We start from the raw sequence: 72,089 nt of genomic DNA, 5'->3' as shown, positions 1-72,089 counted from the left end.
CACCTATTACTAGTATGTTGGGTATGTTATTTTGCCTTAAGGGTTGTGATTGCATGGCACACTGGTTTTGTGAAGTATGTGTTTCATGATTTGTGTTGTGTGGTGGAGGTTTCTTGGATGTCTGCTGTGGAGGTCTCTGTTGTTTTTGTAGATTTTTATTTAGAGCCTCCGGGTATGTTTTCATGTATTTATGTATGTTTTTGCCGGTGCTGGTTTAATGAGTCTATGTGAGACTCGTGGTGTGATCCAATTGTTTCCCTTCTCCTCTTGACTGTCTGATCCAGCCTTGGGTTGAGACAGCTTAGCCTCCAGTTTGGCTGTATAATTGCATCTCTCACATGTATTAGTGTTTGGTGGTAGGAGGAAAGGGTTGTCTGTGTACATGAGGCAGTTGTAACATTGTGTCAAAATGCCTAGATTCACCAGTTGGACTAGAGAGTATGCCCTTTGGACATGCCTGGATAGGTACAGTGAACTGTTTTACTGGGTAGCTGGTAAGGTCGAATAGAGAGCCATGTCCTTCTGTACAGTATAGGAGGGTCTAGTTCTAGGGTTTATAAGTGCTTGCTATGAGTTTTGAGCAAGTGCCGGGCTGAGAAATGAATGGCTTGAGTGCTTAAGTTGAAAGTTTGTCTAGTTCCAAGGCAAAAATTGAAGAGGATACTTTGTGGAGCTGGGAATAGTTATACCCTAGCTAACTGGTGCTGCCCGGTGCACAAAACCAGACAAATGCTGTATTTATAGCAGGGAAATGAAAGAGATAGAAATTAGCCCAAAATGGCCAATAAACTACTAATTTCTGGGCTGAAACCACTCCTACAGGGACAGATAGGCTGCTCAAAGCTCCCCTCTCTCACAGGTGAACAGAGAAACTTCCTTCTATCTGAGTAAGGTTTAAACTGAAAACTGGACTATACTAGCTTTGAAAGGTTTGAGACAAGTATATATATATATATATATATATATATATATATATATATATATATATATATTTTTCAGAAAATAAAGCAGATACAATCAAAAAAACACTTTAAATGCACAGAAAAAGATACTTATTGTTATATATCTCATATCAGAGTTGTAGTCAATGCCCCTAGTAATAAAGTAGGAAGAAACACAAATACAGTAAAAGCAGAGGAATAAAGTGCAATTTTTTTGGTCTTTTGGAGTTTCCAATAACGTGTATATCCTCCTATGTGGTGGCTGCACTATTTTTTTTGGATTTATAGTTTGTTTTTCATGGTGTTGGACTTTAGTGGCTGTTGGTGTATTCATTTGTTAGAGAATATACTGAAAAGGGATTTGTCAAGGGGTGTGTTTTTCTTGGGAGAGAAGATCATGAGTTTGGTTTTATTGGGGTTTAAGGAAGGGTGATTATTGTGAAGCCAGATTTCTACTGTGGAAAATGCAGTTTGGGTGATCTGCTGTAGCAGTGTTGAGTTGTCAGCAGTGCAGACTAATGTGGAGCCATCTGCATACTGAAATAGGGTCCCCTGATGGATAGGTTGATGGAGGTTATTGATAAAAATGTTAAACAGGAGGGATCCTAATATCGAGCCTTGGGGAGCACTGGTGGTATTGTGAATGAAGGGTGAAATGGAGTTTTGGCATTTGACAGCATGTTCCCTGTTGGAAAGGTAGATTTTAAACAAATTAAGAGAGGAGGTTGAAAGTCCTATGATGGTGAGTTGAGAGAGGAGGATAGCATGAGAGATGGTATCAAAAGCTTTAGAAAAGTCCAAAAATAACATGACGACAATGTTTTCTGAGTCACAAGCTTTGTTAACTTTATCTAGGAAAGATATTAGGGCAGTAGATGTGCTGTTTACTGGTCTGAAGCCATGCTGTGTATGGGAGAGGATCTGATTTTTAGGAGAAAATGTAAGAGTTGCTTCTGAATGCATTTCTCTAGAAGTTTGGAGATGGGGGAAAGAATGGCATTGGGACAGAAGTTGGAAATTTTGGTTGAAGAGCCCCCTTTGTGGAGAGGTAGGAAGATTGCGTTTTCCAGAGGCTATGGACATAGGATTCCTGGATAGATATATTTATGAGAATGCTTACAGGATAGGCCACATTGTCAGTGGTGAGTTTGAGGTATTTTTTGGATATTCTGTCAACAGTGTTAGACCAAGGCTTTATATTCATGAGGAGATTTTTGATGGTTATAGTAGGGACAGAACAAAGTTTGAATTCTGCCTGGGAAGTGGGTTTTTCAGGGGTACTGTGGTTGGATGGGCAGATTGGGTGTTTGGGGAGGGGTGGCTTAAAGTATTTGTGGTAAAGGGAGGGGGATTAGGCTGAGAATGCTGAAGAAGGTAAGTGTTGGGAGCTTATTTTAGGGAGAGGTAGAGAAAAAGTGGCAGTAAGTATGGCAATAGTATCTATAACATTAGAGTTAAAGTTGTTAGGAATTTGGTCAGGAGTTTTGTCAGGATGTGGGCATGGATTAGATTTTGTTCCAGGGTTTAGGAGATTATTGATGGAGGACCAGAATAATTTAGGATTGTTTTTGTGATCATTTTGCAGGTTCCAGTAATATTATTTTTGTCTTTTAATATGAGTTTTTTTGTTTGATTGCAAAGCTGTTTGTACTTTAGTAAATCTGAGTTATTCTTATATTTAAACCATGACTTCAATGCTTTGTCCCTGTTCATCATATTTTCTTTAGTGGATTTCATTAGCCAGGTTACATGATTAGTCCTTGCTCTTTTAATTCTAGTTGAGGCAAGGCTATCTAATATTTTCAAGAATGTGCTGTTAGAGTAGAGCAGAGCGTCGTCTATGGAAAGAATTTTGAGGATGTTCCAGGTGATACTTTTTAGGATACTGTTGAGTGCATGGGGGTTGAATTTAGATGACTGTCTGACGAGTTTGATATTGTGTTTTTTTTTTAGGATGGGTGGACAGGAGTGGAAAATGAATGCTGGAAGGTGATCGCTAATAGTTAGGAAGAGTACCAGCTGATAAGATCTTAGAAGGGTCTGACACTAGGATCCAGTCTTGGATGAATGCTTTATTAGTTCTGCTGTTATATCTAGTAGTAGAGGTTATCAGTTGGGTATACTGAAACAGGTTTATGTGGGAGGATGTTGTTTTAGGGGAGATATTAGACCAATTGATGGTCACATCACCTAGGAGAATTGTTTTGTTTTTTTATAGAACAGGAGGTCCAGGATAAACATTCTTCTAGGACTGATATACTGTTACCTGGAGGTATATAAAGGACTATGATACAAAGTTTCTTGGAATGACTGATTTCTAGAAAGGAGATCAAGATTTCAGTGTTTTGGATTTGAGGGATCTGGTCAGTGAATGGGATAATGTTAAGTGTATTAGGGAATATGATAGCCACACCACCACCTTTCTTGTTTTGTCTATCAGCCCTTAAAATGCTATAGTTAGGAGGGAGAAATTCAAAGTCCTTAATGCTGAGTTTTAACCAGGTCCCTGTAGTGAGTAGAATGTCTGTTTTGTTTAGAGCTAGTCAGGCATGTAGTTCGGAGGCCTTATTGCAGATGCTTTGTAGGTTTAGTGTGATTATGTGTAATGCTTTAGGGCTTTTTGGGTGGATTATTTTGGTAGAAGAGTGTATGGTGGATGTGCTTGGGATGGGATGAATGTCGTTGGAATGTACTGGGGTTGAGATAGTGTGAGAAACTTGGCATAAAAGATGAGACAGTTTAGAGATAATATAAAGAAGTATATGGTGATAGGAAATGTTTGTAGCACATAAATTAAAGTTAGTGGGGAGGATAATTTTTAAGGTAGTAGAGAGGGTTTATATTAAACAGGCTTTTGCTGATTTATGAGTAGGGATTATTTGAGGTAGTTATAGATGTGGTTATTGGGTCAGGTTTTGAGGGTAAAGATCCAGGGTTAATTGAGGATTCTTGTATAAGAATTAGAAGCAGCATTGCAGATTGGGCTAACAATACAGTGTGTGGAATGGAGGGGGCCATGATGGATGACTTAGACTACTTGTGAGGAAGAAAGCACAGAACAAGAAGTTAAGGTGTAGGACTGGATAGGGAAGAAGGGGAGTGGCTAAGAGAGTATAAAGCTAATGAAATAGGGGGTAGGTGAGAATGGGGATAGGGTAGGGGAGCAAAGAGAGCCCGAGTGGAGTGATGGCAAACAGAACAGGTTGAATGTGGTCACCAATGGAACAACACAGTCAATAAAAACAATCAGAAAATGCTGGAGACCTTCAGGTCAGGATTACAGCTGGTACAGAAAGAGCAGTCCATAATGAACTAGAACTATCTAAAGGACAGTTTCTTTCTGGTGGGAAAAGGATAGACTAAGTAGACTTTTAAAGTGATAGAAAGGGGGAGGTAATGCGTTATTGCACTAGGTAGAGAAACTAAGCTTCCATGAGATAGAAACCGTACTTTAGATGCTGAGGTGCCAAAGTGGGGGGTGTCTTAAGCATCTGGCTCGTGTGGACGCCACCTATTAATTGCACTGTTATAAACTATATGCCTACACACTATATGCTTACACAATTCCTTATATTTTAATACATCATTGAACCATTCATTAAATACACATATTAAATATTTTTTCTGACATCTTTCTAGATTTTTATGCACTCATACCCACTACCATCTGGGCCTGATACTGATTCTACATTTAGCTGTTTAAATACTTTTTCTGATTCATGTAACATAATCTCTTATCCACATTCTCTATTATTTTGTTTAGAGAATTGTTTAACTTCCCATTCCTTTATACCATGTCTCTCTTTTTTTAATAAACATTGTTTCTACATAACTTTAAACAATTTCCAGAATTTGCTGCTTTTTCTTTTTATTATCTTTTTGTCTTTCATTTCTCTCATTATACTACTATCATCTTTTACTGTTTCTTTATCATAATAATCTCTATTATTATTTTCTAAAATTTGTATTGCTTCAATATATATTTTAATATATTCGTGCTTTTCTTTTTTCTTTTTCTAAAATAGATAACTATTTTTATATATTCTTTTGAAAGCAATCTACCATTTTGACCAATTGAAATAACATGGTCTCATATTAATATGATCCTTCCATAATTGCTTAATATCTTTTTTCCTTTTTCATTCCATTCCTTCTCATTTATCAGTTTTATACCTTTTCCTATCTTTATATAGTCTTCATTATAATATATTTCTACCCATATTGCCAAATGACCCAAAAAAACTGTCATACTAGCCACTTCTTCCACTATACATATTCCCTCTTATCTAATTCAGTTTTTAAATTTCTTCTCTTATAAGTCTATATTTTTTGTTCCATATAACTATTTCTCTGCATTTTATTTCCATCATCTTTTTTACATATTTTCCTCTTTTCTTCTTATTACCCCTTAAGTCGCACTTGAAATCCCCTGTAACTATTATATCCATGTTAACAAAAACATAATCCAATATTTTCTGAAATAAATTCTCCTTTTCTTTAGTAGTTACATGTGCACATATAGCAACAATTCTATATACTTTTTCTTGCTATCTTAAATCTATACTAGCTGTTTTTCCCATTTTTACTAATGTAGAATCCAAAGTTTTTATTATTCTTTTACATAGAATTGTTCTTCCTGAACACTATTCATTCCCTGTGTTCCATATTATTTCCTCATCCCATATTTTTTTGATTCTGTAGTCTTTCTTCCTGTGTCAAAATCCTTGTGACTTCCACAATAATTATATTAACATCACATTTATTGAACAATTCTAAAATTGCTAGTCTTCTAATATTATTTCTCATACTACTATCATTCACAGAAATAATTCTTAAGTTATTCCTTTCTCTATTTCTTAGTTTAAGTGATATTATACTGTACTAATACCTTATAAGAAATGTGTCATCCATTCCATTTCTTTTATTCCTTTATGTTAATAACTTTAAATTCTCTTTTTCTTTTTTTAACTCTGCTACCAATAGAAGCATTTCTTCCTTTTACTATTCACACCTCTCAGCTGTACAGATTTTCACAGAATGTCCAGATTTTTGCCTCATATGTTTGGTCCATTGTTCATAAAATTGTTTTTTTTTTTGGCAGATTAGTGGCAGATCATTAAAGACTGAAGTTATAAAATAATGGGAGACATTTGAGTTTCAGATTTTACACCCTTCAGAAAATTCATAGTAATGCAAAATGTGTTATTCTATCAACTTTCTATGTTTGTAAAAGCAATATTTAAAATTTCTTCCTATTTTTGGGCCTTTGTCACACTTTTATTTATGGCTTTGTCCAGATTTCTTGCTCTCAGACGTTGAGAGGTATGTTACCATTTTCCAACCTATATCTTCGTTATCACTAACTTCTGATTCTATTTCTAAATCAGCTACTTTACTATCTTTTTTCAATTTCTCCCTTTTTTCTAAGGTTTCATTTGTTTCTATCTCCTCTTCAATCTTTTCTTTATCTTTCTCTTTACCTTGATTTGAGACACTTAGCTCATCTTGTTTTTCTTTACAATCCATCCATAAATGCCCCCCTTTTTTAAATTTATAACATTCAAGGTCACATTTTTTTTGCTTCATGCCCTGTTTTACTGTATATATAACATTTCTTCTTGTTACAACCATTAATTAAAAGCCCTTCTTTAACATAAAAATAATAAGTCTTTGGAATATGTACCATTTTATCCACGGTCTGCACAGTCTCAAAAAAAAGTCTCAAAATGTCTCTTTGTTAACTATAATACATGCTCTTACCTCTTGTACTTTTGTTCCAGTGGTAGAATTACATTGTTCCAGAGCTCATATCTGTTCAGTTCCTTTTCCTTTTTATTCTGTATTCTTACTACAAACTTTCTTTTTTTGCTATCTCCCTTCTTCCCGTGTAGCTGCTACTGTCTTTGCATATGTTCTTTTTCCACTGTTTCCCTCTAACATCTCCTTTCCATCTCCTTTGTTTATTTTCTCCATTATATCACCCCAGGAAACCTAATTCTCTGGCTCATTCTAATTTATTAAATTGTGCAATATATTATCCTGTAACCCCCCCTCTGACTGGAGGGTTGTAACCATACATTCCTCTATGGTTGTCTCCTAGGCCTGCTCAAGCAAGCTCTTCTGGGATACCTCCTCCAAGTCTTCCACCACAATGCCACATGTTGCTTCTGACTTGGCATTTGCCTTCATTCTCTGCTTCTGTTCTGTCTTGCATGCCATCCTCTCAGCCACCTCTATACCAGGAGCAAGACATGAGCACATATCTGTGTTCCAACAACAATGTGATTACAGATTGCAAGTAGGGGAAATTCCCTGATGCCTTGGCCATATTTTCCCTGTAGTAGATATGCCACCTTGGGTCTCTCCTAAAAAGGGACCACTAGCTTAGTGGGACTAACCTAATCAACAAAAGATACATAAATATATTAATTAATAAATAAATTAATTAATAGCTAAGTCAAAATATTAACAATAGCTTTGTCATTCCTCTGTAAACAGTCACCATGTTGCAGTGCCATGAGGACAGTATAAAGGTATGCAATGGGACTAACCAATGCATAGAAGCCTTTTGCCTTTAATATTAACCACCAATGTCAAGAGACAGCAGTGAATGGTTATGAGATTAAAATTGTCTAGGATATGTGACTATTAATTATCAATGTAATTGGCCGGGGTTGATTTATAAGATAACCAGTCTGGCTTGGAAGAGGTAGCAGGAGGTGGATGGGAAGACTGAACCTTCACAATGCATAATGGTAAAATTTTACACTTGTAGCCCAGTGCCAATATGAACAGACAAAAGTGAGGCAGCATGTGGATCTATGCACTTATCAAATGTCCTAGGGAGATGATAATTATGCCAACCAAATGCTCAAGGACCAGCTGATCACGTTCTAACTTTTTTGAGCAGAACTGGTTGAAATCACATGGTAGCACAGATTGAAGAATATTTTTTTCTTAGGCACAATGCGATCATTGTTTGTGCATGACTGTTATACACATTAATAGAGAAAGTCTCCTTTCTCCACTGTTGTGTGACTATGGAGCTAGTCTACACAAGTTTGGCAGGACGACAGGAATTTTTCCCCTGTTAAAACATATATCTCAATGTTTGTGGATGAGTTATACATTTTTTGGCATTTAGATTTAGTCTATTATTTTGAAACTAGTTATTTGCTTGAGAAGGGCCCTCTTGGTGGATCTTGGCATCCTCTGGAGGGTTTATGGTGGCACCTAATTAACAGCTATCTGCAACCTTGGTCAACAATAACCTCTTAGTATAAGCTTTAACCTCTAAGAAATAAATGCCAAAACAGGAGGGGTCCAAGGACTGAACCCCAGGATAAACCCTAGTGAAAGATCCTTTCAAGATGGTAAAGCTGACTCCCCTAATTTCCTGGGTTCTATTTGTGAGCCAATTTGCTATCCAATGAGTTACATAGTGGTTAACATTTAGCTGGGAGAGTTTATCAATGATACCAGAATGTGGGATGGTGTCATATACCTTTGTGAATTATAGACATGTGGTGTGTACTTATTTTCCCTCATCCAGTGCTTTAGTAACCTTCTCAAATATCCCAATCAGGTTAAGAAGGTAGGATCTGAAGGAAAAAAGAAAAGCTAAGATCTGCCCATGACAAAGCCAAAATGACTTGGATCAAGAGTTGGTAGATGGTGAGTTGGACATGGAGGAGTTCCAGGTTATTATTCTGTCTAATTAGTCTGTAGGGGAAATTTTCTTTTACCAATATAGAGACACTCCCACCTTTAGTGTCTTCATCTGGTGTGGTGGGCCTGCTTGTGGTAGGCATTGAAACCCTGCATTGAGGAGGTGCTCTGAATGATCATGAACCAGGTTTCAATGACAATGCATATATCAATATATTTTCAGAATAAGGAGTGCCTGTGGAGCATGGAGTTTTTGGTTAGGTCTCCTAGCACTGAACAGCAATACCTTTATATTATCTGGATTCTGTTTCGATATATTGGAAGTTTTTGAAGACTGACATTTCCTAAAAAAGGCAGAATGGGGTGGATAAGGTTTTAGCCAATATACAAAAGCCTTGGGAAGATAGGTGCGAGACATCCTTAGCAAAGCAGATAAGAATATCTATCATCTTCTCCCAGACTGATATATATAAATTGGACCCCATTTGAATAACACCAGAAGCTACACCAATTGCTGAAGTCAATAATCTTTTGTTTGCATTGTGGCATCATTCTTGGTGATATTTAGACAAGGTTTACACCTGACTCGGACACATAATCTGAGAGTTCCTTCATGGCTCTCTTCATATAATCCAGGCAGGTATGCCTCACGTCATTTACTCACACGTGCACTATGACTGCGTCATAGCTGTACTTGCAGTGCAATGACTTGCATGCATGTGTGATCTGGTGAATCCTGGCACACTATAGGCAACTTACCAGGACCCTCTGCTGTTCAACCTGATGAGTGGTGCATCGGTTGGTCTCATTATGGAATTGCATATGAGTAGGCTGTTGGACTGAGTGGAGGTTTCCTTTATGGGCTTTCAAGTTGCAATACTGTGAGTCTTACACTCATGTCAGAGTTTTGCCTCCTATGACATTGTACAAGTATTTCTCTCACACACACTGTGTCGGTTTAAGTATTAGGTGGTTGTCAGAAAACATGAGACAATTGTTAAATTGTTTCAGGATGCCTATTTCAACCACGTTAGCCACAGAGACAATTGAGAAGTTCAAATCCATATACTTACTAATGTGGGCTGTAGGGGTAATGGCACCAATGGGGTTTACAGTTGAACTATTGGAGTGCTAACTGTCTAAAAGCAGCAGTCTCAGTCTATTTAACACCATTATCAGAGTCAGAGCTGGCTAGTACATAACTGCACATTATCAACATCAGTTAGCTGGTAAGTAATTATGTATTACCAGAGCTAAGAAATTGTGTATTAACAGCATAATTATTAGAATTAGAGCTAGCTAGTAAGTAATTACAGATTATCAACATCAGAGTTAGTTGGTAAGTAATTATGTATTATCAGGGCTAAGTAATCACGTATTATCAATATCATTATTAGAATAGGAGCTAGCTAGTAATTACAGATTATCAACTTCATTATCAGAATTAGAGCTGAGAAACAAGCAAAAATGCAAGTAGTAATGAATTATGTATGTCAACATGATCAGGGAAAACTGGCAAATGTAGTGTTTGCAGCATGTCTATTTGTGCTGACATTCCAGCAGGCAATGAGAACTGGGCTCTGCTAGTGAGAACATTATCTCTGGTCAGCGGTAGTAAGGCATTTCAAGGATTTCTAGGTTCTAGCATGGAAAAGAATTGTCCAAAGGTAAAACAGTATCAGAAACACTTACCGAGGCAGGGATATGGTAGTTCTGAAGTACAATATCTTTGCTGGTGAAGCGCTGTTGTACTATGCCAATGGGGTACAGCCTGCAGGAAAAGCAAATAATAAAGAAGGGAAATTGAAGGATTAATAAGGTTAATTGAAAAACATGAGACAAAAATTACAAACTCCTAAAGAGAAATAGAGCCCGTGATATGATAAGGTCCCCCTCTAACCACCACTCCTACTGCCTTCTCTCTTCCCCCACCGCCATTTTTCCTAAAAAAGGTTAAACTGCTACAACTTAGTACAGGCATCATTTTCAAATCTAGGTGCTAAGGATTTCCCTTTCTCTTCCCCCCTTGGCTGACCTGATGTGACTCACAGTGTAAGTATCTTCATCATATGGATTCTTTACTGTTTTTGTGTGTAACTGAATGACCTGATGCTAAATTCTGATACTGCACAGCCTGCTCAATTTTTGCTGCCGAAGCTCTATAAGTAGCAAGTGACTTAAGTGGATTTCTGTGGTAATATTTGTGTTTAAACTGAACCTGTACCTAGAGAAAATTATAATCAGAGCTACTACTTGCTGAATATGTTTTTAATGTTTAAATTAATCACACACATTGAATAAGTGCTTTTATGACCTGAATAACTTGCGCTAGCTATACCTGAATTGCTTGTACTGACAACTTTCCAGTTGTACAATTGTGAATGATTAATTTAGTTTTTCTAGTATATCTGTAAAATCTGGCAAGTGTTTATTTACAGCATTGCTCTCTTGCTAAGGTTTCTTAGCTATACACCCTAGTCTACGCTGAAGTGTGCTACTTTACCCCCCAAACCTTTCTCAATGCACTATTTTAAAATAACTGCATGTTGCTGCCTTAATGCTTACCCTAGAATCTCTGCTTCTCTCTTTTCCTAGTTACCTCCACTAGCATACTGAAGCTGCTGCATAACAGTGTCTACAGGATTGCAATTTGGCTACCACTCTCTCAACAAAAACTGTTTTTCTTCCAGCAATTAAACAGAGTAGGTTACACATATAAAAACATTTGTTAAGCTTACTCTTACAGTGCTTGTGTAACTAAGTGAGTCACTATTTTGGTCAGCCATAGGTCTCTTTTCTCCTTGAGTGTTTACCTCCTTCCCCTGTAAGTAAAGTACACTGACTCTTACATTAGTGTCTCTGACCCTAAGTTTTACAGGTATACCTTGTACCTTTTTGGTTTTCTACACAAACATAGATTTTCTGTATCAAAGTTTTACTTGTCTGACATTGAACAAGTAACCCTTGTAAAAATCCTCAAAAGTGTGTACTGTTGATCTGTCTTTCCTGCTAAACATAAATAATATTAAGTGCTGAGTGCAGGTTTTAGGCCCTTACATTACACTTACCTCTGCTGTGGTGTCTTGAGTCAATCAAGGTCCCCCTCTAACCACTCCTACTGCCTTCTCTCTTCCCCACCCCCATTTTTCCTGAAACAGGTTAAACTGCTGCAACAGTAATTTCACCCTGCACTCCCTCACATAGCCCAGAAAATTATACCCTGCAGCTATTAATTTATCCTCCAAGTGTATAACCTATAGATTAAAAATAGCCGAAAAATGTGGTGTAAAAAGAAACAAATCTAAATACAGCCAAAACGTTACCTTAACATACCATAAGCCCAGGGAAATACTTGGAGTCAGTGTTAGCCCCGCTTCGCTCACCCTCTCTGCACTTGGGCTCACTCTGCTCCCCTCCCTTCCCCCAATTCCCACCCACTCCCACTACTCCTACATTTAAACTACACTCAGCCACTCCCCTCATACTAAGCTCCAGTCATTGAACAGCCCTCCCCCCACACCCATTCCAATCATTGAACAGCCCTCCCCACACCCATTTTTCTTCTCTTCCATTCTTCCACACCCTGTTAGCACAATCAACCATCAAATTTAGCCCACCCCCTAACAAAATGCAAACAAGTAAAAAAATACTAATTAGCCTAATGCCTATACTGTTTCTATTTTACCATCTTACTGCCTACGAACAAATACTTGACCATGGTATTCACTCCCCACAAGGTCAAACAGACACCCACATACACATAGACTACACACATAACACCAAACACTGTGCCATCCCCAGCAAACCGAATATACGACCCTCAATAATATATCACCCCTGTAAAACCACAAAACACAATCCTAAAGACAAAGACTATATAAAACTAATAAACAAACTCCTAAAGCTTAGAATATCCTGTCACTATAACCTTATAACACACAGGGATATTCATCCCAACCCTGGCCTACCCACACCCAATAACTTCCACTCCCCTACCACAACCCCCACAGTCAAGCTACCCCTTTTTACTCCCACTAGTTCCCTCCTAGCATTTCACCTAAATATTAGAAGTATTAACAATAAGATTCCCAACCTACACTCCCTCCTAGCAACTCACTCCCCAGACATTATGTGTCTTACAGAAACCTGGCTAAAACCTAGTACTACCGACAATGAGATACTACCCCCAGGATATAATATACACCAGTTAGACCGTGCTACTAGGAAAGAAGGTGGGATAGCAGTCCTTTACAAAAACACTCCAACTGTTAATAGAGACACCATTCAACCACCCCAATTCAACAATGCTGAACTCCTCATAACCAAATTACAGATTAACCAGTACAAATGTTTAAACATCGTCTGTGGCTACATTCCACCAGGCAACAACTTAAATACCCTAGAGGATATCCTGTACTGGTTATCCACTACTTATCCCCAAGAAACCATAGCTCTTGGTGACTTTAACACCGACTGGCACCCCTGCTCCTCTGAACCCTCCTCTCACTCATATAAACTTATCTGGGTTTAAACATACCATAACCTCTCTCACTAGGATAAACAAACCGACCAACAGGGAAAGTATCCTGGACTGGATCCTAGTTAACAACCAACCCCGACTGTATACTGCTAGCACTCTCCCTGAGAACGTTAGCGACCATTTTTTAACCTATATCATAAAACATAAGGTAGGAAACCCTCACCAGACCAAATATAAAACAGTGAGAAACAGAAAAAACCTTGACACTGCAATATTCCTAAATGAACTACAAACAGTTGACTGGTTAAAACTAAAAAATCTACCATTAGAAGAGGCTGTAGCTCACTTTAACACTAAATTCCTAAGTATCCTTGATTCCCATGCTCCAGCCTGTACAATAAAATCTAGATCAAACACAGCACTATGGCTCACAAAAGAGACCAAATCTAAAATCAAAGTTAGAGACAGAGCCTGGGCCAGCTGGAGAACAACCAAAGCCCCACTTGACCATCTAAAATATTGTCAACTCAGGAATGACACAAAAAAAATCTATTTTACTGGATAAAAAAGCTTCTACCATAATCTCCTACAAAAACACCAAAACAACCCCCAAAAGTTCTGGGCAGGCTTAAGTCAACTACTTCATCCAGGACATTCTACCACCCCAACCCTGGCTAACAATACCCATAGTTCCCCAGAGACCATAGCTAGTGCTTATAATAACTTTTTCAGCGAAACAATCCAATCCCTAGCAAATCACCTAACCTCCACAAACTTAAACCACACGCCTAATTTTTCCACAAATCACCTTGAATTTAGCCTCCAATCAATATCCACTAGTTTTATCAAAATTCTCCTAAAAAAACAAAACCTACCACCCTCATTGCTGACCTCCTCCCTGCAGAGTACCTACAAATAGCTGCAGATGCCATTGCATATCCCATATCTATCCTTATCAACAGAATCTTATCCGAAAATGTTATCTGCTCCCTCTGGAAAATATTCCATGTCATCCCACTCCATAAAGGTGGTAGCTCAATAGACATGTCCAACTATAGACCCATTGCCATTCTTTCCCCACTAGCCAAAATAATGGAGAAATGTGTACACAAGCAACTAATGCAATACCTTACACAGAATAACTTATTATCCAACTCCCAGCATGGCTTCAGGCCATACCACAGCACCACCTCAGCCCTCCTTTCCTTTACTAATGCCATAAACAATAACAGAAATGACAATAGGCTAACCTCCACCCTCTTCCTTGACCTATCAAAAGTCTTTGACATGGTCAACCATGAACTTCTCATTCTTTCTCTAAAATCCATTTCCTGCAACATGCACACTATCCAGTGGTTCCAGTCCTACCTAACTAGTAGACAACAGGCGTTACTATGGCAGGGCAAACTCTCCAGTCAGCTACCTCTCACACTTGGTGTCCCTCAGGGCTCCATACTAGGTCCACTACTCTTCTCTATTTTTATCAATAATCTTCACACTGCTATCCCTAAAGCTACCTGTATTCAATATGCAGATGATTCCACTCTCATCTGTTCAGCCACCTCCCCATCCGAACTACAAATCTTAACCCAAAATACATTTAACACTATTGAGAACTGGCTCACCAACCAATGCATACTACTGAACCCCAATAAAACTAAACTTCTACTCTTCATCCCCACTAGTAGATCTGCCACACTTTCATTCTCTGTCACGTCTAACAATGGCACCACTATCTCCCCAGATCAACACACTAAACTTCTAGGGGTTATTATAGACAATAATTTCAAATTTGACCTACAGGTCAACCAAACCATACAGACCATCAATAAGAAGCTTGGATCACTGTATAGAAACAAGACACTCTTAACCCCATTGGCTAGGACTGAAATTGCCCAATCACACCTACTCTCTACTCTTTTATATACCTCACCTGTACTCTCAAACCTCAATAAAACCGAATTAAGTAAGCTGTCTCATAGCTACAACCATATTGCCAGATTTGCCACTGGCTCCACCTATAGAACCCATCACTGCCAGAACCTGAAACATCTAGAATGTCTAGAACTGCCCAGCTTAATTCAATTCAATCAACTCTTAATAGTGCACAAAGTTCTGTACCACCCTAAAGATACCCCCTCTCTTATAAATATTATTAAGCCATATAGCAACCTGAGATCCCTACGGTCAGCCGACAAATTACTGGTCCAAACCCACAAAGCTAATAACTCAGCTGGTGAATCCCTGTTCACCAACTTTGTTGGCAAAACCTGGAATGCCTTGCCAAACTATATTACCCTACAATCCTCCAAAAGTCTCTTCAAAAAAAAAAAAACCTCAAACAGTATCTCAAATTGAACTGGCTATGCCCATGTACCAACCCGGATTAAGTTATAAAACAATAGCATAATCAGTAATTATCATAGTATAATCAGTAATTATCATAACATCTAACTACATCACCATGCTATGTATTCAATCTTACTTGTAATTGTGTCTGTCCATAAGAACTGTGAGTCCCTACTGGGGACTAACTGTGAGTTACAATCTTACTTGTAATTGTCTCTGTCCATGAGAACTGTGAGTCCCTACTAGGGAACATTACTAAACCAATGTACATAAGATATATTACCACTCTGTTTTTATATATTCTAATTGTTTTCTAACTTCTTGTGTAACCTTTGTATGCCTGTCCATGAGAACTGTGAGTCCCTACTAGGGAACACTTCTAAACCAATGTACATAAGGTATATTACCACTTTTTTATATATTCTAATTGTTTTCTTACTTCTTGTGTAACCTTTTGTATACTTGACTATGTGGAGCTTTTCTCCCCGGGCCTTTGCTGAAAATGGACATGTATCCAGTTGGACTATCCCGGTAAATAAATGTAAAATAAATAAATAAAATAAATAAATAAATATTCTGCCAAGCCTCTGTCAACAAGACACATTAGTTAAGCCAATGGACTATACCCACAACATAGGATCTAATTTTATTTATGTTACTTCTAACCAAATAAGACTCAATAAGAAGTATATGCTTCTTTACAGGGGTGACTCAGGAGTAATGGCCTGTTTACCTTACTTGGACAGAGTTACACAGCATGCAAATGCAGAATGAGAGAATCAAATCTCTGTCATCTGGAGAAAGATCATTAGCAGCAGCACAATATTCTTGACTCTGTGCTGTACTTCCAGGCAGGAAATAATGATTACTTGTCCCATTTAGTCTTCTCAGTTATTGTAACCACTGTTAAGCTGCCACTATAAGTTCATCCATGTAACTTACATCCTTAACCACCAAGGCATTTTATAAGTATTGCACTGCTTTAGAAATTTCATAAGTTTCCTTCCCTTGGAGTCATTGTCTGTGTCCCTCACCCTCAACTTAAACACTTCCTCACATTTCCCAGACAATGCAGCCTCACTTAAAATTATTCCCTTTTTATGGCCACTTTTGTCTCTTGGGTGCTCCAGTTTCCTCCCGCATTCCAAAGACATGCAGTAGGTGGATTGGGTACTCTAAACTGGCCATAAGTGTAAGTGTGCATGTGAGAGTGTGGTGTGGACAAACTACTATGGCAGGGCTAGCCATCCAGTGGTGTAAACCTTGGTTCTAGGTGATTGTCACTGAAGAAGTGACACCCTGACACCACATACAAAAAATGGGAAAAAGGGGTTGTGAGTGGATGGGTGGATGGATGGATTTTGTCTCTGAAACATGCTTATTAATTTTATTGTTGCTTATGCTCATGAGACATCTGAACAGTTCTGTCATTTTCCCTTGGGTTTTTATAGTCTAAGCAGTTCACATTGAGGCTTTTCAGCATTTCCTTCTATGGCATGCAGTACAGTCCCTGCACAATTTCAGTTGTCCCTTGGCTGATGGCTCGGTTTACCTTTAAAAATGTGACTTTCTGTACACAAGGTTAGAATGGTATCATTTTTTCTTATTTCGATAATCCTAGTAGGAGACTTGAATTCAGTGATGCATTCAGGGTCATGCAACATGCAAGTAAGAGTTGGTGGGATTCATACCCACATCTATAGTTTATCAGCACAATACTTACTTTCTTTGATGAACAGCTACTTTACAGTCTTCAATATTGTTGATCACAGATTTACATACTAGATCACTGCCTACTTGTGTCTTTAAGTGATGCATGCCATTATTCCAGTGATTCCTACAGCTACTTTACAGTTGCTGGTTAACTTTTGTTGGTTCATAGGTAGTTACTAGGTATGCACTCTAGGACACCATTGGAAAGCATTGCCCAATTACCAGTCAGGTTAAGTGACTTGCTTAGAGTCACACAGAGGCAAATGGATGCTGAGGGAATCAAACCCTGCACTTTAGGAAGCAACTTGTTAACAGATTATAGCCTCAATCCTCTATACTAATAGCCAGGTTTACATCATAGGTTCATAGGTTCATAGGTTGGTACTAGGCTATCGGCCCTAGAGCCTCTACAAGCCTAGCCATAACAATTCCCGGGATATTTCTTCCCACAATATTTACTTCCCTGGACCCCTGTCTAGCAGGGTGACTGACGGGATCCCCAGGGTGAATTTCCTATCTCCCATCCAATCGTCAAGGTTCCTTTTGAAGAGGGCCAAGGAGGCACTCTGCTTGACATGTATGGGCAGTCTATTCCAGAGTATGGGGAGTCTCTAGGTCAGGAACCTATCCCTCCAGCATGTTTTGTTCATTGTGATGACAAGGTTTAGATCCCTGGAGTATGTGGCTCTGAGGGATTGGGATTTCTTTATGTAGAGCATTATATATAATTACCTCTAGATCCTTTCCCTTTTGAGTTGCCAGCTAGTATTCCATACTACACTGCATTCTAGTATGGGCTCTAATTAAAAAAAGACAGCAGTCATACTCATTATTATTTGTTGCATTTTGATCCTCTGTGATGCAGCATGGATGTAAGAGCACTTTTCCATTTTCAGGGCATTTTCATCATTAAATATGGCCCAGCTTATCTTGTAACTCATCTCAGTTAAATCATTGCATGTTTTACTGTATAACTTGTCATTTTCATTTGCAGTTATTCACAGCTCCGATAAGAATGTTTAAAGAAAAACTCTACCACAGAACTAAAAAAAATATGCTTTCCCTCTATCTCTGTTTTCCAGGGTATTTTAACACCCCAAAATCACTCTATTTCTTACAGAATTTTATTATGTTTTCTGCAAGATGGCTGTCGATGGGGCCTGACATATCAAAGTGATCTTAATTTTCTTCAAGCTTTTCTCTTTCTCATAATCCATTTCCAGTCTGCTTTGTATGAGTCACGCTAGACATAAGGAAGTAGTGGTGCATTCCCATGCCATTGACATATAATGGGATTAGTGTCAGTCACTGTCATTTTATATACTGCCTGTAACAGGACTGCTCCTTTTACTTCTTGAATGGCCCTCATTTGCGTGTGTCTCAGGGCTTGTTTTACAGTATACTAAGGAACTATACAGTTGCAACCAAAACAGTGGCTAAATTGCAAGCCTTTGTTCAAAATTTCATTTTGTAGTCCAAGATGAATTGACAGCCCCCTCTCCCCACCTTTTGGTAAATGTGCTGATACTTTAAAAGAATAACAAGAAAAAATATTTTCTGACTTTTGACTAAATGTCACAGATATCCTTGATACTACATTCAAGCCATTTTAAAATGTAAAGTAGTATAAACAACAAACATTTAAAGTTTAAAGCTTAACATTTCAATACGGTAATGCTGCTTATGTAAATTTGTCAAAAAAGGTGACAACTGCCTTTGAACCACTGACTGATTTAATTGCTGTGTTGTGCTATGAAAGGCATGGCTACACTGGCAGCAGCTGTGAATCATTGTGAGTTCTCTTCCTCTCTGCAATAAAGAAAATGGAAGACAGTTCCACACCTCTCTGTCTTTGTTTACAGCAGCTTCAGCTCCTCAAATCAGAAGGACTAATTACCAGTATAAGACTGTCAGCAGTACCAGTACCTGACTACAAATTTCTCTGTGTCTGTATGACATACAGGTACAAACAAATTCCTCTGCAGATTATGTGAGAAGTTAAATGTAAAAAAAGTTGGTGGTCTTTCCCTTACTTTGATTCCAAGGTGAGGAAATGAACATTTTATAAAGTGTAAGCAAGTTTCAGGTACCAATACAGTATTGGAATTATATTGTAGGGAGAAAAGCAACCTAAGAGTTGAGTTAAACTGTAGGAGAAGGTGGAGTTTTCCTTTAAGGAAAATTACAATAAATGATTTAACAAAACATAACATAGAAATATCTGGGGAATTGTTTGGCTAGGCTTGTATAGGCTCTAGGGCTGATAGCCTAGTACCAACCTATGAACCTAAGTAAATATAATTTAGTGAAGCAGTCAGTTCTTAGTAGATATATATATATATATATATATATATATATATATATTTTATATATCTATATATATATATATATATATATATATATATATATATATATATATATATATATATATTTCTATGGATCTAGGACACTTGAACGAATACACACTTTACTGAATCACGCACAAATCACCAAACCCATATACTGTGGATTGGTGCAGTTACACCCTAGTGCATAAAACAACTAAATGTAAAGTGATACGATTCCCCGTAGTGCACATTCAAAAGTAATAGACTTTACGAATAGTATTTTTAAAAAATGTGAAAATCCACTGCAGATGATGTAAATATAAGTATTATATCTTCAGGAGGTTTGCAATAGCCTGCACGTACTGCAGCTGAGTATAATGTTTTTTATGATAAAAATTGTCTGGAATTGCTGTTGTCATTGTACTAATGCTTTTTTCTTAGGAGAGGGAGGACAAGCAGCACAAATCCGACAATGAACCTCATCTACTCAGTTTTGCTCCCGAACAACAGCAAATAAAATGTCACACAAATCCCACACGTTTTCCCACTATACACTTCAGTCTTCTGTGCCAGGCTTCTACAGCATTCTGTGTTCTGGGTAGATTAAGATCATTCAACACAGATATGTTCCAAAACTTTATTGGAAACAGGTGGAAACTGCATACAAGTAGTTGATCTAGTGGAAAAATCCCTAGGTTTACCTAGCAAATGCCACTCTGCAAAATATTTAAGCAAGCCCTTCCCTTCAGTTGGAAATGTGCCTTTAAGTAACGTAAATGTGCTTATCACGTCCTGTTCATCCAAGAATGCCAGTGCAGCTAACTGTTTCACACAATGCTGAAAATGTATATCTGAATTATACAATGAAATAAGTCCAAGCGCCTGAACTTTACGCCAGATATTTTTCCCTAACTGAAAAAAAACAACCTTTGCAGACCACATTATTTACATTCCGCTTTATGCTTTTTGTAGCTGTTATCTCAAAATTGCACAAAATAAAACTAACAGCATGCGTTAAGCCTTGCTCAGTAAAGAATTCAAACAGACATTGCCACATAAAATTATATGAGCCAAATTACTTCTTCCTCATGACACAGTACAGTAATGGTACACTTTTGCAATAAGCACCATACTTTACAACGGAATGTATGGTGCACAATTGTCGGCATTCCACATCCCTAGCAAGGTAAGTGCCATCCATCAACCAGATATCAGCTACACTCAAATCCTTTAAATTCTGCTCCGTAGTCAACAACATAACTGTATTTTGTTTACTATGATCACTGATCTTTTTTTAAGAGACTCCCTCTTTTAAGGGAAAATTGTCTGGATTAATATCATCTAAAGAGACTGTTAACCCAAACCTTGCCCTCTATTTTTAAACCAAATTCTTTTTACAGTCTGTAACAATGATCTTCTGCTTGACAAATGTGCTGCAAAATCTAAAGATGTAGACGCTACAGCGTCATCTACTATAACACCAGACAAGTCTCTGGAGCAAGCTGCCCTCTGCTTTAACTCTGCAAATACCTTGTACTTCTCCACTTCCTCAGGCTCTCCTGAGTGAAAGTGTTCCACCAACTTGACAAGCTCTTCACCTGAAGTTACGGGAACTGTAATTGCTCTGCCTTTACATTTCTCTGCTGCTTTATACTTACAGCACCGATACTTTTTTGTCTTGGTCTTCTTCTCCAACTGATAGATATATCCTTCCATTAGCAACACTTCACCTCCACACTGCTACTTTACTGTATGATAGACCTGTCCTAAAACACCAGGAGGTAACCTACAGACATCTGGCATTGTGTTCGTTAGTACGTTAGTGCGTTCTGAAGTCTCTGCAGATTATTTAAAGGTGTAGTCATTAAGTGAAGTGTTCTCATAAGTTTTGGTAATTTAACTACACTGCATTCCAATTGGAGGGTAAGACACATTATATACTACTGTGACAATGTGAGGTATTGCCATCTGTGTCAGGGAGAATAGGGCAGTGCATGTGTAACATATGCCAGCATAGTTAGCTGGAGGTTTGTAAATAATTTTGTGTCATTAAAAATGTATCAACAGTGTTATTATAAATGATTAAATGTATATATTTAAACAAAGAATTCTGGAAGGGAAAAGTAGAAGGTTTTGAAAATTTTCTATAGCTTTCAGATACTGCAATAGATCTTGGCAAAGCTCTGAGTGTTATTGTACTGGGTCTACTTCATATGATCGACAGCTTGTATGATCGACAAACTTTTCAGAGAGACCAAAACACTGAAAGCTCAAAACACCAAAAACTCATTTGATCGAAACTCATAACATCGACACATGAAATTCAAAGCATTATGCCCTTTCCCCACTGTAGCGCGACCCTGGAGTTAGAATCAATAGATAGGGGGTGTGGGGGGAGGCGAAGCCCCCATATACATAATAAATTTTAAACATACACATGGATAATTATAACAGAAATGACAATATTTATCTAAATAATGTGGGGGGCTTCTCCCACCACACCCACCCATGTGGGGAGCTGTGCCTCTCCACCCCCCCTAACTATTTATTCTAACTACAGGGTTGCGCTACAGTGGGGAAATGGCATAAAGCTTTGAATTTCATGTGTTAATGTTATAAGTTTCGATCAAATGAGTTTTCGGTGTTTTGGTGTCGGTGAAATGAGTGTCGATCATATGAGCTGTTGATCATATGAAGTAAACCCATTGTACCAGAGTCAGTTGATCAAATGTGATGTCATTCTATAACCAGCACTGAGAGAATGAAATACACACGGCAGTTTGTTTTGTTTTGTTTTCTTTGGAACCTGATATAAAAATGTATGACAGTTATCACAGTTCATTTAGTTCAGTTGAGTTAGTTAGTTCAGTTCAGTTCAGTTAGAAGTTCATCACCTTGCCTTGCAGAAGTAAGCATCTCAGCATCTAATCATGCCTTGCTCTATTAATTAAGTTAGCTAGGGAACAGTTATTCTGTAGACAGTCAGGAAATACAGTGAGATTAGTTTAGTTGTGTTTTTCTGCATCTGTTTGAATCTGTCCAACTGTGTTATTTTTATTTCTCTTGGGATTTAAACTCTGGTGTTTATTGTACTTAGATATTTAGTATTCTCATTTTTTTCTATTTTATTATTTATTATTAAATATTTTATACCTTTCATTGTGGCTGGTCTTTTAGAGAATACTTTTAATATCTTGGAAGTGCTTGTGCTGTGGCCACTCCAAAAAGCCTTGTTGCTTTACTTACATGCTACCATTTATATTAGTATTGATTTTACTCATTTTAATTGGATACCCTTGTCACAGCCTTAGAGTGGTTGGCTGGTGTCAGTGTGGTTACCTTACAGAGTGGCAGAAGGGGTACAGCTAGTGAATCTGTACCATCCTTTCCCAGGAGTGTGTGTGTGAGTGTGCATGTGTGTGTGTGTGTGTGTGTGTGTGTGTGTGTGTGTGTGTGTGTGTGTGTGTGTGTGTGTGTGTGTGTGTGTGTGTGTGTGTGTGTGTGTGAAAATCAAATACCCAGGTGTGGGTGTGTCAGTTACTTGGAACTGGAACACAGTGCTCCAAAGTGAGTCTTGTTTGGGATCTAGAGAGAGAGAGATAGAGAGAGAGAGAGAGAGGGAGAGTCCAGTCCCAGGTCTGGAGCTTGTTCTCAGTGTGCTCTTGCAGTAAATTGTGCTTGTGCAGAGAGCTGTGTCTGAAAATACTGTGTAAATTCATTCCTGTTCTTAGTGACCATCTCTCACGAGTGTTAGTGGTGAGGACTGAGGCTCCTTGATTACTGGCCCAGGGTAGAGAGGCTGTCTCATATTGGTGTCAGAGAGGTGGGATATTACTTGGGCTTCAGTAGCCTGTGGGCAGTTGTCACTGAAGGTGTGTGTACTCTCAAAAGCCACTAGGTAAACATTCAGAGTTTCACTTTCACAATAGTTTTATTTATTTTTGTTAGTTTAGTTTAGTCAGGGAAAGCAGGTAAAGATGTCAGTGGAGGATTATGGTAAGCTGACAAATAACCAGTTGGCCAAGGTGTATGAAACCAAAGGACTGGTGCATGCTAACCAGACCAAAGAGGAAATGATTTCAGCCTTAATTGCAGCTGCAGTGTGGACCAGTGGCCAGGAAGACAACCAGTCTGGTGATGAAGATATGCAGTTTTCAGAAACAGAACAGTTCACCTTTTCCTCAGAGGACTTAAAAATCCATCTGGAGTTAAAGAGACTTGAACTGGAGGCCAAATGTTTGGAGGCTGAAGAAAAGGAGAAACAAAATCAGCATGAATTGGAGACCAAAGAGAAACTGTGGCTTTGGGAGACTGAAGAAAAGCAGAAGCAGCGTCAACATGAGACCGAAGAGAGACTGCAGCATTTGGAGATCAAAGAGATCCTGCGGCATTTGGAGGCTGAAGAAAAGGGGAAGCAGCATCAGCATGAGAGAGATATGCTGATCTTTCGTTAGGGTCACGGAAGCAATGGGGAAGGGAATAACCCAATTCCAGAAGCAATAAAAGTCAGTAAATTTCTTTCACAATTTAGAGAGGGGATGACTCTGATAGTTTTAGTCATATATTTGAAAGAGTACATAAACAGTATAATGCTGATCAAGAGCTCTGGGTATGGTTCCTGACTCCCTTACTCCATGGTAAAGCTGTAACTGCTGTTTCTAAAATGTCTGATAATGATTGTTTAAACTATGATAGAGTAAAACAAGTTTATTGAACTGTTATAAGTTAACACCTGAAGTTTGCAGAAAAAAAAGTTTTGTGAGCATAAACACAAGGCAGATGAAAGTGTATGTGATTATATTGCTGAGTTAAGCAGTTATTTTCATAGGTGGGTGAGTGGGTGTCAAGTCACCACTTTTGAAAGACTGGCAGACCTTTTGGTGGGGGAACAGGACCTTAGTACTTTGCCTGAGGGCATGAGAATCTGGTTGGCAGACTGGGAGTGTAACTCTGCAGATGAGCTGGGGAAAAAAGAGGATCTCTACTTAGCAAACAGGGCATCACTGCACAGGAAGGGGATACCCAGTGCTGCACATGGATATAAGGGAACCCATTGTGGGCAGCCTAAATCACCCCAACAGAGTCTACCAGTAATAAGGTAAGCTACTAGTTCAGATACACAGCTAGGATTAGGAGTTAGATGTTTTAAATGTAACCAGAGGGGCCAAGTAGCATACAAATGTCCACTGAAGCAAGGTGGGGAACAAAAGTGGGAATAACAGTGTGCCAGTAGTAACTTGTCTGGAAACAACAGAGGTACCAAACTATCACCAGAGTTTGTATCCTATCTTAGTGGATGTAAGACAGGTCATTGTTAAGAGGGACTCTGCTTCTGACATAACTATTGTGAAGCCTGCAGTGGTTAAAGAGGAGCAGTACTTGCTTGGGCAGTCCACTGCAATCAGAGCTTTAAGAGAAATTCCAAATACCTTTGATCAGGGTTTGCCTTGACTGGGAGGGTGGAAAAGGAAGCAAACAGGTAGCTGTGTTTGAGGATATTCCTGCAGATGTCTTGATAATGAATGATTTTGATAATGCAGTAACTTGTGTGCATGCAGTTACATGCATTCAGGCTTGGAGATAGGCATGTAGGTCTGGTAGCCAGGGGAAGACCTAGACAGATCCCACACCTGAAGCTGGAGCTGTTGATGTGGCTACTTCAGGGAGGAGCAACTTGTAGCAGTGAGCCTGAAAGGGAGCCACAGCTGCTGATAGGTATTGATGTTGTCGTGGACAGCGTGACTGCAAGGACAGAGGTGAGTGGTAGCACCCAGGCTGACAGTAAGGCACCGCTGTCAAAAGATATTTGGCTTCCTGTGGAAGGGTAGCTGGGAAGAGTCACAAAGGTGGAGTTCAGACAGGCTCAGCTTTCGGACTCTACCTTACGAAGATTGAAGGAGGTAGCTAAGGAGACACCTGATGCTCAAGGAAAAGGGGAGTCTTTAAACTGGAACAAAGGTTTACTGTATAGAGAGTGGACCCCTGAGGAAGGGCTACAGGGTGAGTTAATACAGCAGTTGGTAGTGCCCAGAGACTACCATCTGGCACTTCTAGTCATAGCCCATCACATTCCTTTTGCAGATCATATGGTCATAAAGCGTACCAGGAGACGTATTATGCAAAACATTTTTTGGCCTAGGATTGCAAAGGATGTAACAGGGTACTGCAGAACATGTGAGTAGTGCCAAAAGGTAGGCAAGGCAGGGGACAAGGTCAAAGCTCCATTTATGCCTTTACCTGTGATTGAAGAGCCATTTCAAAGGGTAGCTATGGATATTGTGTGGCCTATGAGTACACCAAGTTTCACAAGAAAGAAGTATATCCTGGTGATAGTAGATTATGATACTAGATACCTTAAGGTGGTTACTCTGTCTTCCATCAAGGCAGAGAAGGTGGCAAATGCTTTGGTAGAGATTTTCAGCAGGGTAGTTTTCTCAAGACAAATACTGACTGACAGAGGTGCCAATTTCATATCAGACCTGCTGGCTTGTCTGTGGAAGCATTGTGGGGTGAAGCATCTAAAGACCACCCCTACCACCCCCAGACTGATGCTCTTGTGGTGAGGTTAAACTCTACACTAAAGACCATCCTACAGGCATTTGCAGACCAGTTTAAGAGAGAGTGGGACAAATATTTGCCCCATCCACTGTTTGCATAGAGAGAGGTACCCCAGGAATCCACAGGTTTTTCACCCTTTGAGTTGATGTATGGGCATAGGGTGAGGGGGTCTTTAGATTTGATTCATGATGAGTGGGAGGTGAGTGTGAATCCCACAATGAGTCTATTGTGGCATATGTCCTAAACTTCAGGACAAGGCTTTGGGAGCTCATGGGCTTGGCCCAGGAGAACCTGGCAGGAGCCCAACAGCAGAAAAAGGTCTGGTATGACAGGAATGCTTGAGCCCGAAAGTATGCTGTAGGACAGCAGGTTATGATGCTCATTCCTTTCAAACACAATAAGCTGCAGGTAGCTTGGGAGGGACTCTTTGAAGTGGTAAGGAAGGTCAGTGATGTTAATTATATGGTAAACCTGCTAGGCAGGAGACAGGGGCACAAATTGTACTATGTTAACATGATGATGCCTCGGCATGTCAGGAAGGTCCTGGGCAGATTGCAAAGGGCAGAAGTGACTATTAAGCTCAGTAAGTGTCAGGTGGGTAAAGAAGAGGGTCTCCTACCTGGGACATAGAATAGGGAGTGGTAAGATTAGGCCGGAACCTGCCAAAGTGGAAGATCTTCAGGTGTGGCCTGCCCCTGTTACCAAAAAGCAGGTGAGGTCATTACTGAGGACAGCAGGGTACTATAGAAAGTTCATTCTCAATTATAGTAAAATAGATGCTCCCCTCACAGACCTGACAAGCAAAACAAGCCAGATAAGGTAGTGTGGACCCCAGCCTGTGAGCAGGCATTCCAAAACTTTAATGGGACTTTGGGAGGACCTCCTATGTTAGCCAGTCCAGATTACAGCAAAGAACTTGTTGTGCAAGTAGATGCTTCAAACCATGGGGTGCGGGCTGTACTCAGCCAGGTTTCCTCAGAGGGAGAAGAGCACCCAGTTGTAAATCTCAGCCATAGACTCCAACCCAGGGAGGAATCTTATGCAGCTGTAGAAAAAGAATGCCTAGCTATAGTATGGGCACTGCAGAAACATCAGCCTTATATGTATGGAAGGAAATTTCCTGTGGCTACAGACCACAATCCCTTAACATGGCTACATGGAGTCAGTCAACAAAATACCAAGTTATTCAGGTGGAGCATAGGGTTGCAGGCATATGACATGACAGTACAGCACAGTAGCGTGGTCAGCAATGCCAATGCAGATGGACTCTCAAGACAGAGTATAGGTTAATGTGTTCTCAAACAGGTCCATTTCTCTCAAGCAAAGTTTTTCTAGGGTCACTTGAAAAGCTATCTTGAGTCTTCAAAAGAGATGTGACGATGTGAGGTATTGTCATCTGTGCCAGGGAGAATAGGGTAATGCATGTGCGACATATGCCAGCATAGTTAGCTGGAGTTTTGTATACAATTTTGTGTCATTTGACTATCACACTGACTTGTACAGATGCTTGTGTTAAAAATGTATCAACAGTGTTATTATAACTGATTAAATGCATATGTTTAAACAAAGAATTCTGGGAAGGAAGAGTAGAAGTTTTTGAAATTGTTCTATAGCTTTCAGATACTGCAACAGATCTTGGCAAAGCTCTGAGTGTGTATTGTACAGAGTTAAGTGATCAAATGTGATGTCATTCTATAACTGGCACTGAGAGGATGGAACTCACACAGCAATTTGCTTTGTTTTCTTTGGAACCTGATGTAAAAATATATGACAGTTATCACATTAGTTCAGTTGAGTTAGTTAATTCAGTTCAGTTGGTTAAAAGCTTATCACCTTGCCTCAAGGAAGTAAGCTTCTCAGCATCTAATCTTGCCTTGCTGTATTAATTAAGTTAGCTAGGGAACAGTTATTCTTTAGACAGTCAGGAAATACAGTGAGATTAGTTTAGTAGTGTTTTCTGCATCTGTTTGAATCTGTCCAACTGTTATTTTTATTTCTCCTGTGAATGAAACTAGTGTTTACTGTACTTAGATATTTAGTATTGTCATGTTTTTCTATTTTAGTATTTACTATTAAATATTTTATACCTCTCATTGTGGCTGGTCTTTTAAAGAATACTTTTAACATCTTGAGAGTACTTGTGCTTATTTTAGTGACACCATGGCCACTCCGCAAAGCCTTGCTTATTTGGTTACACTCTATTATTTATATTAGTAGGGATTTTACTCTGTATAATTTGATACCCTTGTAAGAGCCTTAGAGTGGTTGACTGGTGGCAGCGTGGTTACCTGGGTCTATATTACGAGATCGAACTCCCATTTCAGTGAACACCAGAAGACCGACACGTATAGTGCGAACTACAATAATGGCAAACGTTCATAGTTGGCCCGTCTGTGGTATAGCTCCTTAAGGTAAGTGTGTGATAGTTATGGACCTTAGGGTTAGGGTGCGGGTTAAGGTAAGTGCATAGATAGTAATATATGTAAGGTTTAGTGTAGGGTTAGAAGAAGGGTTTGGTTAGTGTGTGTATGTATGTGTTTTATTTATTATGTTTGGGTATGTAGTATGTAGCATGCGGTGGTGTTGGCCAACTATGACAGTTCGAGTTTGAAAATTCACTGTTTCGGGGGTTCGGCGTACTTGCGGTTCGGGCTATGTGTGTCGGTGTTGTAGTGTTCGATGATACAGGGTTTTGATTACGTAATATAGACCCTGGTTACCTTATAGTTTGGCAGAAGGGGTACATCTAGTAAATCTGTACCAGCCTTTCCCAGGAGTGTGTGTGTGTGTGTGTGTGTGTGTGTGTGTGTGTGTGTGTGTGTGTGTGTGTGTGTGTGTGTGTGTGTGTGTGAAAATCCTATACCTGGAACTGGGACACAGTGCTCCAAAGTGAGTCTTGTTTGGGATTTGGAGAGACAGAGAGTCCAGTCCTAGGTGTGGAGAATGTTCCCTGTCTGCTCTTGGGAGAAACTGTGCTTGATGCAGACAGCTGCATCTGAAAATACTGTGTAAATTCATTCCTGTTCTTAGTGACCATCTCTCACCAGTGACAGCGGTGAGGATTGAGGCTCCTTGATTACTGGTCCAGGGTAGAGAGTCCGTCACAACCACCAACTAGGTTAGTAACTCCAATAAAAATGGATCATTGTGGCCACCAAACTTTAACACTAATAGCTACCATACTTTATCACTGGTAAATGACAGAACATCTTCAATGTTCATTTGTTTTGTTTACCATTGCACTTCAAAAATAATATTTAATTTTGCAAATCAGAATTAATTTATGTTTACTTTACTTGAAGTCATGCCATTCCCGTTGTTAAGCAGACTTTTTTATACTGTCACATCACATTTACAGTAGTAGTAACTGCAAAGAATTGATGTACTGTTGATATATCACCCAAATTAATTTTAATTTTAATGTATTTATCTAATACCTGGGTAAGTGAACTCTTCCTTTTTGAGCCCTAGATATTTTAGTGTACACAGTCAACCAGCATATTTTTAAAGAAACCCAAGCACCCAGTGAAAAGTGGCAGAGACAGTGTAAGAATGTACAACTCCACATAGAGAACAGACATGACCTCTCAATGGTCCCTGATCTGCAGAACATCCCTGATTTTGCTCATATATTTGTCCTGACCCTCATAATTTTTTTGATTTTCTGGTAAATGACTGAGGATTACAGTGGGTTAATAATGCCAGACATTAGTTTCATGCATCTTGTTTAGAAAATGTGTTGATGCAAAACCTGCTGTTGTATTAACTTTTTAAGTGAATTACAGTAATATTTAAAAATTGCCACTGAGTTTGCATCATTGTCTCCCCATTCTATTTGGCTTTGCCCAGAACTCTTGAGCAGAAAGTTAAGATGTATGATAAGGATCAAATTCCCAAAACTAGAACCATAACACAGAAATCTAACCACTAAGAAACAATGCAGTCTGTTAATTTATGTATGTATAGTATATCAAGGTGTATCTCCAATGACTCACTTCAGTACAGAGACAGATGTGAATGGATTATATTGTATACCACAGCATTATTTGAAAAAAAAAAACATACACTAGAATTCATTAACAATTGTGTAGGCATGTCACTAAACCTAAACAATTGAAGTGCTAGCGCTGCAAGTAGAAATGTTAATCGAATCTGCATCTACACATTTGCAAGCACCTTTTCATGGCTAGCAGTAGTGTTTGTGGCCATGGAAAGGTGTTTGCAAGCAACAGAACATAATGTAAACAAATCAGTTTGCCGATACGCAAACCTAACATGTGAGCATACACTGTAACTCAGAAATACTAAGGGCAAGTTCATTGAAAGAATTCTGAAGGTGGGAAAGTGAAATCTGATATGTTTTTTATTGGCATCCATAGTAAAGTGGTTTACCACATATAAACATATAATAAACACGTATGTGCTGTATAGTCATGTAAATGCTAAATGGTAATATAATAACACTCAACTAAATGACAAATGACATCACAAATCTGATGACATGTCATGATTTCTAGTTTTCCATTGGTAAATGGCACACATCTCATACATCATTATACTGGGCATGCTGACATGGAGTTACAGGAAACAGTAACATGATGGCAATTTAACAGCACCAACACACAAGCCAGTGTCATAACAGAGGCCCAAACCACACTTTCTGATCATCTGTCATCATGCCATACAGTAATAAACATTTTATTGAAGCCTTCATCTACCATTAAGCTGTACAGTGTGAAGAAAATAATTGCAGTAATAAAGAAATGTTTGGATGAAGACATGCAATAAAGAGCATAATTATTTTGAAAGTAAATAATGTCTGTGAGCAATGAATCACATAAAACACTTTTGCATCTTGTCATTTTCAAACACATGCCAGTACAGATATCAGAGAGATGCATATCAGTCATTGATGGCACAGAAATATGCAGATCAGTTGTGTCATAAAGAACACCCTTGCAGGGCTTACAGCACTTTCCTATAATGAGGGGTATGGATGCCCTGCCTTGTAGGATAAGATCCAAAAAAGTGGCCTTCTGACTGTGCCATAACTATTGTTTGTGTGTAAGCCACTGCTGTCTGACAGACAGATATTACCAGATTCAAAACCCTGCCTATGATACTAGGCTCTTTATTGACTTCTGTATTGACTGCATGTGCCACATGACATAGCAATGGAGGCTGTCACAAATAACTGAAATAATTGCTGGAACCTGTATTCTGAGAGACTGCCTTCCAGACTATCTGCAAATATACAGAGCTGAGTATATATTTTTTGGTTATAGAGTTTGTTAATTGTTGCTTAGATTTCTGTTGAAACTTTTGTCTCACTGCTCTGAGAGACTCATCTGCAAATATACAGAGCTGAGTATATTTTTTTGGTTTTAGAGTTTGTACTGTTAGTTGTTGCTTAGATCTCTGTTGAAACTGTTTTGTTCCACCCACCCTCCCTATTTTTGGTTTGTAGTTTAAATTTGGTGGATTTTGCAGTTGCCCGCCCTGCTGTAGATTTGATCTGGGATACTCTCCCAGTCCCATCTGTTTACATTCTACCTAATAAACTCTTTCTGCACTTGCTTTTAGTCCTTTTTAATTTCATTTCATTTTTAAACTGTGTTTGGTCTAATATTGCTACATACTCAAGTGTGCTAGCTTGCACTGCATGTGAATTGTTTTTACTACTGTTTTTGCTACTTTTCTGTAAAAAAAAAAAAACTGTAAGCCTGTTTCCTACCTTTCCTGTAACTAGTGTTCCAGATACAGATTTGCTGCATCCAGGACTGTATGTAAGCTTCTAAGCCCCCCAAGCCTTTCTGTGTTGGAGGGAAACCTTCTAGCTTATCAGTGGGAGTGGTAAGCACTAGGTAACCTGTCTACTACATAAGGAGTAGTTCAGGCCCAGAAATTGTAGTTATTGGCCGTTTGGGCAATCTCTTCCATCTTTCTCAATTTTCAGATTTGAAAGCCTGCATTTGCACTTGTTTCTGTCCTGTAACTCATCTAGTGCAGATACATATTCTTAGTTTTAGCACTTAAATTTGTTTATTCATGCTCAGCACTTGTTCAGAACTTGTAAGCACTAAATAAGCTACTAATTACTATAACACTCAATCTTCCTCATTACCTAGAGGAAAACAGTTTTTGTACTTAATTTTCTTATTTGCTTAGAGAAAAACATCTCTTGTACTCACTTTCTTCACTTATCTAAAGGAAAATTGTTTTTTATTCAGGCATGGCCATGGGTCAGCTCCCAGTGTTCTCTCTTGTCTATCTGATGAATCTGGGCATCTTGTGGCAATGTAGAAATTGCCTCATGCACACAGACAACCCTCTCCTCCTACCACCCAGCACTACAACCTGTGAGAGATGCACTTATCTAGCCAAACTGGAGGTAAAGCTCTCTCCAACCAAGACTGAACTTGACAGTCATGAGGAGAAGGTAAACATTTGCACCATACCACACTCATCACATAGTCACACTAAATCTACACCACCAAAATCCACACATAGTAACACAAAAACATTCACAGAGGCTCTCAATAATAATCTGTCTAAGCAACAGAGACCTCCAAAGCAGAAAGTCAAGCAACCTCCATTCACCAACACAACCCAAATGACACATAGCCCACAGACTCAGTGTGCCACTCAACTGCAGCCAATAAGGCAAAACAACGTACCCAACACACTAGTCATAGGTGACTCTATAGTCAGGCACACCGATATTCCACTCACCAGGCTAAACAAGGAGAAGGTTACTGTCAGCTGCCTGTTGGGTGCCAGGATCCGCCACATAACCCATGAACTCAGGTCACTCCACAACAAGTACAAATATGACTCTGTCATTGTCCATGTTGGTGTAAATGACCTGAGACGTACCTCCCTGGACTACTTGAAAAGTGACATGGAAGAGCTCTCTGATCTTGTAGCCCTGTCAGGTATGACCCTAGCCCTGAGTAGCATTCTGCCATCACCCAGAATGATACCGCAGTACAAGGACAAAATGATTGACTTCAACAATTGGCTAAGCTTCTGGTGTCAATCTAAGGGGATCCAGTATCTGTCTGCTTGGGATGACATGGTCGACAGACCATGATGCTTTGCCACAGATGGCCTGCACCTGTCACCCCTGGGATTCCGGATACTGGCTAAGGCTCTTGCTGTACCTATAGTGCCTTTTTAGGCAAGGTTCAAATAACAAATTCACCACCATAACAGGAATGGGCAAGCAAAAACTGAGGGTAATGCTACTCAATGCTAGAAGTCTAAATCTCAAAATGCACTCACTCGAGGCACTCTTTAAAATGGAGAACATTGATATCTGTGCAGTGACTGAGACCTGGTTCAAGGCTCCAGAGAGCACCCCTGCACTACCAGGCTATAACTCATACCACACTTTTTGGTCATGTAACCTGGACCAAAACACCAAAGGTGGAGGTGTGTCCATATTCATTAAGGATATCCACACCTCCAGGCTAGTTGTTCAGCATAATGCATCTGAGGTTATCCAAGTGCAACTACCTCTGAGCAAAACTGCAATCCAAATTGTAGCTTGCTACAGATCCCCCACCATTCCCCAAAATTCCCACTCATCTTTTCTTGATGCACTTGAAAATATTAGGGTTCAACCAAACACCCTAATGGGCGACTTCAACTACCCCACCATTAACTGGGAAAACTACTCGTGTACCAACTCCTTAGCTCAACACTTTCTGGAATTCATAAACTCTAATGCCCTGGATCAACTTATCCACACTCCCACCAGGGGCAACAATATCCTAGACCTAGTCATTACCAACATGAGTGACTGGTGTTCCACACCTGAAGTCAACTCCTTATTTGTCTGATCCGACCATAAGCTAATCACCCTTGATATCCACATCCTGCCCTCACCCCCCATTAAGGAAACCACAGTAAAACATTTCTACAAAGCCAACTTCATGCTTCTTAAGACAGAAGTGGTGAACTTCATGACACCCATGCAGATGGACAATACAGTTACAACTGCTGAATCCTACACAAATGCACTCTATAAGCACTTACATGAGTGCATGGATCATGCTATCCCAAACAGAACCAAGACGCTATCCTCCAAATAAAGGACGCCAATCTGGTGGTCCCCTGCCATAAACAAATTGTACAACAGAAGGAAGAAACTGCTGCAAAAGAGAGTAAAATCCCATGAGTGGAGGAGCTCCCTGATCAGCCTCATTAAGAAGCTGAGATCCCTTAAAAGATCCTTCAAAGCTAGCTATGAAAACAAAATCACCACTAATTCCAAGGACAACCACAAAGCATTCTATAGCTATGTCAAGAATCTCGATGGCAACACCCTGATCTGCTCTGAGTTACAGCACAAAGGCAAGAAAATGACAGAACCAATTGATATTGCCAACATCCTGGCAGATAGGTTCAGTGCTAACTTTACCCCCCTCTCACCCCCTAAAGGGCCCATAGCTATACAGGAAGAATACAGAGTCCCTGTAATCGCAACTACACAGGTAAAAGCTGCACTCTCTAAAGTCAAAAACACAGCATCCATGGGACAGGACAACATCCCAGGCTGCATTTTACACGAACTTCAGAACAAACTGGCTCCCCACTTAAGCACCATGTTCAATAATAGCCTCATATCAGGCTTTGTGCCCACTGAATGGCACACAGCAACAGTTATCCCACTTCACAAAGGGGGAGCCACCACTGATCCCGGGAACTATTGACCTATTAGCCTGATGAGCCTAGTCTGCAAGGCCATGGAACGTATCATCATGGAACTCATAAACAAAGACATTGGTAACCTCCAAACTCTGGATCCCACCCAGTTCAGGTTTGTGAAAGGCAGATCGTGCCTCCTGAACCTGATCAACTTATTTGAGGCAGTCACCAAAGCTGTAGATGAGGATAAGGTGGTTCACACAGCCTATCTTGACCTCGCCAAGGCTTTTGACGCCATCCCCCATTCTGGAATTATAGCTAAACTCACTAAACTAGGTATAAATCCCTACATCACAAGATGGGTTGCCAACTGGCTCACTGACAGAACCTGCACTGTAAAAGTTGCAGACTCCAAATCTGACCTCAAAGCAGTGACAAGTGGAGTACCACAGGGTTCCGTCCTGGGACCTCTCCTGTTTGGTATCTACTTCTCTGAAGTACAGGCTAACACAGAAGGCCTCTGGCTAATGAAATTCACAGATGACTGCAAACTAGGAGCCATAGTCATGTCCCCAAATGATGTGGATATCCTACAGAAGGGCCTTGCTGAGACAGATGCCTCGTGTCAGAGCCATGGCCTCAAGCTCAATGACCAGAAATGCAGTGTCATCCCCTTTGGTAAAAACTCTGTACCCATGAACTACCACATAGGCAGCAATCTACTTAACACCGAATGCATGATAAGAGACCTTGGGACCAAGGTGGACAGTAGTCTCTCCTTTGATAGGCACATCACCACAGTAGTCAGGAAGTCCTTCTACGTAGCACACCTCATCATAAAAGTGTTCTCATCCAGGAAAAAAGGTCATTGTTCCCCTCTACTCGACACTCATTAGACCCATTATAGAGTACAACGCCCCTTTTGGAATGTACTTCACAAGACATCTGCAACAACTGGAAAGGCCACAGAAGACCCTCACACTGGCCTCAAACAAATGCCCTACACTGACCACCTCAAGAAACTCCAGCTTTACTCCATAGCATATCACCTACTCCGAGGTGATCTCTGCCTAACATATAAAGCTATGTCAAACCCAGAGCTGTTGGACATGCTACACCTAAAGAAATCCCAATTCCTCTGAGCTACATGCTCTAGGGACCTAAACCTTTTGACCACAATAAACAGGACATGCTGGAGGGATAGATTCTTGTCCCAGAGACTTCCCATACTCTGGAACAGGCTACCCATCTATGTCAAGCAAAGTTCTTCATTAGCACTCTTCAAGAAAAATCTTGATAAGTGGATGGGAAATAGGAAATATACCCCGGGGATCACTTCTGTGTCTCTGCTCGACAGTGGCACAGGAAAATAACTTTCTTGGGTAGCATAAGCCAGGGAACCTTGTTGGCTAGGCTTACATAGGCCCTTGGGTCGATAGCCTAATACCTACCTATGAACCTATGAAGTAAGAAAGGAGTGAAGTATATAATTTTAACAATCTGATTTAGTCAGAATGCTGAAAAGGAACTGCACATGTTACTGTCCACACAACAATGAGCAGTAATATCAATGCTTCATTACCAAAGAAGCTGTTTCCATTATGTAGTACACACTGTCCTAGAAATGTATCACAATCTATCTGTGTAGGTATGCTACACAAGCCAGTACTCAATGTACATGCCACAGGAGCACTCACATCATGACATGCCCTGAATAACTGTTTCACTGCAATGCAATCACAGCACATGATTATATGTCATTCAAGAAATTATATCATGTTATTGCTGCAAGAGGTATGTGTGCCTGTAACTGCTATAGTAAGGCAACAAGATGCAGAATATTGTCTCATTTCCTCATGCCAGGGGAGAACACTTACTGCAACTGTTTTGTAAGGAGAGTGTAACCACATGTCATCATTTCTAGGAATAAAAGCATTGCTATGTGAGAAATTATAATAGCTTTTTGTAAGAGGAATCAACATCTATACATGTACACAGCAGGTATATTTGACAACAGTGATGGCAACATTTACAGTCACACTAAGACTGACAAAACATAGTCTGAGCAGTAATGACTGGATTTGAGCTACCTACCTAGCATCACAAGCTACAGATTAGTGCCTGATTCTCAAGTGTCACACAGCATGTTGCTGTACAACTGTGACAGTGCACAGCTGAATGGATGACATCAACACTGTTTATTATCTGGATGCTTATGCTAAAAAGTTGTTAAAGGACACAATAACACTGTACAACTACACATCATATATATATTTGAAAAGTATTCCACAAAGTATGAGAGGGAAAGGCAAACTCACAGCTGGACTTAAACCTCCTACATATGTAGGTATACAATCTACAAAGCAGTTTAAAAGTTACACACCACAGGAGAAGTTGTAATACAACTGTGAGATACTGCAGTTATGTAACCATTATGTAATCATTCTTTTGTTTGCCAAAAATGTATTTTCCATGGGGATGGTAGAAATTATTAGTTTAATACTGTACCACTGAAATTACAGCTCATAAGTGTAAGTGTGCATAACAGTGGTTCTGAGTTTGCCACTGTACATTACAGTAAATATAGTAGCATTATTTAAGAAAGAAGGGACTCAAACCACCTATGTAATTACACAATCTATAGAGCATAGCATCAGCAGCCACTGCCACAGGAAAATTTTGAAGACGTGAGGCATACTGTATCTGTGAAGGGATGACTTCAGCATTGTGTTGCCAAGGTGATGCATGTGTTAAATGACTTTCATAGCCATGTGGGGTTGTAAATGTTGCCACTACAAATGTGTGTAAACCAATCCTGAATTCATTTACAATCACACATATGTTCTTACAATGTAATCACTGCTGTATTCAAACCTCCTACCTATCTTACTACACATTCTAAAGAACAGTGTAAGAACCATGAGAGTCATATGAGACATCTGACTTTTAAATATGAGAGTGTATTTTAGAAAGAATGACCTCATCAGTAAGTTGCTCAGAAGATGTTGTCATGAAAAGTGGGATAAGGGGATGGGAGACTCAAGGTTTCCCCATGTATAAGTGGATTCATTTCAGCTGTTATGGAAGTTATACCTACCTGACTCTACAGCCCCACATAGACAAGTTCACCACTGTGTGATTCAAACATACTACTTATCTAGTTACAGAACCTACAGGTCATTGCATTAAACATATGTGCCACAGTAGAAGTCTGACTACAAGTGAGACATACATCATCGTTGAGGGGATGGCATCACCACTTCATTGCTGAAACACTGTTATGGTTAAAACTCAATACATTGATGTTGGAGGATGGTTCTAGACAAAATATGCCACTTGAATGGAATGTTACACATTGCAAGTGTGAGTGAAAACACTCCAATTTATTATAAGCTCTATGCAGACATAGTAGTCAGTGGTGCATTTAAACCATCTACCTAACCAATTGTACATTCTAGAGATAACTGTATGAACTGTAAGTGCCACAGGAGAAGTCTGACTTATGACCTCATCAGTGTGTTACAGAGAAGATGTTGTAAAAGGTGAGATAACGGGATGGTGGAGTAATCTAGCAATTTATAATATTTCTCCTGAGCAGAAGTTCATTGAGCATAGTTGTATTAGAGGACATACTCACCCCCACCACAGTCAAACCAAGTTGAGCATCAAACATCCTACCTATCTAGTTACACAATCTAGAGAGCACAGTATTATTTGCAATCACCACAGGAGAAGTCTAACTCATAAGAGGAGAGAATGTGCTTTTGACAGGATGACCTCATCATTGTGTTACAGAGAGGATGCTTCTGTTAAAAGTGGGATAAGGGAGCTGTGTGCAAAGTTAGATGTACTCTTCTCAGGGAAAGTGAACACAGCACCTTTGACATTGAAGCATTACTTACCTGTAACTATACCCCCCCGAGACATGCACATGTTTCCCACTGTGAGAATCAAACTTCCTACCTATCTATTTACACAATATAGAAAGTAGATTATTAATCACAAGTGTCAAAAGAGAAGTCTGACCTTAATGATATGAAAAAGCACTGTTGTAACTGGTAAGAATTCACTGTTTGGAACAGATGATACTGTACATCACAGGTTTTGGGACAAATGCATGTTTGTGCACGACAATATAACAGCACTGTAATTGTCCCATAAAATAACATACTTCTCTGCTAAGATTTATATACTGTCCTCTTTGTGTACATTGTGTTACTGTGAGGGACATGTACCTGTTTCAAAGTATGGGATGGCAAAGAAAATCATAGTTGTAAACCAGTGGAGTAATCAAACATTCCTACCATTTCATTCCAGGATAATTGCACACTTGTCTTCTGCTTGTGCAATGTGCATTAACAAGATGGGCACTTCCTACATAGGACAGTACACTGCAGAATAACAGTGATAGAGTATGTGTGAAAAGGTTAACCAACGCTGTAACACATTTGCAAGTTTAACCAATGGTGAGCAGACATACAATAACAGACTGAATTAACTGAGTCAACATCACTCTGGAATCATGATAACTTGTCAAAATTCAAGACATACATACAAATATGCAACCTAAACAAAGAATTGCTTGTTGTGCTTTTTTTTGTATTCCCTGCCTGAACAGCAGCACTGCCAAACTCAATTGCACTGCTGATGGCAAAGTCTTAGCAGATGTGTAATCATATCTCCAGGTGTTGAATTTAGAATGGGAATTACCAGTAGTCTATGGTAATCTTTGCTGACTTTCACTCAAATATACATTATACTCATACAATCATATGTGAACCTGCTTTAATACAGACCAGATATGTGTCATAGTCCTGTTTCATGTGTAATGATTTATGCATTTGTCATGACAGTTGCATTTAGTCAATCCTTCTGTGAATGTTACAGGTGTATTATGAAACACATGAGAGACCAAACATTTTATTGCTGGTGGAAACATGAAAACATTTTGGAATCCTAGATGTTTCCTGGATGACACAGTAGTATTGGGAAGGGGTGGACAGATGGTGACAGGAATGCACAATGCAGACATAAAATCACATTACTGCCTGTTTCATTTTTGCACATATGTCTGTTTTGTTAGTGTTTGCTTTATCAGCATAACTATTCAGGCAAGATCTGTTCAAGACAGGTTTCACAATAGGGAGCAAGCACATTAATATAGCAGTAAAATAATGGTATGTTAAGGGAAGGTGTGTAGGCTGCATTTACAGCCAAGGACTCACACAAAACATTCAAAAACATGTTTACATACATATAGATTTAGACCTTGAGAACATTCCAAGAAAAAACAATACCTGAGTACTATCTAAACACAGCATATAAGAAATCTTACTTCACAAAGTTCCCATGTAACAGCAAATTGCAAAAAATGAGAATGTATGTATTAATCTTCAATAGTCTCCTGTATATTCAACTCTTCAGGTTATTGAAAAGTAGATTAAACAGACTATCATAGCTAAGCACAGCAGCAGAAAGGGCAATACAGTAATGCACCCAAAGGCAAAAACTCACAAGATGTGTCCATCGGATGTGTACTTCCATTTAGCCTCATTTGCAGTTGGCGCTCAGTGCCAGACATTGTGCAGATGCAAAGGTGGAAGACTAATGGCACAAAAGGAAGGATATGCATAGATGGGGAAAGGGAGGCAGAGACAAAGTAGCTTATGACAGAAGCAGGATAATTGTGGCTCATAGCAATATATAGTCAACAGCTACACAAAAAATACTGCAACACTTAGATAATGCCTGGATTAGAACCCTTGAAAGTAGTAAAAAATCTATATACAAGTGTGAGCATTATTGGATCACACTGCAAAGGAATTACTACTTCTCACCATTTCAATAACACAATTGAAGGACAATGACAACTTACTGAAGCAGAAGGGGTAGAGAGAGAAGAGAGAGAGAGAGAGAGAGAGAGAGAAAAAGACAGATATAAAGAGGAATAACAGCAATATTTTTTATCGGACATGTATGACCATCTGCATGGTGTGTTACTCTTACTTATTACATAATTATTAGTATGGGACATTGGATGTGCACACACATCCTACTTAAGAAAAGTGAGAATCTAGTCCTCACCCTCAGAACTGTCATCATGGTCTCCTGTGTCAGCTGCCTGTGTCAGTGCCAGATGTAACATCATTTTTGCAATCCAACACAGGACCTTTTCAATCCTGCCAGTTCAGGCACTAAGGCCCCTCCCTCTCCATTATATCTTCTGTCAGCCCTTTAAAGTCTTGCTAGGTGACAAAATCACCACCTCCACTTGTACTGCTCCTGGTGGTACTACTACACCAGCAGCCAAGAAAGCACTGCCTGGCACAAGTCGAGCAGGTAGGCAGGGGTTGTGGAGGTAATGCTGACAGGTTGTGAACCTGAAGTGCTGGGTGTATACACTGCTATCTATGGAAATATGACAGGCCGAGTCACAGTGGTCAGTCTACCTCTCTCTGCTGCTGGTCATTTTGTTTTCAGCAGCAAGGTATGCAACAGCTGTGCTTTAAGAAATTATAAGAAAATAAAAAAAGAGATAGGGTAGGATTTAGATTAGGGATTAGATCCATGGAAAGTCACATTATTTTATTTTTTCAATACATAAGCAAATATGATAAATGACTATTGTATACCTTTGTCACATCCTGATATGATGGGAAGGCATTAATGTGTCATACAATAAACAAATCTCACTGCTAGGATGTAAAAAATGGCAGCCTTTATTTCCCTGTGGAGTATGGAATACATGCATTCACATATAATAATTGTACTCCCATACCTGAATTGCTCCTGACATTCATTATTGTTGTTAATATTTTAAAAAAATTCTGCAATAAAACTAACTGCTGCTTTTGAGTATTGATCCCACACACAGTGAAGCTGGAGTTCTCATTACCTAATGCAAGCAGCAAGAGCAATTGGAGAAGGCATGCATGCTTGATATCAAGGTTGAGGTATGCCTGCTCAAGACACTAGGGAGTGAGGGACTGAAAGTACTTATCTGGTTTGCATTTGGACCTGAGGCATACTTACCCCATGTCTCCCTGAGGTCAGTTAGTCTCTCCTGGTGTGCCTAACAATTTACTGCTATTTCCTCTGTAGCTGTACACTAGAAAAAGAAAAAAAATATATATATATATATGTATATGAAAGCATAATGAATAACTGCTTTAGCTTATGGATAATTAATGCCATCCCACAGAGAGGTTACGGGTCAACATGATTACAAAACTGAGGGGTGTTTGCAGTCCTAAATTCATCCTCCCATCAGGTTGCATGTTCCCTCTTGTGCTTCTTCATGTCCAGTGTAGTGGTGTTGACGTTGCTCCCCGGTGTGTGGGATGCCAGTTGCACTGGAGACAACTTTGGCCAAGTTATTCCAGGCCTCAGCCTTATACTGAGACTCTGTATAATCTCCGTCCAGCAGCCTACAGCTGTAGTGCTTCAGGAGGAGTGGCACAAAAAATCTTGGACTCCTCAGCACACTGCCTTTGTGCTCTAAATTTAGCATCATTCTCTCCATCACCAGCCATGTCTGCAGACGTAAAGCTAACAATATGTGTCTTAACTGATGCCCAATTCAGATCTCACATCTAACAGGTTGTGCACAAGGACATACAGCATTGACCGTCTCAGTAGACCACGTGCACGTGGCTCTGGCCAGTCCAGCAGGGACATGGGTCCAGTCATCATACCTCTGCCTCTGATGACAGTACCCAGTCAGGGTTGGTACCTGATACTGTCTGTAGCACCCCTGCCAGGCACAGGTACTGTGTCCATGGCCAGAGACAGTGATCTGTACAGCCTAGCAGGTACAGTCTGTGGCTGTCCCACAAACTACGGTATATGGCAGCCACATGGTGGAGCTGTGTGCATGCAGACACACACACATTATCCAAACAACTAGGCCTCACACATACACACACACATTACATCAACATTGGCCCATGCTGTACTGTTGTCCCTCACACACACAGACATGTCGATTGGATGGGTCAATGTCAGGCTCTGGCAAACAACAAAATGCCCTGTGCATATGATGATACCTGTGTCACCTCCTGTCATCTGTAACATTGACGGAGGAACAGGCTAACATGGTGCTGATGCACAGGGTGATATATAGCAGTGTAGCAATATTAGCAAGTTGTCAACAGGAAAGTGTAGGTATATCTGAGCAGACATTATGCATCAAAGCTCTGATTGTCAATGTAGCATTGTTTATACCACTGTTAGGTCTGAGTATGAATTGTCCACCCATGTGCCACTTGGCTGAAGTGTAATGTGTTGCCAGCATCTGTTAGTGAGTGGACAGTACTGGTGTGATGTGTGCAGTACAGATTAGCAAGTGTACATCTGTGAACATGGTGGGTGCGGACTGTCTGCATGTACGTGCATAGTGGACACATGGGACATGTGGCATACCCTGTTGTACACATTGTTAACATCTCATAGTATCTTTCAATGGCCAGTATGCATTCTACTACAATTATGTACTAACATGGGTAGACATGTGTGTATGACATGGGTTGACACTATGCTGTGGGTGATACCATTAATATCTGTCAATGATTTGCGGTCTGGTAGTATACACAACCTCAACAGCATGACTATGAGCAATCATTGGATGATGTCCTGACAAATGACACACAGTCATAGGGAACTCAGTAACAGTTGGATCCTTCCGGTGCTACACTATAACACTAACCAGTGGTAATGACCACCACCCATTCCTGTGACCACACCTGTTTGGCATATAACCCCCTTAGGTACATGCAAACACACTAGGGATGTGTCCATCCAAATCTGGAAATACATGCATTGGCCTACAATGCATTCCCTGGATGGGACGCATATCCTACACAAGGGTATCATACAGGCAGATACCTGTTGTCTGATACATGCTGTATAGCAGTAAGCCGACTATGGCATAGTCATCCACATGTACTATACATACTATCCCATCAGTACCACACAGGTGGTAGCCCTCAACATGTATGTTGGGTACCAATGTGTACATACGGCCTCATGTTATGTCATGTGTCCCTTGGTATCCACATATCCATAGGCATTGTGGAGTCCCAAGGTGTATCACATAAGACATTAGAGGCCTGAATGCATATCCACAAGGCAGTTGTACACCTATAAAGACTGTCCATTATTGGCAGTCATTGTTGTGTATGAACATGTCTGACATATACCCCAGGCATATACCCACACTCACACTACTCTTAAGTAACTATCATAGGTGTGTGTGGCACAGATGAACTTGGCCACAGATCACAACAGTGGACGGCCTTGTCACATACATACATATGTGACCTATGATCTGAGAAGCAGCGGCACAACCTGTCAATGGAAACTAATGTATTCATGTAGTATGCAGGCTTCACACCTATGTACTGATTGAGGAGACATGTACACATATATTTTTGCCACGCAGATACCTGATGTGTGCAATGCACTTACTGTTGTAATCATAATATATCATACCATAGTAAAAGCAAAACCCACACTGCATTGACCAACAATGATACACACACAGTCAGTATTTGCAGGATTCAAACCCCTACCTAACTATGTTATGATATGAGATAGAAATGCACACATATACACCCCCCCCCCACACACACACAGTCAGCATTTGCAGGATTCAAACCCCTACCTAACTATGTTATGATACGAGATAGAAATGCATTAACACGGCACGCTATTTGCTTTACTGGGTGGTTTCCCTTCTCCGTCTGTATTTGTAGGATGGTGACATCATCAGTCTTTCCAAAGAGGAATGTACCTCTTTTAGTGCATTTTCCCATTCTCCAAAAAGGGCAGTCCTTTCAAAGACAATTGCACATACACACAGTCAGCGTTTGAAGGATTAAAACCCTTACCTAACTATGTTATGATACTAGAGAGAGACGCATTAACATGGCGCTATTTGATTTACTGGCTGGTTTCACTTCTCCTGCTGTATTTATAGGATGGTAACATCATCAGACTGGACATGGTAATGTGTGTACACTTTGTTTTATGCCATTCCAGGAATGGTCCATGTGGGTCGTCGGGTGTCAACAGCTTGAACAGGAACTCATAATCCTTACCTTGTGTGATCTATCTGTGGACACATTGACATTCCTTCATATGTCAACACATATTTATGCACAGCTTGTTGGTTTTGTGGCACTACATGTGTCTGGGATGTTGATAAAGGGTTATTCAAAGTCTATGTGAGACATGTGTAGCTGTGTTCAGTGATGTATGTCCTGGGTGGCTACCTTGCAAACAGTCTAGCATGTTTGGGAACCATGATCCGCACATGAACATACCACAGTTAGTAGGGTTGTGTGTATGTCAGCTTCCAATAGCTCTGTTTATGACTTCAACCATGATGGACTACATGGCCTTGCAGATCAGACTTCATAGGGGTACTGGGCTGTACTTCCCATGGTGTGTTGTGCACCGACACTTGTGTGGAGTGCCATATGTTGCTGTAACACATTCAATGGTTCCACATCCTGTGTACGGGGGGAGGCTCAGCTGACTGTTCAGGTGCAGGATCTGTTTGTTCTGTAGTTTATGCATGACACATATTGGGAATCAATGTATTCCACTTGCTGCCATGCTTTTGGCATTGGGGGTAGCTGTTCATCCATTCCACATGTGATATCTCCTGGTATGTTGATATGGACTATTGTCAGTGGGAGGTGGGTCTGTATATATGGTGTGTCTGTCAGGATGTCGGCATTGTCAGTCAGGTACAGTTGGCTCTGACTCAGGGCATATATGGGTGTACATTGCTATATATGACATAGCTGTTGGAGGTGTCATGATTCAGTCTGGACTCCTTCTCAGCTACTCTTTACAGAACACCAACGAACCTGAGCACTAATCCCTGTTATACTCTTTTACACACTTAACACCCTGCTGATCCTTTGTGATATGGCTACAGTGTATGTCATCATAATATCCTGGCATGTCCAGGGGTCAGTTTTGTGTGTAGTCTCCAGTCCAGCTGGTGAATATTGTGATGTTGACACAATGTCACATCTGCCTCATGAAAACAGACAACCCTCTCCTCCTCCCGACAAACTCAGATATATGTGTGAGATGCACCTATAGAGACTGAACTCTCTCGACCCATGACTGGCACAGTCTATCAGGTGGTAAAGGTAACCGCACACACCACATATCAGTCTCACATATCCTCTGGCGACAGCACTCAAACCACATTATCACACATAGACATACTTGGATGCTGTGAATTAACTCTGCCTAAGCAGCAGAGACCTCCACAGCAGGCACACACACAACTGCTACCCCACTACAATACCCACATATCACATACTTCACAATGTGAGTGTGCCACACAGTCATTGCCCTTCAGGCTAGACAACTCACCTAATACACTTGTAATAGGCGACACTTATTGTCAGACACACTGACGTACCACTCACCAGCCCAAACATGGGAATAGTCACTTTGGGCTGTCTGTCAGGTGCCAGGATCTGCCACATAACACATGCAGTCAGGTCACTCCAAAACAAGTACATGACTGGCACCATCATTGTCCATGCTGGTGCGTAAAACCTCAGACATTACTCCATGGCCCACATGACATGGTACATGGAGGAACACTCTGATCATGTAGCCCAGGCCAGTATGACCCTGACCTTGTCTAACATCTTACACCCACCAATTATGATGTCACAGTATACAGACAAACATATCACGTTTGACAGTTGGCTAACAAATTGGTGTCATTCATAGGGGATACAGTATCTGTCAGCTTGTGGTGACATGCTCGACATGCCACGTAGCTTCACTATGGACAGCTTGCACATGTCACCCTTGGACCTTTCGAATGCTGGCTAAGGCTCTTGCAACCACCATAGTGCATTTGTTGAGCAGGGCTCAAAAGACAAACCCACCTCCATAGACATTACAGGTTAAATGACACTAAGGGTAATGCTGCTCAACACCAGATGTGTTACCCTCCTATTGCGGCCACTCAGGACTCTCCTCAGTATGGAGGATAGTGATATCTGTGCACTAACAGATGCCTAGTTCAGGCTCACATATGCACACCAGCACTACCAGGTTATGTTTCATACCATGCTTTCTGACCACAGGACTTGGAACTGACAGCACAACTAGGAGGAGTATCCATATACATCACAGATACACACACCTCCAGGTTAGTAGCACTGCACAAAGCATCACAGACCATACATATACAACTACCATTGTGCAAAACTGCCTTTCAGTTTGTTGCCTGCTACTGACCACCCTCCCATACTTAGAAACCACACTCGGCATTCCTGGGAACAGTGGGGAATATGAAGGTCTCCACAAACACCATTATATTAGGTGACTTCAAATACACAAATATTGACTGGGGATACTACTCAAGCCCCAACACCCTCGCCCTACAGTCTGTTAATTCATATGCTATGGCACAACCAGTCACCACAGCCACAAGGGGGAATACATATTGGACCTGATCATCACCAACATGGGGACTGTATGTTCCACACCAGCGATATACCCCTCATTGGTAAGGTCAGAACATACATATATATCTCACTGGACATACATATACCCTCCACACACCCATCCTGGGTATTCTTGGTGAACTTCTCATGAGCCAACATCTCACTTCACTAAAGCAAGGTGGTATCCTTCAGAGACCCTGAGACAGTGGCAAATACGGCTCCGACTGCTGAATCCTTTACATACACATTCTATGGGCACCTAGTGGACTGCATGGATTGTGCTATCCCAAATAACAACAGGACTCATTCCTCCAATGGCAGGGGACCTGTCTGGTAGACTCCAGCCATTAATAAGCTGTACAACGTCAGGAGGAAGCTACTACATGATAGAGCACAATCCCAGACAGGGAAAGCATCTATGATCTGTACTAGCAGACAACTACAATCACTCATGAACTTATCTAAGGGCTGCTTCTCACGGACAATTGCACCAGCCACGTAGGACTATCACAAGGCCTTTTTCAGTTATGTCAGGAACCTGGATGGACACTCACTGACATGCTGTGTGTTACTGCATACTGACTAAACTGTCCCTGAACCCAGTGGCATTGCCAACATCCTGACAAACAGGTTCACTGCAGATGTCTCTCCCCCATCCCCCCTAGGGAGCAACTATCCATCCCAACAGAGTGTAATCTCCCTGACATCACACAGTAACAGGTGAGTGCTACCCTCCCCAAAGCATACATCACAGCTTCAATGGGACCAGATGGTGTCCCGGCATGCATCTTACACGAGCTTCATGACAGATGCAACCCTCACATTACATCACTGTGCAATATCAGAGTTACTACAGGATATGTACCCACAGAATGGCATACAGCGACAGTGGTCCCACTACACAGAGTTGGTGCCACAATGGACCACAGACAATATTGCCCTATAAACCTAACTAGCCTGTTCTGCAACGCTATGGAGCGTATTGTCATTGGTCTCTTACACATCGACATCGGGAACCCACAGACACTGTGTCCTACACATTTCAGCTTTGTTGTGGGCAGATCTTGCCTCTTGAACATGTTTGTATTCTTTAGACGGTTAACAGGTCCATCAACATAGGGACAGTTGTCCACACAGCCTACCTGAACTTTGCAAACCCCTTCCACACAATAACCCACTGGGCCATTATGCATAGGCTCACCAGCGTCGATATGGACACATATCTCACATGGTGGATTGCTACCTGGATCAGGGTTAGCACCCACATGGTCAGAATTGCAGGTGCCATGTCTGACTATACACCAGTTACACGTGGCATCCCACACGGCTTGGTCCTGGGACCTCTCTTGTCCAGTATATATTTGTCTGACGTACAGGTTACCACAGGGGGAATATGGCTGACCTTGTTCACACTTGACTGCAAACTGGGTGCCATAATCAACTCTCCGGCTGCCACATGCATACTCAAACAGGGTCTCACAGAGATGGATGACTGGTGCCTGAGTCATGGCCTACAGCTAAATGCCATTAGTTGCATAGTCATCCCCTTTGGGAATAACAACATGCCCACACATTACCACATAGGTAGTACTCCATTACATATGGTAGGAGTTGTTAGGTGATTGGGGACATGACTTGTTTGTACTGTCGCCTTTGACATTCACGTTGCCAAAGTGGTTGGACAGACCTTCTATATAAGCCACCTTATCCCATATGGTTTCACATGTAGATCGAGTGAGGTCATTGTGCCCCTATACTCATCACAACCATGCTTGGTTACAATGCCACATTTGGGGTGTACCTTACCCAACACCTGCAGCAACTGTACTGGCCACAGAAGTTCCTCACCAAGCAGATGTAGGGACTCACATGGATGACCTGCACAGTTCGGATGCAGTAACTCCAGCTATACTCAGTCGCTTACCACCTACTCGGATATGATGTGTGCCTGTTGTTTATAGAAATACCCAACCCAGAATTACTGGACATGCTCCACCTCAGGATATCTGACTCCCTTGGAGCTACACACTCCAGGGACATATACCTCAGCACAGATGTTAATTGGACATGCTGGAGGGACAGATTCTTATCCCAGGGCCTCCACTCACTCTGGATTGTGATCACAGTTTCACATAGGCAGAGCCACCCACTGACCACCTACAGGAGACATCTTGATGGCTGTATGGGTGATCGTATGTTTACCCCTGGGATATCTTCTGTGTCCCTGCTAGACAGAGGCACACTAGCCTAGATGTACATGGGCTATCTTGTGTGACCTACTATTCATTGGCACAGTGTAGTAATCTGACAGGGTTGCAAAAGCCAAACACACTCTGGCTAGGCTTATACATGCCCTAGGGCAGATAGCCTATTATCGACCTCTGAACCTATGCTTATGTTCGGGATGCACAATATTTATTGCTGATACTGTTTGGAGGTCTTTATCGACTTTTCTTTCCCAGTTTCTATGAACAACTTAGGTATCTGCAGAACATATTTGATTATGACAGGGTTCCACTATATTGTATATGTGTCTGTTGTCATGCAACTGTATGCACAGGGCAGATTGCTGGATAGTGAGAGGTTCCTGGGTTTACACATGCAACTGCCAGATATGTGTGGCCCACTGCTGTACTCAGACATGGCCTAAGCATGTGAGCATGCCCAGTTCAGGCTTTCCATGTTTTGTTGCCTGACATTTGTCTCATTTATTCAAGTGTGTGAGCATGCCCAGTGTGACCTTTCAGTATGTTGCGATCTGAGGTCCACTACATTTGTGGATGTGTGTGAACATGACCAATATTAACATTTATACTGTGTGTGTGTGTTGGAAGTCAAGTTCTGTTCTTACTGCAGGACTCACCTTTGTGTCATAACTCAACAGGGATTATGCTGTGCCTGCAGGGTTTCCATGAGATACTTTGCATAGACCTATCAACATTCCTTCATACTGGCTGACCACTACAATACTGTCATGGTTTAGTGATTCAGTACTTTAACTATAGGTAAGCACCTTAACCATTATGTCATCCTCCCACCAAAGAAAGTACTAGGCTAACTGCCCTTTATGGGCCATTTTAAGCCTAGTCAGTTACCCCATGATAGTGCACAGTATCCTGGGTTCAAGGCCCATCACTGCTTTATATTTTCATACTGAGAAGACCAGACTGCTTAAGGGCCAGTTAAGCAAATATGAGCATGTTGGCTTTTGTTCAGCTATGCCCTACTTAGACCAGGCTTGTCCAACATTGCTGAATATTTACCAACTTTGCTGGACGTCGCCTAATATTACTCAGCATTGACCACAGTTGCACTAGTTGGTGTGTGCGATTCTGTTTGCATAAACTACATGGTGGTAAATGCTGTTTAGCACTGTTTACATTGCTTAACACATGGCAATCATGCCTCAGATGGTGCTTCAGGGCTGCCTATGTCGGATGCACATACTACAATCCCTGTACATGTTTGAAAGCAGGTCATGTCAACTTAGGCATCCCTTTTACTATATGTGCGAGTCAGAGAGAGGTATCATTTCCAGAGTTCCTACTGAGTCAGTTTATGTGCTATGCGTTGCCTCTTTGCCAAGGCCAAAGCATACTGGGCACGCCTCCTTCTGCCTACTGGGGTAGGCTCAGGTTGTTCATCCTCTGAGTCACCCTGTGCCTGTGCAGGCCTTGGCAATGGTGGGGGGCTGTTTGGCCCTGCCCCATGCTGGTCCTGCTGCAGCGGTTTTCGCAGGATCATATTATGTAGCATAGCACATACAATGACAATTTGGGTACATGTAGTTGGTGAGTACTGCAAGGCTCCACCAGATGTGTCCAGGCACCGGAACCATGACTTGAGCAGCCCAAACACACGCTCGATTACATTTCGTGTTTGTGCGTGTGCTTCATTATGGCGTTCCTGTTCAGGTGTGTGTGCGTTTCTGATGGGTGTCATCAGCCACGGCTCCAGTGCATAGCCAGCATCCCCCACTAGGTGACCATGTGGGATGTCCCCATTGGCAAATGTCTGGTACAGCTGTGTCAGATGTCAGATATGGGAATCATGGTAGCTTCAAGGGCAGCCAGCACACACATTTAGTATTATGCCCTGGGCATCACACACGACCTGGCAGTTGATGGAGGGGGAGCCCTTGTGGTTGAAGTAGACACTACCACGCTCAACAGCTGGTGCTTTGATGCATATGTGCATGCAGTCTATTGCACCCACTACCTCAGGGTATTCTGCTATTTGCTGGAAGAGACGCATATTGCTGGCCAATACCTCACGGGAATTGGGGAAATATACATGATCACCGACATGTGCTGACATGGCATCCAGGAACAGGTGCAGTACCCTGGATGCTGATGCCTGTGATATCCCCATCATATCACCAGTTGGTCTCTGGAAGGTACCTGTTGCTAATATTCTTAGGCCAACACATACCTTGGTTTCCACTGGGATGGGTACCCCTCTGTTGGTTCTTTGTGTGAGGCGTGGCCTGCACAGCTCAACAATTTGCTGCAGGAGGTCTCTGTCCACTCTATAGCGCTCCACTATCTCCAGCTCATGTAGCCCCTGGTAGGTTACACTGGGCCTATACATTCTTCTCCGTCTCCTCACTGTGGGTTGTCCAGCAGCATTTCCATTGTCACCACCCTCAGCATGTTGCATATGTTGCCTTATAACAGCAATGGCAGCCCCTAACATTTCTTTGTCTCAGTAAAGCTTTTTCAGTTTTCACTTCTATTAGCTTACTGCAGTGTCTCTTGTGAGAAACATTATGGACTGTTGTTTGCAGAGTTTTAAGTGCTAGGCTTGGCTGGGCTAGTGTACTGCCTGTGTAATTGCCTGATTCTGATTGTTTTCACCTACTAGCTCTGCTAGTACTCTCTGGTAGCTTCCTACTATTTGTTGTGCTTCCTATTTCCTTTCAGATTCCTCGGGGGGGCAGCACCTCGCAAACAAGCGCAAACATGCTCATAGCAGCTCACACGACTGCACACATGCTTACACGGACTACAGCTTGCTTATTCAGGTTAAAACGCGCGCACACCAGCACAAACACGCTTACAACACTTTAAACTGCCTTATACATGCTTACTCCGGCTTATACACGTGCACTCATACTTACACGTGTGCACACTGTCTTACTCGGATTTACAGGCGCGCACATGCACGCATACCCGCTCAGCAAGAAACTTTGGTGTTATTCATGGCATACACCTTCCATTTCTTGCCTTTACCTAGCCTACCTGTTGACACACCTCTTTCAATGATGTGTAAATGACAGCTGACACATGCCACTCTGCTCCAATGAGCTTCCCTTCTTTCATACATACCCCACTCGTGATGTCACCTATCTTCTACTCTGTTACTCCCCTTATACTACTCCTACACTCCACTGACTTTGCTCATTTTCTATGTAAACCTGAGATTCACTATCCTAACCCTCCTTTGCATAGGATTGCCTACTAATGCTTGGTTACATCTCTTAGACTGTGCTTACCCCCTTAGCAACCTCTACTCGGTGGCCATGTTGTCTTCAGCCTGCCATTCCCTTGCATTGTAAATTAACAATTTAAATAAAATCCACATTTTTGGGTTTTAATTTTAATTTTTTTGGTTTTTAGAGTGCAGCCCGTTTGCAAGGCTCTGCACTACACTTAAACATTGGAAATCGGAGTGAAAAAAAAATTAATTTTATTTTCATATTGCATCAGGAAACATTGCCATTGGCCGTATATTTGGCCATTGGCATGCTTCCTGCACTGGATGCAACCTTTATTTGGAGCTGTCATGGCTCGGTTTTGCTATTTGCAGAACGGTACTCAGTTGTCAACTGAGTACATTTCTGCAAATAACACTGCTCTTACTCGGACAGGTTCGAGTTTCCTGGATCGCATATCTACCTCATTTGCATGCCTTTCACCTGCAATTGAGGTAATTTGCATAACCTGGCCCTGTCCATGTAAGAGCCGTTTTAGGAGCTCTCTTGCACGCCCCTGCAGGCTGTTCCTGGATCGCTCGTCGGACATGATGGCTGCATGTAGTCTTACTCTACTCTTAGACTCCATGCAAGCCATCGTGAATCCGGACCTCTATCTTTTTAAAGTCGAGTAAGTGGGATTTCAGTCTACTGAATTAGTCCCATATATCTATATATATATCTATATATATATATATATATATATATATATATATATATATATATATAGATAGATAGATATATATATATATATATATATATATATATATATATATATATATATATATATATATAAAACATAAACATGCTTTACCATAATTTTGAACTACACAGTATCAAAAGAAACAGCACAAATAATTACAAATCTTAAACAAATACCAACAGTGAAGTAATAACCAAACATTTATTTTGCAAGGTGGGCAAGTCCCCTATATCTCCCCACATTCCCTAGATTTATATATGTCAACTTCACAGTTACACCAAGTGAAAGCTCTGCTGAAGGTAGGAAATCACTGCTGGTACACATTCAGGAACCATATTGGAAATGATTTCTCATACTGAACACCATCTAAAATTGAATGACACTCTGCCTCTTACATCTCTACTACACAGCCAAAAAGTCCTATATACACCTCACTATATATACTACTCAACAATAACATGTTTGGAAAACTATGCAGTTAACATTGCTCCAGTTCAATGGATGGCACTTAAAAAAATGTTCTACATTAGTAACATTTGATATAGTCCAAGACACAGTTACCAATGCCAAAGTCCTCCTAGCAAATAAACAGAAGAAAGGGACGACTAGCTGCTGTATAAACTGTATAAACTCTTTTTAATAAACATTGGATAACACCCTTCTTCAGACAGTCTGAAGAAGGGTTATCCCGAAAGCGCCTAACTTTTTTTTTTATGTGTTTATTAAACGGAGTTTATACAGCAGTTTATACAGCAGTGTCCTGCCTTTCTTCTGTTTGCCATTTGATATAGTCACTGGCATATGTGTATGAAAATATATATTAACATATCATGCAGCTAGGTAAAGTAAATCAGGGGATGATATTTCCATCTTTGCCACAGGACATTTGAGGTCAGACTGATTCCATAAAAACATTCATCCATTTATTCACATGTTTATTCATTCCTTTTCAATACTCACTTTGCCCTATTTGGGACCATGGAGTAATAAGAGCCTGTCACTGAAAGCTGTGAGAATAAAGCATGGAACCAGGTCTAGAAGGAACATGAATTTATTCTGGATGCACACACACTGCATCATCTCAGAAATGCCAGCTAGTGAGATGATTAACCTGAGATGGACATGAAGACTTCCAACGACCATCTTTTTAATGTCAACTAAACAGTAATGAACACAAATAAATGTTGACTCATTTTTGTCACAAATACCAGAGCACATCCTATTTTGTTGAGTGATTTCAATTTTCCTAGAACTTTATAGCATACAAAAGGCTTTTACTTCCCAAGTTTTTCTTGATTTTATTAATGTCTTTTTTTCAAACAATTTCATTCAAAAACAAGTACAACAAGCAATCATGTTGATTAGATGGCAATATCATGAATTCCATAAAGAGTAATAGATAAAAATGTTACTAATGCTATAACAAATTTAAAAATATTATTTTATAAGTTTGGTATCATAGAAACCGAAAATACATAGAACATGTAAAACAGCATACAATTATGTCATGGTAATGTATACATAGTGAGAGGTCTAATCTAGATGTCTTGAGATGAATAGGATGGTCTATCAAAAGCATAAGACTGACAAATGGTGCTTTAGGACACCAAACATTAGCTAAGAACATATTACAGAAGGGGTCAGACAGAGAGGATACTACTTATCTAAAGCCAAAGAAAACATGATATCCCTCCAAACCAATTTTCACATGCTGGCCTATCTGATGGGTTGGATGTTATAATAGAGATCTTAGGCCGGACATAAATTCCCACTAGATGGTTTTCACAGATTCTGTCTGGATGTCTCAAATATTTTTCTTCCTGGCATTCAACATTCTAACTGACATTTGAGCACCTATAAATCATCTCAGAATTACCAAAGTTTCAAGTTTTTCCACCTATAAGCTTTCAGGATGTTTCCATTCAGAAGGTCCTGCAACATTTTTTTTTTCAATTTCATTTTCTCATCAGCTTGGTTTTGAGCCTGAATTCTTTTTTGGTTTTTCCTGTTCTAACATCTTATTACTTTGTTCTTTTTTCCTTTTCATTTGTGCTGTCTCTGCTATCTCTTGACTTAGCACTTTCAGGCTTTCTTTTGTATTTCACTATTCCCATTTGTACAGAAATCTCAGAGATCCTAGTGGTTAAATTAACAATTTCTGTCTTCTACATCCCCTTGTCTTTTTGGTCAAAGCCAGCCAAAACCTTGTAATTATCTGTGTCATCTCATTTTTAAACTAAATCATTATCTGTTCCGCCATAGTTATGAGCCCTGTCTCTGCTTGAAGACAGCACCACCTAACAATCTTAACATTTTTGCACTCTCAGATAATTCTCTAACTTAGTCTTGCCAGGTTATAAAGCACTGTGAAAGTGTTTCCTTTATATTGTTCTTGTTGAGCCTTTTGCTGCACCAATATATGTCCTAGAATAAGCTCCAATACATTTTCTAAAAGCTCTTGTTTTTAACAAAACTCAAGTTCTGTCCCTAGGCATCCTGTCTCCAGAATCAGAACCAGAATCATTACTTCTAGCAAAAGCTTAACTTTGCATATTTACAACACTGGACTGCAGACCATTCATTTGCTCCTGCCTATCAGAGATACTCTAGCACAACGCACTCCCATTCCACTGCACCAGACTTAATTTTCCAGCACTGCTTTCTTAGGGTAATTCATATTGTTGTTCATCAGCAGAGTTTTGCTTTACTTCCATAATAGTAACACAAGTATTGTTTTGATCATTACTTAGTTTTTTACTCATCTGCAGTACAGAAAACTCAAAAACAGTTATCCAGGTTTGCTCAGTATCCTATCATACAAGTGTAAACTCTCTTTTTGACTTTTTGAGGGTTTATTTTCAAACTGTACTATACTCCTCTGTCTTGCCTTACACAGGAATGAGTCCCTTTTTTCTTGTCCAAAGGTTTAACTTTTTAGATCATTACCTTTCTTTTGCCTTAGTCAGCAATAAACTGCTTTTTGTGTCAGACTGTTTAATCTTTTGTATCAAAAACTTTTTTCTTACTTTAGTCAGCAATGAGACACCCATTCCTTTTTCTGTCAAAGGATTCCACTTAAGAAACACAGAGCATTCAGTAACTTTAGCTTTAGAAAATGCCAGCAGTGTTTTGATAAAAGCAGTTTTATCATACGCAGCTTTATGTTGCAAGTCTTTTAGTAAATGCCAACCATAAATTCCCGCTTAATTGTTGGATCTGCAGTCATGAGCATCTCTTCTAATACACAGCTCATATACAAGTTATAAACTTCCACAGCACAACTTCACAGAGGAACCATAATAGTATATTACTGGTTTACAGCTCTGCGGAAATAACTTTCTACTTTTTCAGAAATACCACACCACTGGACCAACTTCTTTAGTACGTCTGATCTGTTACAGAAATACAGTAAAATTAGTTTCTGTAGCACTTTTATACATTTTTTATACTTTACATGTAGACTACAGTTCAAACATGCAGTGTAATTAACATTTCTCAACCCACAATCTCCAGAACTGCCTCACTTTGTACTCTCAAAAATGTGCAATACTTTTCCCCAGTGCACCCCACACATACTTCTTCTCTCTACAAGATAGGCAGAAGTCCGAGCAATTCATTGATCATAGGTTCATAGGTTCATAGGTGTGTACTAGGCTAATGGCCCTTGAGCCCTTAGCCCATAGGATTCATTACCCTGGCCTGGCATCGTGGCACCATTAGTTGCTCAGTGCTCTGTCCACAGGAGAGCACCTGGAGTGATCCCCGGGGTTTATTTTTATCCCCACCATCTCAAGAGATCTTGAAGAGGAGGCCAGTGTGGCACAGCAGCTATTGTATGGGAAGAAGTCTATTCAGCATGGGTTGTCCTCCTGGGTATGAAACCTGTCCCCCCAGCTTGGTTCTGTTCTGGTGGTAATGAGGGTTGAGGTCTCTGAAGGCAGTAGTGTGGAGGGATTGGATTTTGGTTTGATGTTTGCTTGTAGCACATGGCTTGTCAGACATGGCTTTGTAAGTCGATCACAGAGAATACCTCAAAGAATAAGAGAGAGAATATAGTTTTTTTTTGTTGGAGTTTTTTTTTCTGGGTGAGGGATTTACAAGACCCTTTGAAGACCCTCCAGTTGTTGTAGGTGTCTAGTGTTGTTGTCTGTAGGCTGTGTATTGCTAAAAAGTTTTTCCAGTACTCAGTACCAATTACTGTTTCGCTTGTTTAAGCATACTACTTTCCCAAACTTTGCATGCACTAGGGTTATTTCTGCAGTTTCTCCACTACTCACAAGTAATTTGATACCATAGCACTTTATAGTTAATTTCAGATCTACATTTAAAATACAGTAAGTTAAATTGGTTTTTGTAGTTTAAAAACGCAGCACTATTTTGCATGCTTGTAACTACCTTAGTGTTTTTTTCTTGACTACATGTTTCATACTGAAAGAATATTTCTACCAAAAGCTTTGTACCACTGAAGACTGATTTATGCTTCAAGTGTGCTTTATTCACAGTGAAGGACCCATTTGAAAGTAAAAAGAATAATTGCTCTGATAACCCATATAAATTCAGTAAGTCTCCTAAAAATAATGTATTATGGTTTGTAGTCCATTTCTGGTCAATAAACTCTGAGGCCAATTCTTTGATACTTGTTTTACTCCTTACATGTCCAAGATCAGGTGCTTTTCAGTATTGCAGCTATGGCACAGCGAAGATGGCAAATGTGATGGACACAAGCTGTTAGGGGTATTAGGGGTATATATCCAAAGAAAAAAGCGTTGGTAGCACGCAGCAGGTACGTTAACAAAAGTCCATTTAATGTAATAGAACACAGAGAAAGTGAGCACTTTCGCGGACAACTCCCGCTTCATCATGTCTGATGTCCTCTGTTCCTTAAAGGAAAATTAGAGCAGTTAGGTAATTTGCAGTCTGAATCAGATTATGTTCTACTTGTGAAGGATGATATATATGTTCCTGTCTCTCAGCCAGCTGAAAGCATATTCACCTATTGTAGAAAGAATACCCAGAAAAGGGAAGAGAATATGCTTACTGATCTGCAGCTTAACTTAATATCACCTTTGATATGTCAGGCAGCCATAGCCACTTGAACACAAGAGTAAGGAGACAAAAGATAAATGGAAAATGGAGACTCTAATTTGAAACAGATTTCCGTGACAACCATGATATCAGAACAGTGACTAGTTTATCTGATATCAAGGTTTCTGTATATTTGTTGGGTCTATGTTAAATGTTCGAACATCCAAAATGTCGACTATTACATGGTCGAGACCAAATGTTCGACATTTGGATGCTTGAACATAAAAAAAAAGAAGAAAACATGGAAAAAAAAACACTTTAACAGTGCAGGCAGGGGGGAAACCCCACCTGCACCCTCCACACCCCCCTACTTAAATATACCAACTCCAAGACCGCACTTCAGTGCAGAAAAGGGAAATTCTCCCTATCTGCACCATACGGTGCCATTGAAAGTCTATCTTCGAGCACTCAAACTTTCAAACGTTTGGTCTCAACCATGTAACGTTCGAAATTTTGAGCGTTCAAAGATTTGACAGGTACCCTATTTGTCCTAGTTTACATAGCTGCTTAAGAAATGAAAAATATATGAAGCTAAGAACTGTACACCAATGCTATTTAGCAGTGTAGCTAGGGTGGAAATGTGAATGAAGGAGGCAGTTGTCAGGGGATTTCCAGTAATGCATTTACTGAAGCACTTTAGTAATCAATCTATGGTTTAGTTTATTACCAGCATTCATTTCTGAATGCTGATAAACTGAGTTTTGGTCAGTGCTGAAGAAGTACTCAGCACTCCCTGTTAGCTGTACTGTAGCAAGCAGTTTGCAACAGTTTAAAGAAAAGAAAGAACTTCTTTCTTGGAACTCAGCTATGCAAAGACCTTTTTCTGTCTTTTTAGTCCTCATCTTAAACATGTAGGGAACCAGATCAGGGAATAGCTAACTACACCTCTGATTCTGCTTTACTTGAAATATATTTCATACCCAGAGGACATGTATGTACGTGTATCAATCCTATGCATACATAAACTCCATCCCATATACATTTCAGCCTAGAGTCAGAGAACAGCATGATTGTTAACAAAAGGTCTTTACTTAATATCATGCATGAAAAAGTTAGTTCTTGAAAAATCAAAGAAGTATTAAAAATTTGTTGAAAGAAAGGCAACATAAACAAACATTCTTTAATATCAAATCATTGAGGAACCTCTCAGAATTACAAAGAGGGCAATGAATGAGAATCAATATGCATTTTGGAACTGATGCACAGAAAAGTAATTTCCTACTACTGGATAAGAGTGATCATACTATCTCCATGGTTCAGATATTTCTATATGCAGGCGAAACAGAAAGTACTTGATTAAAAAGACTAGTCTTAAAGAAGCTCAGTTGTTCATATATTCATATTTATAAGTGTTACCTCAAAACACTGAGCCATGTAAATTACTACCACTTTCTCAGTGTCAAAATGTTTATCAGAGTGTTACTAAAATTCAGTGTCAAGATCTGGAAAATAAGGAAGGTATTCAGTATGATCCTATCACTAGCATGAATCTACAATAATATGTTACTACAGTACTATATCAAAAGGTCAATCTACTATCAATCAGTATTCATGGTTCAGAAGACTGAATATGATGCCTCTCTTTTATAGGGTCTGTATTATAAACACAAAAGCCCAAAATAATGAATACATTTACATCGACACATAAAGGTTGATGTACAAAAAGAGCAAAATACGTAATTGGCGAAAATGAAAATGCCAAATGTATTTGCTTGGCCAGCAGGGCGATCATGGGGATGAGGAAATATATCATTTTCCCCACTGTAGTGTGGTCTTGAAGTTGGTATATTTAAGTGGGGTGGGGGTGAGGGAGCAGCCCCCCACATGGGGGTGCAGGGGGGCTTGCCCCCCTGCAAAAGTGTGTTAATTTAATTTTATTTAGTTTGAGCTTACTTGCATGACGCTGTTGGTTGACGAAATATGTTCAGCATTTTCATTTTCGTCAATTACATATTTCGCTCTTTTTGTACATTGACCTTTATGTGTCGATGTAGTTGTATTCACTGTTTGCAGCTTTTGTCTTTATAATATAGACCCATTTTATACTTAGTGTATGTAATTTATGTAAACTCTCTGAATGTTAAAGTGATTATTTTCTTAACCGATATCAAATATTGAAATTTCAGTGTATTCTTGTAGCACATGAAACATATTATGTAGGACAGTTTCTCTTCAATCAACATACATAAATGTGAAGCTGTATGTATTAACTGTATCTTTCTTTTAAAGTAAAGGGATGAATACATATGAGCTTATGTATTATATAATGATCATTCTGAAGCTGTAGCTATACATGATTGTTACCCATAAGTGGATTTGTATACCATGTGACTTGTCTCCTAGAGCACCATTCGGTAAACCTGTTGTTAAGTGCACATCTCGTCTTACTCTTATTCATTTACTCTTCTTGAATATGTGTGTGTGTGTGTGTGTGTGTGTGTGTGTGTGTGTGTGTGTGTGTGTGTGTGTGTGTGTGTGCATGTGAATAACTGTATATATTAAGGGACACCTAGTGATAATGTGCCCTAGATAGCTCCCATGAGTAGTGTACAAGGTGTGGCCTACCAGTATGAGGCCCAGGACAGACTCAGGATACATGGGAGAGATTACATTTCCAAGGTTGTTAGAGAACTCATGAGAAATCCCACAGGTCAAGCTAGAGACTGTTTGGAAGTGTTCTCTTTCCTGTTTAGCTTGCTAGCACCATGACCCACAACAGGACAAGCAGTTTACCAAATAGGTGGATGAATAAATGGAATGAAAGAGATGGAACTAGAGGACACCCTCAGAGGATCAGGTGGACCCAGTATTTCATTATTTCAGTGAACATTTCAAAATTAAGACATACACATTTGTGTGAGAGTTTTACATGGTCACTTTGAGCATTGGTTGCTTAATTTTAACTGACACAGGGAAGAAGAAACTCAGAAAATGTAGCATATACTGTATTAACTGGAAATATGAGAGAAAGCAAGTTAGTATCTTTACTGTGTGTGATGGTTGACCTGCAGCTGCGTGTTTCTTTTAAACATAGTGTTTTTTCTTTTGTGATTCTTCTGACAACTTGCTGCATCCAGGTCAGAAATTCATGATATTAACTTCCTCATGTGGGACAGCTTTTAGCATTATCTGAGAAGTAAATGCCTAAAATACAATTTCTGTGAAATGTAATTCTCACTTTGGTAGCTAAGGAAACATTGCAAAATGTGAAATGAAATATCAAAAATCTAAACTGCCTATAAATATGTTGTGGAATGTGATTCAACCAGAGTGAGTATTTAGGATTCCTCACACAGTACTGCAGTAGTTTATTTTAGCTGCATTGCATTTAATAGTGTTTCCCTCTTTTAATTATAAATTCTTTCAAATTTTTAAAGACATGCCAAATCATACAAAATAGGTGATCACTCATTTTAAATTTTCCATTAATTCTCAATTTAAAGGTTTATTACTGGAATAGACATCCTTCAAAAATTACACATGCAGACATTATATTCAGACATATCTGTTACACTATATGGCAGATCCATAATTTGGTCTACTAAATTGATAGAAATGCATACCAGCTACTTAAGTTCTTTATAAGTGTTTAATTTCACAACAGCAGATAATTTCTGGCGTTTGAACTTAATTTAGTGTGACTAGTGTTTGTGATTTTGATTTTGAAATTTTATCACACTTATTTTTTCTTTTTTATCAAAACTTTTTTATTAAAATCTTTCTGAGTAACAAATACAATAACACAACTATATATTCTAGTTAAGTCCTATAGGTAAATAAAGAAAAAAAAGAGTGATTTGATTTGTAACTAATTATAATATGGCAAACATGTCTGAAAAGAAAAGAAAATAATTGAGTTAACTTACTTAAATTTTGACAAATATTTGATACTAAATGATCTTTTAAGACAGTATAATCTGTAATTGTCTTTAAAACCCATTCAGTTTGAGAAGATTAAGTTTTATAAATAAACTTTGATAGATATAAAATTTTGGTTCATTGATTTTTAATTAACATCTTTAGAAAAATTCTGCATTTGTTTGTAGTAGTGTCTCTGAAGGCAGACACTCATAAGGATGGTAAGAATTCTTCAAATTTTGCTGAACATGATGATTTCCATTTTTTGTGATGCTTTTTTCTTGTTATGGCTAAAATTGTACATATTAGATTATAATTATCCAAGTAATATGCATCTATTACATTAAACAGAACTAAACGTTTGGTTAAAGAAAATTATTCTGACCACAAGGCTTTAAGAAAATCTTCAGTTTTGTTCCAATAATTATGTATAAGTAGACAATCATAAAATATATGCATCCAATCAGCTTTACTTAACTGTTTACATCTCCAGCATTCAACATCACTTTCTTTATTAAATTTTGCTAGCCTGTCAGGTATTAGAAAGCTTTTGTATAAACATTTCCTTGTGAAAATATGCCAATATTGTTCCAAAGAGGTGCTTTTATAGATTTCAACAGATGACTTCTACTTTTTCTAGTATTATGCTCTAATGGAGTGTTATCCCAAATTTATTTAAATTTGTTTTATAAGTGTTGAAAATCTTATAAAGGTTTGACATCATATGTTCTAATTCAGTGCTATTGCAAAAAAAAATTCATGTAAAATGTTTATTAGTTTTTGTGCTTCTTAGTACTGTGAGTGTGATAAAGAAATACATTTATCCTGTGCAAAAAGTCTAATATTCAGCAGAACAAACCAGTCTTCTGAATGCAAGTTATAATTTGTTTTTGTGATATTAAAGCTAATTAATGTGTCAAACCCAATTTTGATATCTATATTGCTTATGATTGTAGTTTTGAATGTTTTAAAATAAGATTTATGTATCTGGATTGGGTAGGCGAGTTGATATTAAACTGAATGCAATTACATAAATATCTCCAAAATGGATTGTATATATTATTATTTCTAATGACATCAGTTTTTATTTTGGTTGTATCAAGTAGTGAGAAATGTAATGTTTTCCAGTTTGAGCTGTATCTAGGATCTAACCAGTTAAAATAACTTTAAAAGTTAGTGCTTTAGTATATATTTCTGTATTTGTAAAATGTATACCTGCTGCCTCCCAGGAGCTCAAGTGGTGGGGGTAAGCCATTCTAATTTTTTTGGAAACTAAAGAAAATGTAATAATATTTTTTCAGATGCATTTTAGTTTGGACGTAGAACTAGAGCTTCAATTATATATAATTTTTTTAAAATAATACCATTTTTATTAATTGCCATCAATCCTCAAATGAAATTATCAATTTGGTCCATGAGGAAGTTAATTTAGATATTTATTCTAAAATTATTCCATATTTTTCTTCTTTAGTGTCTTCTACGTTTTAATAATAATACCCAAATATGTTAAAGTTGTAGATTCTTTTCCTGTGATATATTTTTGTATTTATTGTAGATTTTTCTTTTTGTCTATAATTCCATAGCCTGGTTATGTGTTATTGAATTGCAATCCTGAGATTTTTTGATATTGTTTAAAAATATAGTTTAGGTCTTCTAATGATTTTTTAAGTTTACTATATTTAGCATTACATCATCAGCAAAAACATAAATTTAGAGTTATAATTATCAGCAATTTCTATTCATTTTATTTTTGAATTACTGTGTTTTGTTATTGCTTAGATTTATATAACTTTTGCAAATAGAATAGAGAATAGAGGGCATCCTTGTTTTGTGCCTCTAGTTAAAGGTATAGATTCTGAAGAAAAAGGTCCCAGTTTAACATCTGCTTTATTGTCTTGGTATATGTTTTTAGAAGAAATATAAACTGTGATGGGAAATCAAATATTGTTAAATAAATAGTTCCAATTCAACAAATCAAATGCTTTCTCAATATCTAAGTTAATGAGCATTATGTAATGTATCTATTAGTGTTAGCATTCTTGTAATACTATCAAATGCCTGTTTTTTATATATATACAAATCCTGTTTGGCCAGTATTAATTATTTAGTTCTTTTAATTTATCCACTAAATGTACATAAAAATCTTGTAATATGTGTTTAAGAGTGAAATGGGCCTATAAGAAGAGCATAGTTGGGGATTTTTATTTTCTTTATATGTTGGTGTAATTAAAGAATATTTCCGGGATGGTGGGATTATTACATTTAGTTGAATATCTATTAATTGTTTTTCAAAGAAAATGAATAGTGTTTTTTTTGGGGAAAATTGTAGAATTCAAAAATTATCCCATCTATTCCTGGAGATTTGTATGTTTTCAGTTGTTTTAAATTGTTTACTATCTCTTTAAAAGAATGTGTTTAATTTGTTTTTAAGTTCTGCTGAAATCCTTTTTATATATGATTGATCTAAGAATGCAATTATATTTGCTTTAAAAGAGTCTTTTTGTTTTAAGTCTTGGTTCACAGTTGAATAATAGTGTTTAAATGTCTCTAAAATTTCACCAATATCTGTACATACTTTATTGTTCTTTTTGATAGCCCTTATTTTTATCCCACTTCTTAAATATTCTGATTCCATTTTTTACTCTAGCAGTAATATACTACCTCTTTTCTGTCAGTAGTCAGCATTGCTGTCACTAGAGACACATTGGAGTTCACTGAGTCTGTTGTGTTGTCGCTATTGTCATTATTTCCTGTTACTGTCCATTATGTACCAAGCTCCAGTTTTGCCTTTTCTGACTCCTTCAGTGAACCCACAGTTCATATGTCCTTCATACTTGCACTCAACTTTCATTTTCTGAATAAATGTTCTACTGTGCTGCATGTGTTTCAGTTATTTTCTCATTTTTAGTGAAGGTAATTTTTGGTTGCACTAATTTAGTTTTTTTTTTATTTCTGCCTGTGTGTTCTCTTGTTACCTGGTGCTTAACACCGTTGACAGTAGTATGCAGTCATCTTTATTTAGTTCATTACTTTAACATGGAACCATTATCACTTGTTTCAAATACCATTTTATGCACTTGTTTTTATATATTTTTATTTATTTTTTACTTAACATTTGTTTACCAGGAAAGTCCGACTGGACATGGCTTCATTTTCAGCGGAGGCCTGAGGAGAAAAGCTCCAAAATCAACAAAAATGCATAATAGAAGTTGAAAAAATACAGATAATAGTATATAGCGCTACAGTATGAGCTACTGAATACACAAACATAAGTTAATTATTTACAGATCATAAAATACAAAAATAAATTGACTATTTACATATGGGTACATTGCAGAATGGTTGATACAGAATTGATGTATGTATGTGCTGAACACATGTCAGTGTAGCTACACAATATGTAATTTATTGCTTCAAGTAAAACATTTTCTGATGATATATACATGGTCAACTACAGGCATATATTGCACATTCATTCAGTAGTAAGTAGTGGACTTTTCTCAGGTGAGGTTGCTAAAATACTGTTACTTTAAACTAGCCAAGACCTGTGTAAGTTCAGAGCCAGGTTTTGGTTAAGTGTGACTTTAGAAGATTTTTCTATTGAGCTATAGGGTGGGTTGAGGTTATTAGGGATGGTAGTTTGTTCCATATCTTGGGAATGAAGTTTGAGAAAAGGGCATTCCTAGCAGAGTTGTTTGCTTTGGTGATGCTAAGTAGTAGTTTGTTGCTGGAACGGAGAGAGCGATTGTTTGTTTGTGGTTGTAGAGCATTCTGGAGAAAAGAGGTTTCATCTGGATGATGCAGGATTTTATGGGCAAAGGTTAGTTGATTATTGAGTAGTAGCTGAGGTAGTTCAAGCTAATTTAGTAATTTTAGAGATGTACAGTGATGTGCCCGAGAAGGGGAATCTGTGGTGAACCTAGCAATTTTATTATAGCAGGAATCTAGTTTAGCTAAATCAGTTTTTCTGAGATTAGTTACAATGGGAAAGGCATATAGAAGTGTAGACAACAGGGGGTTATGGGCAATGGTTGCTTTTGTGTTTATGTTTAGGAATTGTTTATTTCTATAGAGGGTGCCTAGTTTCTTATGTACTTTCTTGATAGTTTGAGAGATATGGCTCTCAAACTTCAAGTTGTTGTCAATTTCGACACCCAGACATTTTGTGTGGGTTACTGGATAGATAGTGGTTTTGTTTATGGATGTGATGGTGAATGGCAGGGTTGATGAGGGTGTTTTTGTAGGGTGGAACAGGAGTAGTTTGGTTTTGTTGGGGTTTAGAATGAGTTGGATGTTAGTGATCCATGTTTCAATTGCAAAAAAAAAGAATTTTGGGTTATGGACTGTAAGTCTTGTAGAGAGAGGGCTGTGCCGATCAGTGTGGAGTCATCTGCATATTGTACAGCTGTTGTAAGAGGGGTACAGGTGTGGAGTCCATTAGTGAAGAGAGAGAATAATAGAGGTCCAAAGATAAATCCTTGGGGAACTCCTAATGTTACTGGAAAAAGGGGAGAGAGTTCATTTTGCCATTGAGCAGGCTGCTGGCATCCTGATAGGTAGCTTTTAAAGCAGTTTATAGATGCAGTACTAAAGTTTAGGGTAGAAAATACATTAATTAGTTTGTTATGGTTCACCATATCGAAGGCTTTTCAGAGAATCAGGAAGATGGCCGCTACAGGTCTATATTAGAAGACCAAATGCTTAGGTGATCAAACACCTAAACATCGATCTTCTAATATCGAACTGCACAATGTCGAACATCCCAGGGAAACACGTCCCTCGGCCACAACACAAAAAAAATTACTTTACATCTAAATTAAGTGGGGGGCTTTGTCCCCCACCCCCCCTAACTAAATATACTAACTGCGAGATTGCTCAACAGTTTGGAAATGGCAAACTCCAGGTAGCGGCCAGGGGAAATCTTTCCCTGTGTTAAATTGGCCATTCACTGTTGTTTGCTTTTGACATTAGAAGATCGATGTTTAGGTGTTCGATCACCTAAACATTCAGTCTTCTAATATAGACCCAGCCGCTACAATATATAGATTTATTTCCACAGTATATGCATTTTCATCTTTTCTCCGCTTAGTATATAACAAGTTTGTTCAGCTGTTTTCTGTAAGCTATGGTACCACTTTGCACCATTTCCAAGCAGCTGAAGTGGTGTCTTAGATGACTATATCAAAACTTCATGTAACACTAAGGTGATATTCACAAAGAGTGCTCATACTGAGGCAGGATCACAAATTTCAAGTAATGCAACTACTACTTTACAAATAAAAAGAAGTCTTGAAAACTAGATACGACTAAGAATCTCACCTTTAATTCCTGTCATGTTATATGCAGCCTATTTAGTACTGCTTTCCTTTTCTTAGCAGTCTCCTTGGAATTCCATTCAGAATGTAAAGCCAAATATATATGATTTGTATCATTCGTTTTTTAAAGTAAGAGGGACAAATGCATATGAACTTATATATTATATAATGACCACACTGAAGCTGTATCTATAAATTATAGTTACCAGTAAGATGGTCTGTGTACCAGTATGAAAATTCATATTAAACTGAAGTCATTGACCCTGATTCAGACCTCTAACTTTGTCTGGCAATTCTTCAGATTCTTTTTTATTACTTTCCACTGTGGAACAGCTTGTGCCTTCTGCATATAGACTGCTGTTTTTAATAAATTTTCAGATAACAAGAATACCTGTGTGTGTGTGTGTGTGTGTGTGTGTGTGTGTGTGTGTGTGTGTGTGTGTGTGTACACATGTGTGTGCATCTATGTTTTCTGTAGGGGACTTGATCCCCTCAAACCTCCTTGCAGGGCTAGTCTCCCTGTGCCCATCTTAACTATTCTAATTAACAATCATTGCTTCTTGACAAGAAACACAACTTGCGTGATGAAGTAAATTTGGTTCATGCAGCCCCCTCGGCCTTCTTGAGAACACTGGAAAATATGAAGGTCTCTCCAAACACCATTATATTGGGCGACTTCAACTACCCAAACATAGACTGGGAGCATTACTCTAGCTCCAACACCCTAGCCCAAAGGTTCCTAGAATTTATAAACTTAAATGCTATGGAACAACTTGTTACCACTCCCACAAGAGGGGAAAACATACTGGACCTGATCATCACCAACATGGGGACTCTATGCTCCAGACCAGAAGTGTATCCCTCACTGGTAAGATCAGACCATAAACTAATCTCACTGAATATTCACATCCCGACCCCACCCCCTGCCCAGAAAACCACAGTGAAAAACTTCTCTAAAGCAAATTTCACACTCCTCAAAACCGAGGTGGAATCCTTCAAAGCCCCCGGGCCTGTGGAAAATACGGCCCAGGCCGCAGAATCCTTTATGAACGCATTCTATGAACATCTTCAGGAATGCATGGATCATGCAATCCCAAATAAAACCAAGACCCAATCCTCCAATGGCAGACGGCCTGTCTGGTGGACCCCAGCCATAAACAAACTATACAATAGAAGGAGGAAGCTACTACATGATAGAGCAAAATCCCAAAAAGGGAAGGCATCTCTGATCAGTATTAGCAAAAAACTACGGGCACTCATAAAATTGACTAAGGCCAGCTTAGAGAGAAAAATTGCACAGGACACTAAAGATAATCACAAGGCTTTCTTTAGTTATGTTAGGAACCTGTGTGGGAATTCCCAGATATGCTCAGAATTAGTCCAAAATGACAAAAAATACACCGAACCCACAGACATTGCCAACATCCTAGCTGACAGGTTCAGCACAAACTCCCCCCCCTCCCCACCAATAGGGCAAATATCTATCCCAGCAGAGTGCTGCCCCCTGACATCTCAGATGCTCAGGTAAGAGCCGCCCTCTCCAAAGCAAAAAACACAGCGTCAATAGGACCACACAGTGTCCCAGGCTGCATCCTACATGAACTCCAAGAAGAGCTAAACCCAAACATAAAACTACTGTTCAATCTCAGCCTTACTACAGGATATGTACCCAAAGAGTGGCGTACAGCAACAGTGGTCCCTCTCCACAAAGGTGGTGCCTCAATGGATCCTGGAAACTATCGCCCCATAAGCCTGACTAGCTTGGTCTGCAAAGCTATGGAAAGGATCATCATGGACCTCATAAATAAAGACATTGGGGACCTACAGACACTGGATCCTACCCAGTTCGGCTTTGTTAAGGGCAGATCCTGCCTCTTAAACCTGGTCAATTTCTTTGAAACAGTCACCAAGGCCATTGACAAGGGGAAGGTGGTCCACACAGCCTACCTGGACCTCGCAAAAGCCTTCAATACAATACCTCACTCGGGCATTATAGATAAGCTCACCAGCTTAAATATAAACCCCTATGTCACTAGATGGGTTGCAAACTGGCTCTAGGACAGAACCCACATGGTTAGAATTGCTGGAGCCATGTCAGACTCCAAACCAGTTACAAGTGGCATCCCACAAGGCTCAGTCCTGGGACCTCTCTTGTTCGGTATATATTTCTCGGAGGTACAGGCCAACATGGAAGGACTGTGGCTGACCAAGTTCACAGATGACTGCAAACTGGGCACCATAATCGACTCTCCAGCCGACACAAGCATCCTCCAAAACGGCCTCATAGAAACAGACAACTGATGCCAGAGCCATGGTCTCAAGCTAAACACCAAAAAGTGTATAGTCATCCCCTTTGGCAAAAACAAAGTGCCCACAAATTACCACATAGGTGGTAATCCATTAAGTATGGAAGAAGTAATTAGGGACCTGGGGACTCAAGTTGGTAGCAATCTCTCATTTGACAACCACATGGCCAAAGTGGTTAGAAAAACATTTTATATAGCCCACCTAATCATGAAGGGATTCACATCTAGATCAGGGGAGGTCATCGACCTCTTTACTCATCTCTCATCAGGCCCATAATTGAGTACAATGCCCCTTTTGGGATGTACCTTACCAGACACCTGCAGCAACTGGAAAGATCCCAAAAGTACCTCACCAAGAGGATCAAAGGACTCAAACAGATGCCATATGCTGCCCGGTTAAAGAAACTCCAGCTCTACTCAGTGGCATACCGCCTGCTCAGAGGCGATCTGTGCCTGATGTATAAAGCCATGTCCAACCCAGAATTAATGGACATGCTGCACCTCAGAAAATCCAAATCCCATCGAGCTACGCCGAGAGACTTGAACCTCAGCACTGAAATAAATAGGACATGCTGGAGGGACAGATTCATAACCCAGAGGCTCCCTTCACTCTGGAATAAAATCCCAGTCCAGGTTAGGCAGAGTCCCTCATTGACTCTCTTCAAGAGGAATCTTGATGAGTGGATGGGAGATCATAGGTTTACCCTGGGTATCACTTCTGTGTCACTGTTAGACAGAGGCACAGTATACTAACCTCGAAAAAGGGCATAGCAAAATTAATTTAAAATGGGTGGTGAAAGCCAAATACACTCTGGCTAGGCTTATAAGCGTCCTAGGGCAGATAGCCTAGTATGAACCTATGAACCTATAAATTCAGCCTCATCATGCCCAGATGTGCAACCATGCAGCCAGTAACACTGACATGATATGATATCTAAACAGCTGTGCAATCAGTGGTACTGATACAAGCTAATTTAGCTTTTTTTGAGTATTTCAGTAGTGTATTGGAAGTTAATGGTTTAGCTATATATTTATTTTGCATGCTTAGTAAGTGAACTTATTATGTTAGTTTTAGCGAGTGTTATATTACATAAGAACAATACCTCAGTATGGATCACTGCACTCAAGCATCAAACTGATACAAAACTAACAGAGTGCAACGTTTTCTACAATATGTCAAGTAGAGGCACATCTTCCCACAGTACAGTGGCATGGAGTTAAGCACATTTTCAACATACTAAAAACTTTGGACTCCAGATGAGACATGCTCCACCAAAGCAGTGACATGCAAAACATACGTAACATAGGCACACAAATATGGGGATCAAATTCTTAATGATGCTAATTGCTTTACAACAGCAAGAACCTCAACTACTCTACAGGATACTACAACAGGGGAAAAATACTACAAAATGGGATAGAAATTTGAACTGGTGCTTATGCCAGTTTTACAATGAGAAGAACATTTCAAAAGAAGAAAAAATGAATAAAGCATGTCTCTGTCTGCACTGGTGGCATAGAGGGATAAATTCCTGACTACAGTGGAGGTGACCTGAGCTTGACCAGTAGCTGGGGTTCTTTGTAGCACAGGAAAGAGGATGAGTATGCCCATCCTAGAGGGTGATGATGGTTCTCACCTGTCTTGTGCCACTGTTCCAATGACAGTGCTCCATCTAGAGAGAAGAAGTTCATCATGTGATGGAGTGACTGGGTCAGGAGAATGTGTGTATGGCTGCCTGAGTTGGTGATGACAGACCCTGTCACAGCATGGGTGGAGATCATAAATACATGGATTGAGGTGATGGTGTAGTTGGCTCTTGTGGAGATGCAAGTTTTAACAACACTACTGGGAGGTTGGTTTCATAAATGAAAAAAATGCTTTCATTGCTGGGATGCTAGCAAAAGTACAAAACACCCTCAAGGCTGCCTGGATGACAGCTGCTAAGAGCCTTGCTGGTCAGCAGGAAATGGGAATAAACAGACACAGCTGACTCATCTATTGCTCCAGGCCATACCTTGGTGTGATATTGAACTCTAACTTAAGGAGGAAAAAGAGAGGTCCATTCCCAAATTTTTTGCTGGAATTCCTTACCTAAGGAGAAAATGAGGTCAACCATGCCATTTTCTGCACCACTAGGAATAACTCTATCATCAGAGCTAACTCGTCAGATGT

The sequence above is a fragment of the Protopterus annectens genome, chromosome 8.part0, assembly GCF_019279795.1.
Source record: "Protopterus annectens isolate FY-2018-M chromosome 8.part0, PAN1.0, whole genome shotgun sequence".
In the NCBI taxonomy this organism is placed as follows: Eukaryota; Metazoa; Chordata; order Ceratodontiformes; family Protopteridae; genus Protopterus; species Protopterus annectens.
The sequence above is the reverse complement of the archived record's forward strand: the minus strand, read 5'-3'. Positions refer to the sequence as shown.